The following is a 71,599-nucleotide window of genomic DNA, read 5'->3' on the forward strand; positions in this document are numbered from 1 at the left end:
TGTTCCTTCCCCAGCTTGTTCGCAGCAAAGCTCAAGAACGCTCTTTGCAACAACAAAAAAGTGGTTGCACAGCATTGTCTTTTTTTCGCTCTGCTCCAACACGTCTTTGCCTTTCCCCCCGTTTTCTTCTCCTTCTCCCTTCCGGTCCAGGGTCATAGAAGTTTCCTTTGCAGAGGCGGAAAGCAAACCTGCATTTCTTCTCCCCTCTTAGCCTTGTGGTAAGAAGGTCATGTCAGGCTGCCACCCTGCCGTGGGGGCAGATTCTGAGCTGTGTCAGCCCATGGACCCACCTGGTGGATTGGATAAGAAATTGCACCACCTGATCGCCAAGCAAGCAGGAGGTTGCTGTCAAATCTGCATAGGGATTCCCAAGCTGAGACAAAGAATAGCAGCAGATATTATTATTATTATTATTATTATTATTATTATTATTATTATTATTATCATCATCATTATCATTATTATTATTGTTGCCATATTTTGAAGAGCAAAAAGGAGGACACTATGGCAACTTTCATTTTATATACTCCTACTAGGGACGTGGGTGGCGCTGTGGGTTAAACCACAGAGCCTAGGACTTGCCGATCAGAAGGTCGGCGGTTCGAATCCCCGCGACGGGGTGAGCTCCCGTTTCTCGGTCCCTGCTCCTATCAACCTAGCAGTTCGAAAGCATGTCAAAGTGCAAGTAGATAAATAGATACCGCTCCGGTGGAAGGTAAACGGCGTTTCCGTGCGCTGCTCTGGTTCACCAGAAGCGGCTTAGTCATGCTGGCCACATGACCCGGAAACTGTATGCCAGCTCCCTCGGCCAATAAAGCGAGATGAGTGCCGCAACCCCAGAGTCGGCCACGACTGGACCTCATGGTCAGGGGTCCCTTTACCTTTACCTTACTATATGTAGGCTATAGAAGCTGTGATTACAGTGGATGCTTGGGTTGTGAACGTGATCTGTGCGGGAGGCACGTTTGCAACCCGCAGTGTTCGGTACCCACAGCGCCGTGTCTGCGCATGCATGGGTTGCGATTCAGCGCTTCTGCACATGCGTGACCACCGAAACCCGGAAGCAACCCATTCTGGTACTTCCAGGTTTCGGTGCATCCGTAACCTGAAAAAACGCAACCTGAAGCGTCTGTAACCCAAGGTATGACTGTATATTGCTGAGGTGGGGCAGGGGAAGAGAAGAGGAAAGGAAGTTCAGGTCAACCACCAGTTATGTCTATGTCTCATCCAGAAAGACATTTGGCAAATTAAAAAAGAAATTTTACCCCCGACAAAGAGGGGCGTGTCCTGGAAAAAAGAGGAAACATGGCAACCCTTATCTAATCACGTACATTGCAACTTTCACGTGCAAAGGGTTCTGTGCCCTTGTTTCATTTCACAATAACTCTGCGACGTAGGTATTTATTCCCATAATACAGTTGAGGCTGAAGATGTGGGCTTTGCCCCTTGCCATCCAGTGCGAAGGAGGGCTATGAATCCGGGGATTCCAGACACAAAGTATTTGTCTGATCCTGCCACTTAGAACCCCCTTTATGCTAGTACAGGGAGGCAAAGCTCGTTGCTGAAGATGAAATGTGTTGCTAGGCTGTAAGACAAGGATCCCCCATGAAGCTCTTTTTCCACACCTACTTCCCTACAGAGCTTCCATAAAAATACACCGGGCAGGCTAGAATAATCACAGCCTTCGTATAATGCAGAAAATGATTATATTGTGTCATGCAATGTAACTGAAACGTGTTTTTGCTTTCTGAAAGGATACCCTCAGAGAGTGGTGGTGTTGTTTTTTGGCGGGGTCATATTTGACAGTATACCCCAGTGATTTCAAAGGGACTTGGCTATTTAGGATTGAATAAAAACGTGCAGGAAGAACGCTGCAGGATACAGCCAGGTTTGCTGTGCAGCCCAATCTTTTTCTGTGCTTCTTATGAATCATTCCATAGTAGTACAGTGGTACCTCAGGTTGCAGACGCTTCAGGTTACATGCACTTCAGGTTACAGACTCCGCTAACCCAGAAATAGTACCTCGGGTTAAGAACTTTGCTTCGGGATGAGAACAGAAATCTTGCTCCGGCAGCGCAGCAGCAGCAGGAGGCCCCATTAGCTAAAGTGGTGCTTCAGGTTAAGAACAGTTTCCGGTTAAGAACAGACCTCCAGAATGAATTAAGTACTTAACCCGAGGTACCACTGTACTGTGAAGGGCTGTTTCAGTTGTCTGCAGGAAGAAGGGCATAGCATCTAGGCATGGGGCGGGGCGGGGGGTTGTTCTAACATTTTGCAAATACAGTGGTACCTCGGGTTAAGTACTTAATTTGTTCTGGAGGTCCGTTCTTAACCTGAAACTGTTCTTAATCTGAAGCACCACTTTAGCTAATGGGGCCACCCGCTGCCGCTGCGCAGCTGGAACACGATTTCTGTTCTCATCCTGAAGCAAAGTGCTTAACCCAAGGTACTATTTCTGGGTTAGCAGAGTCTGTAACCTGAAGCGTATGTAACCTGCGGTACCACTGTACATGGGCTAGGATTGAGAGGCACTGTCAGATATGACTAGGGTCTGGATATTTCTGGAGGGGCAGGGGAGGAGAACAGGATTCAAATGTACTGCCAGCACTATGTTGGCGATAGGAGCAATCCATGCTGCTGCTTCACTCCAGCCATGTCTATTAATTTAACAGAAATTCACATAATAAAGAAGGGGATTTACCATCTGAGGAACTGCATCAATATTCTCAGAAGCAGCCTTGTTTACAGTGTTCCTGGAAGCTTTGCTCACAAGGAGAGAATCAGCATTGACCCCTAGGACTTGCAGATGTACAGCTCAGAGTGTGTGTGTGGCTAATAGCTTGAGAGGACAAAACACGCTGTTAAAATGTGTTCCATCTTCCAGGAAAGGGACAGAGACCATCAGAAGGAAGCAGCCTGACAGCAAGCCTGGAGGGAATCTGGCCAACAGTGGGTGTGAAATCAGCGTGTGAGTCCTTCCACTCTGTAATCCAGGACAGAGGTTGCCAGAGAAAATTAGTTTAAACTCAAGGTACCACAAGTCTAAAAAAGAAAAGGAAAAACCCCTTGCAGCTATGAGAACATGTTTGAAATGCTGTGGGGGAGTGGGCTGCTTAAGGTGGTTTGATTTGACGTAGGGAAATAGCAAACAGGGGGTTAATAAATGCCCCCTTTCTCCCCATCTCCTCTCATTAGCTTCCCCAGTCACAAGAGAGCCAACTTTCAAAAACAGGGTCCATTGTTCTAACGTGCATCTGTGCATAGAGTGGAAGTTCCCTCCTGAATTGGGGACTTCCCTGGCTTTTTTCTGGCCCATGTAGGACCAGTCTGGATAGTTAGCCTTGGCGGAGACTTGATGCTTTCATCCCCCCAAAAGTTTTTGAGTTTCTGCTGAAATGAGGCTGCATTTTAATGTTGATTTTAATCTTGTTTTTTAAGTTGTATTTCAATCGTTTTATATCTGGTGTTAACTGCCCTGAGCCCGGTCTTGGCTGGGGAGGGCAGGGTATAAATAAAATTATTATTATTATTATTATTATTATTATTATTATTATTATTATTATTATGACATGGGTATGTGGTTTTTTAAAAATAATTTTCCTTGGGGTATGTGGGTGTTAAACATTATTTATTTTTATAACTTTATTCTCACTTCTCCCAGAACAAATCAGTTCCAGAACAAATGAATTTTTTTTCAAAGAACTGGTTTTTATTTTTTAAAAACATCCCTGGAATACAAAGAGCAGACGAAAATCGACCAGGATACAGCGGAGGGGGTGTGGGAACTCTCGTGCACTGAGGAGTGTCTTGATCTGCAGAACATTAGCAACTGAAGACTTTCGCAGCATGGAGACAAAATTGTAAGACACCAACGCCTACAGATCAAGCTGTTCTAAAAGGCACAGCTCCAGTCTAGGGCTGAGTGCTGTCCTTTTAAAAATATTTTTTACTAGTTCTCGTGTTGGAATCTGAGGACGCAGGCCACACATGCATCGCCGAGTTTTGTTATTTATTTTGAAGCATTTTGCAGTTGCCTTTCTACAGCTAGTTCCAAACCAGCTGACCAAACCAAGGCCAAGTAGAAGAAGAAGAGGAGTTTGGATTTGATATCCCGCTTTATCACTACCCTAAGGAGTCTCAAAGCGGCTCACATTCTCCTTTCCCTCCCTCCCCCACAACAAACACTCTGTGAGGTGAGTGGGGCTGAGAGACTTCAGAGAAGTGTGACTAGCCCAAGGTCACCCAGCAACTGCATGTGGAGGAGCGGAGACGCGAACCCAGTTCCCCAGATTGCAAGACTACCGCTCTTAACCACTACACCACACTGGCTCTCGTGTGAAAAAGTTGTGCCTTGGTGATGTTTCAAAAGGTCAGCAAGGAGGATAAGCTGCTATACACATTTAGGAGGAGATCATTCTATGGTCCTGGGGGGCCATCTATGCAAACAAGCTTGCACCAACCAGATGCCATCCAGCTGTTGCGGACTACAATTCCCATCAACCCCAGCCAGCCACCTGATGGGAGCTGTGGTCCACAACAGTTGGAGGGCAACCAGGTTGGTGGAAGCTGATGTAGAGGCTCTGCTTCTGACTCTAACAGAAAAACAAAACAAACCATAAATCAGAGCCTTGTTAGATAACCAAAGCTGCCATGCGGCAGTGGCAGTGTAAAAACTCCTAAAGAAGTGAATGCAGAAAGGGTTAACTCCACCTGCCTCAATGAAGTAAGTTTATCACTACTGGTAATCACAGACACAGATTATTATGGCCACTCTCCTTTTAGAGTAATTAATAGGAGAGATGAGATAACACCAGTACTGTTTGGCTGTGTGTGCAAAGTACAGTGGTACCTCGCAAGATGAATGCCTCGCAAGACGAAAAACTTGCAAGATGAAAGGGTTTTTGGTTTTTTGAGTTGCTTCGCAAGATGAATTTCCCTACGGGCTTGCTTCGCAAGACGAAAACGTCTTGCAAGTTTGTTTCCTTTTTCTTAAAACCGTTAATACAGTTGCGACTTGATTTCGAGAAGCAACTCGAGCCTTTTTGTGTGGTAGCCTTTTTTGAGGTTTTTGAAGACTTTGGTGATTTTTGAAGCTTTTCCAAAACTTTTCCGAAACCGTGCTTCCGAAACCGTGCTTCGCAAGACGAAAAATTCGCAAGACGAAAAAACTCGCATAACGAATTAATTTCGTCTTGCAAGGCACCACTGTACTTTTCCTTAATCATGAATGGCTTACACTAATAGCTATTGCAGCCCTCGACACTGCAAACACCACTCGAGTTTGGGTCAACTTGGTGGTGGCACCAGAAAAATATATATGGTGAAGCAGGAAGAGAGACAGTGGGAGCCAAGTCTATCGGTCGTGGTGGGGAAGCTTTGCCCCACCCATCAAGACTCCAGGCAAGTCTAAATAAAATAAATCTATAAAACATTCATCCACCAATTTCCCTTTGATGCCTCCACCATGCAATCTTCAACTTGAATTCCTCCATCACCTACACCAGTGTTTTCAACCAGTGTGTGGTGGCACCCTGGGGTGCCTTGAATGATGGCCAGGGGTGTCGTGGGCAACACTGCCCTCTGCCCTCTTTCCTTCCCTCCCTCCTCTTGCGTCTCTGCTTCCCAAAGGCTTGCACGGCTGTTGTTGCAGCCACACTGGCTACCAGCTCCCCCCAGGTGAATGGTGCCTCTGGGGCTGGCCAGGGGGTGCTTCCCAGGCCCCTGTGGGGCAGTGTGAGGAGGCACCTCTCTTTGGGGCAGCTAAATACCAGGAGGAGCAGCAGCAACTGCCCAGAGGACTCCCAAGGAGAGGGGAGAAGAGAGGAGGCTGAGGGAACACTCCAGAAGGGAGGGTGTTCGAAAAAGGGTGAGAGGCTGCCAGCTCTGCAGGTAAGGGGTGACACAACTGGGCTCCTGAGTCTCACAGGGGTGCCACAGAAAGAATGTAGTTGGTCAAGAGAGCCGTGGACTCAAAACAATTGTAAACCTTTGACCTACACATTTGTTGCAAAAGAGGTGTACAGTATAAACCAGGGGTGGTGGAAATATAGACTCAAAGAGATTGTTGGACTCCAGCTCCCATCAGCCCCTGCCAGCATGGTCAATGGTCAGGAATGATGGGTGTTCTAGTCCAATAACATCTAGAGGGCTACAGACTCTGCATCCCTGGTGTACAGTAGATCATGGGGGAAGCCTCTGCTTGCCTATTAAAGCTCCTCAGTTGGAAAAGGAAAGGGGGAAAGGTACCACCAAACAGGAAGGAATGTTCCCACATGTCCTACATGCAGGCCTGGATTAAAGCAATTGTAGGGCCTTGACTAGGAGACCTTGGGAGGCCCAAACTTAATAGCACCTGATCATGAGAAACGAAACCTCATTCTCTTCTCTATCTACTCAATGGAAGAAGCACATTGTAAGGTTACCATATGTCCAGAATTTCCCAATTCAACCGGCAAAATTAGCGTCCGGGGGAATTATGGAAAATCAAAAATATCTCTTGGTTTTCGCCAACAGAACCAGGAAGTGTGTGTTTGAGTACCATCCTTTGTCTTTTGGGGGCAAATTCCCAAGAAAGCTCAACAACTTTGAGATTAATTGGGCAATTTTGCCCCAACAACTTTTGTGTCCAGATTTTTGCTTCTTGATATATGGCAACCAAGCATCAAAGAAACCCAGCGAGGAGGGGAGAGGGGTAGCTATTTGTTAGGGGAGGTAGGTGGTCATGGTCTCACTGCCCATGGAGCTTCTGGTGGTGGGTCTGATGGGATCAAGAACAAGGGAGTTGAGATTCAGGCAAAATTTGAGTCAAAAGGCAAGCCTGACTTCAGTGACCTCGAACTGGCCCTGTCGTGGCTGGCCCTACCATGAAGTGATGTGCAATGTCACTTTTCTGCCTCTAAGCCAGGCCTCTGTGTGTCATTAAAAACACAAGCGTGGGCGTGCGTGTCACATTTGACATTCCTCAAAGTGCCTCTCCCTGGGGAGGACTGGGAAGGTCTTGCTTGCCTGCCACCCTCCTAAATTTGCTTCATTTTTAAAATCTTTGCAAAATGATGTCGTATCAGAACAATGCAACTGCGCAAAGGACAAGCATTTAAAGCACACAAACACACACACACACACACACACCAACAAAGACAATTAGACTCCAGGAAGAGAACAAGGACACAGTCATCACCACCCACAGGACACAGCCATGATTTGTGACATGAAAGTGTTCCATCCCAGAACTTCCTTGTAGCACAATGCGTCGCAGCGAGGACATTTTCTTATCTTTAAATAGGTACAGAATGAAGGCTGCTAATACAATATTCATGTCCATCTGCACCAAGGAAAGTCCGCAGAAAGCTGGGTGGATTTGTCAAGGGTGATGTAGACCTGAGCAGTGGCGTAGCGTGGGGGGTGCAGGGAGGACGGCCGCACCGGGCGCAACATCTGGGGGGGGGGCGCTCGCCGCCTCCGGAGTCGCCGATGAGCCTCGGGCGCAGGCTGTAGCAGAGCCCCATGTCTCGCGGAACCGACGAGCTGGCAGCGGCTCTCAGAGCTCGCCACGGTCCCCGCGCGTCAGGGCCGCAGAGGGCACGCCAGGCAGCCCCTCCTCACAGCCCCGCCGCCGCTGCTACTGCAGCTCCTTGGCCATGTTGCATTTTCCTCGCCTCTCTGCCCTCCTCCTCTGGGCAAGCGGAGTCGTTTGGGCAGCAGCGCCAGCGGCAACTTGCCTCAGATCACCTGACATGGACCCGCCGCCGCCGCTACCTTACCGTAAATACCCCAGCCCAGGCAGCAGCAAGAAGAAGCTGGCAGCGGCGGCAGGTTAGGGGTTAGGGGGCGCAAATTACTTGCCTTGCCCCGGGTTAGGGGGCGCAAATTACTTGCCTTGCCCCGGGTGCTGACAACCCACGCTACGCCGCTGGACCTGAGCATACTGTTCTTATGATGGCAGCCAAAAACAGATCGGGTGGGGAGAGAGAGCGTACAATGGTTAGAATACTCAGTAAAGCTGCCAGACACTATTGAAGCGTCCCTTCATTCACAATATTTCGTAGAGCATAATCGATAACCCTTCTTTCAGAACCATACGACGCCATATAAGGGCGCATAGAGACATAACCCAAGACTCGCAGCACATTTCCCTCCCCTAAGGCCAAAGACAGCTTGCTGTCATGCTTGGAATGAAAAGCGCAGATTGTTAATCTGCACACTGAGCACTGAATCAATTGTCTTGCCCCTCTCCCCGTGCTCCAGCCAGGCTGTCCTTTGCTGCTGCTGCTATTATTATTATTATTATTATCATCGTTATTATTTATTATTTATATTATATTTGTTAAAACTTTTCTTTCAAAAAGTATGTTACATTTTTAAATAGTTGGGAAAGTGCTCCCGGAAGGAGTGGGTGCTTTTGTGACGTCACTGTTTCCAGCTAATCGGAGTTGTGTGAACACCTGGTTTCTGCTGCAAGCACGCAGAACCCGTTCCTCCTGAATTCCACCTGGGAGCGGAGAAAACACTTGAGTAAAGCAAGGCGAGTGCAATTTCACAGTAAGCTTGCCACTCAGATGATGCATTTCTGTATGGACACTATAGGTCACTGCAAGGCTCGCGGTGTCATTTCCTCGCTCTCCCCCCCCCCCCGCCCCCGGGAAACACACACTTTTTAGGGCTTGCTTTTTTGCACCTGTGCTCTTAAAACAGCAGTACCCTCTCCTGAGTTCACAGTGCAGACAGCACAAAAGTGAAGCAATTTACTGCTCTTGGAGAACATAGCTGCGATTGCACCTGAAATCATAGCCCCTGCCTGTGCAGAACTTGGCAAATTTCAATTCAAGCCTTGATGTACAACTGCCCTAAAGGTAAAGGGACCCCTGACCGTTAGGTCCAGTCGCGGATGACTCTGGGGTTGCGGCGCTCATCTGGCTTTATTGGCTGAGGGAGCCGGCGTACAGCTTCCGGGTCATGTGGCCAGCATGACTAAAGCCACTTCTGGCGAACCAGAGCAGCGCACGGAAACACCATTTACCTTCCCGCCAGAGCAGTACCTATTTATCTACTTGCACTTTGACGTGCTTTCAAACTGCCCTACACCAGTGTAAAAAGAGCTTGCTGGATCAGGCCAATGGCCCATCAAGTCCAGCATCTTATTCTCAGAGTCACCAACCAGAATATTCATATGTATGCCTATGAAAGCAACATGGCAGGCACCTTCCAGAAAGGTAAATCTAGCAGTTCTCCACTGTCTGCTGTTAGCTAATGTGCAACTGCCCTGTCTTTATTTCCAGAGCAATAACCATCTTGCCCACATGTTGCAAGAAAAATGCAGGCTCCCCATCCTGCTCTACCCCAAATTGTCTTGATTCTGGATTTTCTGCAAAAGTTCTCTGGGCCTCACCTTGGCTTACGAGGCCAGCTCCAAACTAATCAATCTTTTACCTGCTCTGCTATGAAGTTTGTGTTGTTTTCATTACGGTTTTAAAATGTTTATTTAATGTGCTGTATGGTTTTATTGTTGGCTGTGTTTTTATTGTGAACTCGCCCCGGGATTATTAATTTGATGAAGGCTGGGCTCGAGTTGCAATAAATAAAAATAACTTTGCTCCCCATTTAGAGTCACTAGCCTTCCCCAGTCATAGCTACGTTGGCAGGGGCTGAGGAAGAGCTGTAGTCCAAAAGATAGGAAGGGCACCAGCTTTGGGTGGAGGTCAGAAGCAGGAGGACACAGCTACTGCTCTTCTAACAGTGGTGTAAAGGTAAAGGAAAAGGGAGCCCTGACCATTAGGTCTAGTCGTGGCCGACTCTGGGGTTGCAGCGCTCATTTCGCTTTATTGGCCAAGGGAGCCGGCATACAGCTCATGTGGCCAGCATGACTAAGCTGCTTCTGGCGAACCAGAGCAGCACATGGAAATGGCGTTTACCTTCCCGCTGGAGTGGTACCTATTTATCTACTTGCACTTTGACATGCTTTTGAACTGCTAGGTTGGCAGGAGCAGGGACCGAGCAATGGGAGCTCACCCGATCGCAGGGATTTGAACCGCCAACCTTCTGATTGGCAAGTGACACACTGAAACTATGGAACTTGCTCCCACAAGTTGGATGGTTTTAAAAGAGGATAAGACAAATTCACAGAACCTTAATGGCTCTGTATACCACTGACTAAGACCCACAAGCAGGCACAGAACTGTTGCTCTCAGCTCCTGTTTCCAGGTTTCCCAGCAGCATCTTTCTTGGGCCCTTTAAGAACAGGATGCTGAACTAAATGGACCTTTGGCTCAGTCCAGCAAAGCTCTTTGTATGCTGAAATTCCCTCTTCTACAGAACTTCTCAAGGTGAGAAAGCCCTGAACTCGTTTGCAGTGCCGGATTTACGTATAAGCTAAACAAGCTATAGCTTAGGGCCCCACTCTCTTGGGGGCCCCCAAAAAATTTAAAGGGAAAAAAACTGGATGTACATTTCCAAAATATAAGATAAAAAATAAATAAAATAAAACCTACATACAGCAACAGTGTTTTGTGTTGTGTAGGCTCCTGTGATGTAAGTAATGGGCCCCACCTGCTAGCCTGCTCCCTAAAATATCCCTGGTTTGCTCATTTCTATATATTTAGGGTGCCTACATTCTGCATGGACTGGTTGCATGGCAACATGTTCAAATGACTTTAGATACCTATTAGGTCCATAAATTACAGTATAGCATATATTCAACACAAAAAGCAGTGAAAGTTTGTTGTTGACAAAGGACAGCTGGACATATAAAGGGTCCCATTACCCTCAGTAGCTTAGGGCCTCATCAAACCTAAATCCGGCCCTGCTCGTTTGCATCTTGCACCTAACCGAATTGGGAATAGGCTGCCAAAGACCAGGCAGGTGGGGACTGCAGGTAACAATCCTGGCTTCCCATTAGGAAAAAAATGAAAAAGTAATAATAGGCTGATACCTCCGTTAATTCTTCAAAGGTCCTGAAGAAGTAAGCAATCTTCTGAGTACATCAAGACTTTTTACCTGGTTGGATGTCAGACATAAAGAAAACCCCCCAAAAGAAGAGAAGGTAGGAGGGAATGTTATAGACACTGAACAAGATGTTTAAAAAGTAAATACAAACCCATGTCTGCAGACTGGGAGTCTTCAAATGGAAGGAAAGAAGTGTACCAAAGAATGAAATTAGGCAGTGCTTGGTGCAAAGAGATCTCTAGTTGACCAAACGCTGCCAGGACAGAGTAGTAGTAGTAGTAATAATAACAATAACAATAATAATAATTTATTATTTATACCCTGCCCATCTGGCTGTAATACAGTTAATGCATTCCTAAACAGGGCTGCCTTCAGATGTCTTCTAAAAGTCTGGTAGTTGTTCTCTTTGACATCTGGTGGGATGGCGTTCCACAGGGTGGGTGCCACTATGGAGAAGGCCCTCTGCCTGGTTCCCTGTAACTTGGCTTCTCACAGTGAGAGGATCGCCAGAAGGCCCTCGGCACAGGACCTCAGTGTCCAGGTAGAACGATGGGGGTGGAGATGCTCCTTCAGGTATACTGGACTGAGGCCATTTAGGGCTTTAAAGGTCAGGACCAACACTTTGAATTGTGCTTGGAAACATGTTGTTGTTTAGTCGTTTAGTCGTGTCCGACTCTTCGTGACCCCATGGACCAGAGCACGCCAGGCACCTCTGTCCTCCACTACCTCCCGCAGTTTGGTCAAACTCATGCTGGTAACCTCGAAAACACTATCCAACCATCTCGTCCTCTGTCGCCCCCTTCTCCTTGTGCCCTCCATCTTTCCCAGCATCAGTGTCTTCTCCAGGGAGTCTACTGGGAGCCAGTGTAGGTCTTTCAAGACCGGTGTTATGTGGTCTTGGCGGCCACTCCCAGTCACCAGTCTAGCTGCCGCATTCTGGATTAGTTGTAGTTTCTGGGTCACCTTCAAAGGTAGCCCCACATAGCCGCACATGTTTGCTCTCATTTTGAAGCTGTAAAAAACCAGTAGTCATTGAGTTCCACCTATAAGCCTCTTGGGAGGTGAAAGACACAAAATATGGTGGCACTTAAAAAGAGCAAAACTAGAGCTTAACTTTGGGTGGTGCACTAGGTTTAAGTAGATGACTCCACTTTGATGGCGTTCCTGCTTCGTGCCAAGAGTTTCAATGGCAACACTTGTCTGCAAGATTGCAAACAAAACATTCCATCTCAGACCTTCCTCTTGAAACAAACCTTTTAAGCTGAGATCTTTCCCAGTCTGCATCTCCATTGTCATTTTTTTTAAATTGTTTTATCTCGTCGTTTGCTGCCCAGGGCATTTTGGGGGGAGAAAAAGGTGGGGTAACCATAATGGTTTTTAATAAATGATTTTTTAATAAATATTAATTTTTTTAAAATAAAATAAAATGTTTTAAAATAAATATAATGAGCGAGAGAAGGAGAGAGGAGTGATCAATGCACTGCTTGTATTTTTGGACTCTCCCTTAGGGGCAAGGCACTGGGTTCTCTCTGGGAGCTGGGAGGGACAGGATGAGCTCCTGCACCCTTTAAAACGCATGAGTCCTCCACTGCTTACAGATGTGACTACCAGAATTACTCTGAAACAGTTTTGCAGACCAGTTCAGCAGAACTACTCTGGAGCAAAATAACTGCACGTTCTTGGTACTGTGCCAGGTCACCTTTTTGCTGCATCACAGTTCCGGCTGAACAATTTACAGCGAGTGTTTATGATGATGAACGCGGGTAAATTGCTCTGTGTTGACAGAGAGGGACATGCAGAAATCCCCACGGTCCTTCTTTTAGCCTACTGTTTGCCTCACCAGGGAAAAGAAAATTGAAGCTGCCACTTTGATTTCTTGCCAGATGATTCCTTGCACCTGCCTTGCCCAAAGGCGAGGAACTGTACAGTCTAGGTAGGAGCCTTTGCCTCATCGTGATGGATAAGTAAGAAAAGGTAAGCATGGCTGCCTAAGAGAAAGGAGTTTCCCATTGCCAGGGGGAGCAGAGAGGTATACCTACCATTCTTGCTCCACGGGAATTATTCATGCCTCAGCGTAGGGCTCTTAACACATGCTTTGCGTGGTTTAGGTTTAATCATTGGCCTCTCTAGCTAAAACAGGGATGAGGAGCTTGTGGCCATCCAGATGTTGGACTACAACCCCCATCCTTACGCTGGTGAAAGTTGAAGTCTAAGAACATCTGGAAGGCCACAGGTTTTCCCCATGTTTGAGTTAAAAGGACCTGATAGAGGTTCAACCGGTCGATCGTGATGCGTTCCTGAGCGATCCTGGCTGAAAGCATGTTCGACTGCTGAAAAACACAAAAAAAAGCTCAACTACTTTGGTTCTGACTCCCCCAAAAAAGCTCAAAAACTTTGGAAGTTGGACATCCCTGTGACAGACGTTAAGTGGAAATACAGTGGTACCTCGGGTTAAGTACTTAATTTGTTCTGGAGGTCTGTTCTTAACCTGAAACTGTTCTTAACCTGAGGTACCACTTTAGCTAATGGGGCCTCCTGCTGCTGCCGCACCGCAGGAGCCCGATTTCTGTTCTCATCCTGAAGCAAAGTTCTTAACCCGAGGTAATATTTCTGGGTTAGCAGAGTCTGTAACCTGAAGCGTATGTAACCTGAAGCGTATGTAACCCAAGGTACCACTGTACCTCTCTGCCTGAGAAGCTGGAGAGAGGCACGACCTATCAGAGTACACATGGATAAATAAAGCAGTCCCCCATATTTATGACAATTTGCTATCTTTCTGGTGAACCACACACAACCCCACTCCCCAAATGTTTCCAGGTCAGCCACTGCCATCATTCACTAACTCATATATTCCAGAGATTCCAGACAACTGGATTTCAGGGAACCCTCCCATTTTCAGATGAATCAAATGGGGAAACAGAATAAAAAAGGAAGATCTGTATTTGCAGCAAGAAGCCACAGGAAACAAATGGGGGTGTGAAACTAAAGAGGGCAAAAAAAGAAAAAGAACTTCAGACAGCAAGCTTCCTCCTTTTAGGAGGAGAAATGCAATCTGTCCAGGGAGGTGATTGCTGAAGTAAAATGCAGGAAGAGTACTGCTTCTAGTCCTACCCGAGGGACTCTGCTTGCAACAGGGGATTGGTAGGTGTTCGATTTTCTTACAGCTGGAGATATTCATCCTCAATCATCCGTTCTCCCATCCCCCATGGTTCAAGCTGCTCCTTTCTGAGAGAAGTCATTTTCTGGTGTTTTTAAACCATGCACATGAAACGCACGAATCGGAGGGGAGACGTGATTCTAGCGATGGAGAAGAATCAAGTGCTGCCCTTGCAGAGAATGTAAGGGTGTGACCTAAACGTGCCTCTGAAGATGATCTCTGCCATCATGCCTGTACATCATTATGAAAATAAATTTTCTAGGTTTATATTAGTGGAGTCCCTAAATGCACACACACAATTTGACAACACTGTCTGTAATAGTTTTTTAATCAGGGTGCATTTACCTTGCCCATTTTGCAGAGGAGCAACTATTTTGCAACCTTTGCTCACAAGCACAATGCTTACAACTGAACGCTACTGCCTAAAATGGAAATACTCCTATCTGCAGAAGGTTAGTGCCCTGCCCTTTAACTCACTTGTTTTGGTTAACTGCAAATAGCATAGCCAGGCCATGTCAGGACTGTCTGTCCAGGCTTCTGAAGCTAACCTGTTCTGCAGAGCATCCTGTTCACTTGGAATCTGTGCATGTTCAACTATAAATATACGTTGACTAATGTCTTCAGTGTCAACTAATAATTATAGCCCAATGGATCAGGATGTAAAAACAAAATAAAAAAGCACAGAAATGAAGCTGGGGCTCAAGATTGTCTACTTCCATGCAGACATTGACAAATCTCTTAAAATATTGTTTTCAAGCCTAGGTCCTGCCCAGGCTTGCAAAATAAGTTCCATACCCACCCACCCACCTGAGTCTAATATATATGATGACAACGTCCCACAAAACCATCTGCATCTAATTGGGGCAGGAAGACATATTAGGAAGCATAGACTCTGGATTGCTTCCTTGATTATTACAAGTTGAAGGTTTCTTGTTGATTCTTGCTCTCGGTCCTTAGAAACTTTTGAATGCGTGGAAGCTTGCTGTATTCACTTTGCCTGCATTCAAATATACACCCACTCACCCGCAGACCCAAACTGGCTTATTTCTTCAGTAGGTCGACCGATTTCATCTCGACGGGGCTTCTCCCGTTCATCTCTTCCTGCCTTCCTAGTTTGTGCTACGAAGCACAGAGGCAGTTATGTGTTTGTTAGTTCGCTGGAACATGCGCCCAAAGGGAGTGGGTGTTGGGAGATAACCACAGAAAGAATTGTTGGGAAGAATGGCTGTGTCCTCAGGAGAACTGGCACAGCTGGCAGAGCAAGCGCTAAAGCACACATATCTGCATCTTACATGCAAGGGCGAGAATAGTTATGCAACCAACTGACCTCTGCTTGGCTAATGGGAGGGTTTCCTGCAGCCAGGCTAGGATGCAAGTTATCAGCGGCATCAAGATACAGGATAGAAAACCACAATTCAGGGGCTGGTTTTGAGAGTCCATGTTATTCCTAAATTTCAGCCTCTTTCTCTGCAATGAAAAGAAAAACAGTGGCTAAGTGTCTGCCCAGGAAAGCTGTCATGAAGAAATAAATAAATCTCTGTATCTTGGTGCTTGATTTATAATTCAGTTTCCTGCTCCTGTTTGTGGCGTTCTACAGCCTCGAAAAGGGGGATTTAACAGTTGGGAATCCCCTTTATACCAATGGCAAAGGCCCCAAAAGAACATGGGAAGTGTTAGGATTAGGGCTGCTTGCTGTAAATCAGTTTAATCACGTAGCTGATCAGCCAAAGCTTTCTTTGATTAATTGGAAGGGGTCAGGTACTATTGGTGCAGATAAATTTTAATCAGTGGCGCTGAGAATTAAAGGCATATTAATTGAGACCATCTTGTTTCAGGCATGCTACTGTAGTGGGCTATGGGGGTGGGAATTAAATTGCATTTTCTTATAACATTGAGTTGCAGCTTTTGCCTATTGAATTGCATCAGCTTTTTTGTAGTAGTAGCCTAAGGCCATGACAAAGACATGCTGAAATACACCAATATAATAAAACAAAATCTAAATGTTGAATAGTTTTGTTTGTTCCATTATAAATTAGCTTGCACTTCCTTCAAAAAAGCTCCTGTGTGGACTTTTTGGGGAAACTGCCGATTTATTAATGAGTCTATTTAAAGGCTTATTCATGAGCAATTAAAAATTATTTATCTGTTCACTGCTCTAGTTACGATAATTACCCAACCCTAAACCATTAATTGTGACAATTCACTCATCTCCAATCCTAACCCACTGGAAGTAATCCTCATTAAAGTCTACAGGGCTTAACTTCTAAGTGGACCTGGTTAGGACTGCAGTCTTAGCTAACTGTTCTGTGAAGAGAAGCAGCGGGAATCTGGTTTATCTGGATCAATTTAAGGCCACAATTCTAAACACACACACACTTAAACTTACCAGGTAACAAGTTACACTGAACTCAGTGAGATTTATTTCTGAGAAAATGCTTCAAACTGAACTGCATGTAGCATGCAAGAAATTCCAGCTACGGAAACACTTCAGGGGTCATGCAATAGCATGCCCTGCAGCGGAGCTGGCTTGGAAAGGAAAGAAATTGGCCTGAATCTGTCAGGAAGCTGATTGTGGAATCCTACATAAGCCTATGAGAAGTACGGTACACCCAAGGAAATCCTTCCATCTGCCTCCTCTTCCTGCCTCCTTTAGCATATAGAATGTTAAACAATACCGTGCTTAACCCTGGAAAGACAGCGAGGAGTCAAGCACAAACAATCTTTACCCTGAGGCATAAAAACCAGTCCCAAATTGACCCTATATGGAGGTATCGAAGGGATGATCTGAAGTGCAGAATCAGCAAACTGGCAGGATAAGGTGCTGATTGGGTGACCGAGGGTGTGAGACTGAGTTTGCTCAGGATTTAATCACACTGTGTTGTTCACTGGCTGCACCACAGGCAGGCACACAACAGTGTTTGTTTAATGTGTCCTTCCTTTCAGACCAACTTTTGTTTGCTTATTGCAGGACCTAAGCCCACTGGAAGCAGCAAATCTCTGTTAAAGGTGCAGCACCAATCCAAATGTTGTATTTCACCAGCTCCTTCAGAGCATGTAATCCCACAGATCTTCATATTACCATAACCTCTATGGTTCGAAAACCTTACAAACTATTTTTTAAAAAATGCACAGGAACTGTGTTTGCTAAATAATGCACAGGGTCCAGGTGACATCTCCGTATATAGTGCATGTGCAGAAACTCTACATGACCATCCACCACGCCACAATATTGAGCTTCTGGTAATACCTGATTCATTCCCTGCCTCCGCATTGCAATCTATTATACTTGGGCCTGTTATTTAGATTGTGAGAACATCCCAGCTCATTCTCTCTGCATTACCATTTTAATTATTTTTATTAGGAGTTGTGTGCTCCTGTGCTGTAACCCTCGGTTGGCAGACTGATTATGCAGCCCTTTTAAAATTAAAAGCACATTGATGAGTATCAGGAAGATCATGACTTAACCCAAGCATTCAACAGGCTCTTCCCATTGTTTTCTTTCATTTTAACATGGGCTGTAGACTCATTCTCTCCAGTTCAGTACTGAGGATCTCAGGACACTGATTAGAATTGGGAGACCACACATAGTGTGTGCAGCAGGTTTATGTACTAACACACAGCAAGACACTTGTCTATTGCCAAGAGGCCATGATCTGGCACCACAAATGTTATTTTTGCACTAAGGATGTGTGCGCGCACATGTATGTGCATTGCTGCATGGAAGGGCCAGGATACCCAATTCATGGGGCCATCCAAGTCCTCACATCATTTCCACGAAGACTCAACAACATCTTTCTATCTGTTAATCATATATTTGATTCTGCAAAGTCCCAAAATTTTACTCCATGTACAGGCAGCTCCCTGTTTACATGGGGTGAGGGGGGGGGTCATTTTCCGGGTCATTGTGTGCTTGTGTGAAATCGCGTATTATTGGAACACCCATTGAAAAAGCTTGCAAACACCCTTTTCCGCCCTGCCCAGTTGCTTTGTAGGATGTTTTTCACTTCTGGGTAGGGTTGCCATACGTCTGGAAATTCGAGGTCCATTTCCCAAAAATCTGATGTGCTTAAAATCGTCGCTGCCTTATCTTCCTTCTGCTTGGTTTCAGCAGGCTGGGTTAAAGTAAACAGGTGTGTTTGGAGTATCATAGCCTATGGAGATGCAATCTAAGGAAAGGACAACAGAAAGGGCCACATGACCTTGTAAACTGGGGTGGAGAACATGCCATTGCTATATACCTGGTTCCTATATCTGGCTAGTGCTCCTGCCCATCGAAAATTATTATTTCATTTCACAGTGCAAGCCACTCTAAACTAAGCCCTGCTGAGTTTGGTGTGAGTTCAGGCTCCAAGTAAAGTGTGCATGATTCCGATTTAGAATCCTAGGCTATGCAGTTTCTGGCCTAATCCGAAAGAGCGGGGCAAATCACTGATGGTTGAAGGTTCCTTCTGACTTTACAAAGTACTTTCAAGTTAAGTGCCTACTCCACAAATGAACACACAGATGTGGCCTACACGCAGATTGCCTGCTAATTCCTTCCCATAAATAGGAACATTTGGAAAGACCCTCGGATTATTATGAAAGCTGCCCAATACAATGCAGGTTCCTAGGATTGGAACCTGATTCTGCAATAGTAAAGGTAAAGGGACCCCTGACCGTTAGGGTCCACTCGCGGACGACTCTGGGGTTGCGGCGCTCATCTCGCTTTATTGGCCGAGGGAGCCGGCGTACAGCTTCCGGGTCATGTGGTCAGCATGACTAAGCCGCTTCTGGCGAACCAGAGCAGTGCACGGAAACACCGTTTACCTTACCGCCAGAGCGGTACCTATTTATCTACTTGCACTTTGACATGCTTTTGAACTGCTAGGTTGGCAGGAGCAGGGACTGAGCAACGGGAGCTCACTCCGTCGCGGGGATTCGAACCACCAACCTTCTGATCGGCAAGCCCAAGAGGCTCAGTGGTTTAGACCACAGTGCCACCCGCGTCCCTCTGCAATAGTACATATTGTGAATAATGCCTAGAGGGTGAAAATATGGAGCCGACTATAGGAGCCAACTTCCAACTCCTAGCAGCCGAGATCCCAGCCCCCCCCCCCCCAATATTGATGGGCATTGCCATTCAAATAGTGTGCATGCACTGTGTCTTATGATCAATTGTGCGGGGCTGGGTTTACCTTACCCCCCCACACACACACACAAATTGGCATCCCTGCATTCTCTCTCGCTGATCTGCGACTTAAAAGTCCACCGGCAAGAACGATATCGCCCCTCCCGCTTGCTAAAAAAAGGTCCTAGGTGTGCGAGCCTTATCGAGCATGCCGGGCCAGGGCGGATCTTCGAGCCACTGGCCAGAAATCTCCAAATATAGGCATGCGGAGAAAGGCCTTTTGTTTTCCCCTCCCCGTCGGCCGTGTCACCTGGGCTACCGAGCCGCACCACCTTGCTCCGGCAGACACCCACGAGGTTTCGGTTCGCCGCTCCCTCCCCGTCACGCTGCGTCTGTAACGAATGACACGCGGGAGGAGGGGCAAGGCGCTGTTGCCGAGAAGGAAATTCACCAGCAGGGAGAGAGAGGGTGATGACTTGCTTCTGTGTGCCCCCTTGTGCAACGGGGGTGGGGCTGGGGCGGATGTGCGTCGAGGGGGGAGGAGAGGGTCGGGTTGGGGTTTCATTCATTGAATTGAAGGGAGATCTGTGCCCGGCGTGGCTTGATTTTTCAGCCGGAACTTGCTTCCGGAGCTCGGTGCTAGGCGACTCATATGCAATAAAGAAAGAAGAGTGCTCTTGGGCATGTGCTTTCCGCTCTTAATACAGATCGGTTTGTGTATGTGTGTTTTCAAGGATGGCTTAAGTATTCGGCTCTTTACGCCCCACGTTTCCTGGAGATGCTAAGAGCAAAATGTCCAAACCGAAGAGAAGGGGGCGGGGCGGGGGGAAACACCACTGGAGAACATACGTCAGGGGTTTCGAAATAAAGGGGAACCCGGCAAGTTTCGATGGCGCGTTTTGTAGCGAAGGGACGGCCTGTTACAGGCAACTTCCTTGAAAGAAAGGCGCCTCTCCCGTGCACGCCTGCCTGCAAACTCACTCTCTCTCCAGGCATCCTGCGCCAAACCCGGACAAGCTGCTCCGCTAGCGCCAGGGTGCCTGATGATCGCCCTTTGGGAGGCGGTGTTGCCTTGCTCCGTTTTGCCTTCAAATGCACTGAGCACCAGCCCCCTTCCTGCTGCCGCTGCAGCCATTTAATAACGTGACCCAGGTGCACATGCCAATTTTTGAGCGTGCTGACAATGGGCAGACGGAGCTTCCAGCCTTCGCTGCTTTCCGCGCTCAGACTTGGCCTCGCGCCGCTCCCTTTAGCCCCCCCCCCCCCGCGTGCCTGCAGCCCTTGCAAGGCCTGGCGGCTTCCGCGCGCCGGTAAGTGTCAGCCCGGCTGCAGCATCAGCGTTGCCTCGGCGAGAAGCAGGCGGGCAAGTCAGCAGGTAACTGCTGCTGCTGCCGCCGGAGGTTATGTTGCATACAGTTCCGGGTTGCGGCCCTCCACGCTTCCGAGCTTGCAAAGCCATTGTCTGCAGACCCTGGTGGTGCTGCACGCTTGCCGCCGCCGCCGCCTTCTCCAAAGGGGGCTGGGAAGGAGCGAGCCTGGAGGGCGATGCCTGCGGTGGATTGGGCTGCGCAGGCGATCAGCGATGCCCGCCCCGTCTGCCTTGGGTGGGGCATCTCTGCACCAGGCCCGCGTTGAACGAGAACAGGCGCTCAGGACTGTCGCTGTTTGCACGCATGCAGCTGCTCTCGTTTGCTCCTTTCGGGAGGCTCTGCAGCGGCAGAAGGCTGCCTCATGTACGCAGCCTTGGCTCCGCCGAAGGGAACACGCCCTCCCCTTCAGCACAAAAGAATCTGAAAGGCATGCAAATGCCTGGAAGGAGACAGAGCCCCGCGCTGTCCTCAGTCAGGCCTGCAGCAGGAAGCGAGCGAGCCTTCCCAGCTCCTCCCTCCTGGTTCCTCTCTCGTCCCCTTACTGGTGCCTTGCTGACTAACAAAGAGCTTGGAGGACAGAGGTCCTGACTTTGGGGGACTCTTTCCCCTCCTCCCCTGCCCAGGACAAATGTCAGAAACAATTAAAAAGTGTCATACGAAGCAGTCGTCATGTGTACTCGTATTGCAGGCCTCTTGGCCTTGATATACTTGTCCCTCAAGTCACCACTAGCTGTGGCATCAGCTGTTGCAAATGGACCAGAGTGAAAACAAGCAAGGGACTTTGAAAGTGGATTTTGGGGGATGGTGAGAGCTTTGGTAAAGCAGCGGTGTCTCGAACCCAGCTGGGAACTGGAACCCATTTTACTTCAGAATGTCTTTATTGCCAGCAATCTCTGGAAGATTGTAGGCTTCCACATTCCTGCAATAGTTGCTTCACTTTATGAGCCAGTAACAGGGGTATATGTTAGAAATAAATAAATGCACCCACATGGTAACTGAGCTTGCCACTCCGTTTTCTATGATTGTCCAGCATGTTGCATCTTCTGAGTTCCTCCTTTTAAAATCTGGAGTATTGCTAAATTCCTTACCACTGAACGCATTTTCCTATTGGCAAGTAACTTGGATGGGAAATTTACAGCAAAAAAATGTAGGGAACTCCAATTAAAAGGGATGGTGGGGATTGGATCAGCCATGTTTAAAAAACGTGTGGCACCATTTCTCATTTCCTTTAAAGGCTCTAAATGTTTCCCTTCTCCAAATGTTTCAGAGGGGAATCCCCCAGGCTTAAATATACTCAAGCATTAGTAAGTCAGCAAAAAGCAGTGAATAGGGATACTTAAATAAATCAGCGTGCGAAGGCCTCTGCTTCTACTATTCTGCCTTCTCTGGGACTGTTGAAGGAGTTACTCATATGGCTATTGGAACTTCCTGTATTGGTGGAAGACTTAATATAAGATGATCAGACTGGAAAATATCAATGTCTTTGGAAGCAAGCATCCTTTGGAACCAATGCACACACTTTTTCAGTGAGTCCTAATGTATGGAACTGAGATTCTAATTTAATCAGCATCCATTACTGCAAATGCAAAACAGGAAGTGATAATTTTCCAACAATAAATAATATAGAATAAAAATTGTGCAAACTGATGGAGCGATGGAGTTCAAACAATTTCTTACCCTTTCTTACGATTTGATGAGGTGTTTGATTTCCATTGATTCAGTGCCTGTTACTCATATCATAAGCCTTCTGCTATTGGTAGCTTAGCTGTCAGTTGAGTTGGCAGACAAAGCTTTCCAGTTTAGGAAGACAAAGTAGGTTATGCTTCTGTGGGAAAGGAAGAGCTTAGTCACCTGCTTATAGGCGAGGTCTGGTTATTTTTCTAGGTGTGTGCAAGGAACAGGGTTGGGCAGAGACCAGCTGTTTCACCTGTGTTTAGTAGCAGAGTGTTAAGTTACTTTTCCAAGCAACATTTACAGTTCTGTGCGGGCTTGGATTTGTAAGAACAGTTTCACTTTTCTCGACAAGCCTCTTTCAGCTGATTTGAATCAGTGACCAAACCCTCTGGTTAGAAAAATGAATAATGGTGATGTTTTCTCTTAACTACAGGGTGAGCCCATCCCCAACAGCACAGGCCAGAAGTAATGGTGGCAGAGCATGCTTCAGTGCTAATGCACTGGGATAACTCAGTCAGTAGAGCATGAGACTATTGATCCCAGGGTTGTGGGTTCAAGTCCCACATTGGGCAAAAAGATTCCTGCATTGCAGGGGGTTGGACTAGATGTGGTCTATGATTCTGTTGTTAGATGGAACTCAGCAAGGAAGCCATTCATATACAGTGAGGTTTGCTGACAGCCTGTAGAACTTAAAAGGGACTTTACAGGGAAGGGCACAGCTAGACTTTTCATAAATTTGGGAGATTATTAGCTAGGCTTCTGCACTGGGGCCTTATGGACCACAACAGCCTCTCTTTTGTTTCAGAAGGAGCTTTTAATGTCCAATGTATTGTGTGTTCTGTTATATTCTGGTGGAAGCCACCCAGAGTAGCCGGAGCAACCCAGTCAGATGTGCGTGGTACAAATACAGTGGTACCTCGGGTTACATACGCTTCAGGTTACATATGCTTCAAGTTACAGACTCCACTAACCCAGAAATAATGCCTCGGGTTAAGAACTTTGCTTCAGGTTGAGAACAGAAATTGTGCAACGGCAGCAGGAGGCCCCATTAGCTAAAATGGTGTTTCAGGTTAAGAACAGTTTCAGGTTAAGAACAGACCTCCAGAACAAATTAAGTACGTAACCAGAGGTACCACTGTAATACTGTTGTTGTTGTGTCTTCTGGGCTCACCCTGGATCTGTTCTGCCACCATTCATTAGTCTCAACTTCTGTTCAGAAGCAAAAAAGGTGAAGAGGTATGGGGTGTTTTAGAGTCCATATTGCAATAGTTAAATTACGCTTCCAAAGTTTGCTGAAGTAAGCGCCATTGAATTCAGTGGCGTTTCCTCCCCAGGTGAGCGAGAGTGTAGGATGCTCTCCCAAGTCAGATCATTGGTCCATCTAGCTCAATATCGTCAACCCTGGGACCTCCTGCATGTGAAGCAGATGTTCTACAGCTGTGCAATTGCCCTTCTCTGAGCTGCTGTCTGAGCTATGGTTAGGATTGCAGACTTAGTGGTCACCTCTACAGTCTGGACTATTTCAATTCCCTGGACTCAAGAGATGCAGATTCAGCCCTAGAGCAAGCATGGCCAAACTTGGCCCTCCAGATGTTTTGGGACTATAATTCCCATCATCCCTGACCACTGGTCCTGTTAGCTAGGGATGATGGGAGTTGTAGTCCCAAAACATCTGGAGGGCCAAGTTTGGCCATGCCTGGTCCTAGAGGATGTAAATCCTTCAGGTTTGAGTGATGAACATGTGTTGTGTCTCAACATTTACTGTGTCTCAACATTTACTATGACATTGGGCCCCTTGCTTTGCATATAGTCTAAAAAGCGTTGGGCCCTTAATCTCTTCAGGCAAAAGCATTCCCTCTAACCTACACGAAAAGTCTACTCTCCTTAATTCCACCTGCTCCACAAAACATGGTTTGAGAATTGTACTTCCCACAAAAATCCCTACTTCACTTTTTCCCCTTTCCCAACATTTCTTGCTTTTGACAAGCAGTTCTTTGGAATTTGCTTGCTTCTGGAAAACAATGTCACAATATTTTGTGAGGCTTTCCAGCTAGTTTCCTGTACCCAAGTGTGCCAAGTTCGTGTCATTCAGCACTGAAAGCACTAGTGACTATAGCAACATAATAATCCCAATGCCTTCACATAAACAGGTCAGCTACTTAAGGTGTGGCACTCATTACTGTGGATGTAGTGGCACAGATATGGTGGCATAGTTAAAATGTGTTGATGTTGCCCCCAAAGGGAGCCTTGAACAGTAGCTGTTTTAATGTGGAAACTAGGACAGGATGCTCCCAGGACGAGGTGACATCATGTCTGGAATGGGACAGCGGTCCCGGGCCTGTTGTCAGTGGAATGGAAGTGGGCATCTTTTGCACCTGGTAATCCCTGGGGATACCCTTGCAATGCACCGTCATTCCGTTGATGCTTCCATTGATGCCTAGTCAGTGGCCGCTTCCGGGCAGAGGCAGCAGCATGGCAGGGCTTACGGCATCAGCTGAACAAAAGCCATAGAGAAACACAGCGTTGCACAGACACCGGTGCATCTCTGTGGCCAAACACCTTGCCAGTGAACCGAGTAAATGGCCCCATGGAAGCAGATCACGCTTTGTTCCAAGGCACTGCAGTCGCAGCTCAGGTAACCTTGTGGCCATCCTGGACTAGGAATTGCAACCCTGGTGTGGGTGCCAATCCCTGGGACTGCTGCCACTGCAATACTACCATGGCTTATGTGGCCAAGTCAGAAGCCCGAGAGTCTAGGCCTCGAGATGGATTGAGGGCCTCGACTGCAGTCCAGTGCCCATGGGGCAGGTAGGGCAACAGACCTCGACGCCCGCATGGCCCACCCATTGCACGACTTGTGACAATGGTGGCAACCCTCGATTCCCCTTGCTGTCCATCAACTGCAATCTGGCGAGGATGTGTGCTTTGGCTGGCGGGAGCATCCCACGGCGGTGCCTTCTCCTTAGTCCTGGGGGGGGGGGGGTGAACATAACATGGGACTGGGACGAGAGAGGCCCCGGTGCAAAAGCTGCGGACCCTTCCCCCCCCCCCCGCCACCAGCCCCCGGCCTCGTTGCTCATGCTGATTCCGGGGTTGAGCGAGGAGGAGGAGGAGGCGCCAGGCTGCTCTCGTCCGCCCCACGTGGCCCGGCCCGCGCCAGCCAATGGCAGCGCGTGTTTCTGAAAGATCTCCATATATGGCGATGTTCTCGGCCGGCGAGGCGGGGGCCGGCACCCCCTGGGTATAAAAGGGGCGGGGCAGGCGTTGGGACGGTCTCACTCAGCCGGCGGCAGCGGATCTGGCAGTAGCAGCTCTTTTCTTCCCGTTCTCTTGAAAGCTCCCGCCTCCTTTCAGGTAGGTTTCAGCAGCCGTTTATTCTGACGGAGGGGTGCTTCTCTTCCAACCCCCCCCCAAACTTTCCTTTTATATTCTCTCTTCGCGCTTAGGTGAGAGAAAAGTGTAGAGGTTCCTATATTTAATTTCCCTTAGGAGTAAAAAAACGCCTTAGAATTCCTTGAGTTTGTGGCGGTTAAGGGGTTCTCTCGGTTCCTTCCCCCCCTACAATCCCTCTTTAGTCCGGTCGTGCGTTAAGGCTCGACCAACTCCCCCCCCCCCCGTTTTATCATGCGTCGGTTCCTTTGCAACGGTCTTGGTTGGCGCGCGCGACCTTCTCGTGCCCGTAACGGCTTTTTGAAAGGGGGAGGAGGGGCTGTTGGCTCGAGAAGGGCACCGAGGGCGTGATTGGTCGGCCTGAAACTTTGACGTAATGGAGCGGGAAACTAGAATCTTGGTTTCTTGCTGCGCGCGGTGCCCCCTCCCCCCCACTTTTTCCGCATAGAAAATTTACTCTGGGCGTGGGGAGGTGGGGGAAGGTGGTTGAAGCTGAAAGGGGTAAGATGGGAGCGTCTGAAAAGAGCCTTTTTTTTTAACTTCGCCGCGGTTGATGGCGGGGGGGGGGGCGTTGGTCGGGGTGGGGGCTGGTTCCTGCAAAAGGCACCCTCACTCCGGCTGTGAAAGGAGGGTGGGTTCTCGAAGAGGGCGGGGTTAGGGCTGCGCAGGACGTCGTGAAGGGTGGAGCCCGGTGCGTCGTGTCTTTGGGGTGGCTCGGTTTGCCTCGGAATAAAGAGTGGGCTGCGGGGATATGGCTTCCTGCCCGTGACTGCAACACTGCAATTTGCTTCGGAGTAGATGCGCAGAGGACTTGAGTGCATGAGGAATTTTGTGGCCTGGTTTGGCTCGGCTCCCGTTAAATGTTCAACGGAGTCTTCATGGGAGTAGTGTAGTTTACTAAGATGAGTTACTCTTTTTAGAATATGGGCTGATGCCAGTGGTGCATCCCTGAAGGTGATGGGGTTAATGTGCATGCACCCTGCTCAAACGCCTTTTCTTCTGTTTCTGGCTTGGTATATTTCGTTTTGAAATGAGCTAAGGTGTTAAAAGCCAAACTTTACGGTGGTTTCAGGGAAGACTATCCATAGTAGTGCTGCATTCAGAAAGTGAGCATAGGTCTGGGGGGGGGCATGAGAGGAAGAATTCTAGGGCATTGTACATATATGTAGTTAACTAGAGAATATGTCCTGTTCCAACTCCTTAAGCTTTACTTTTGAGTAGAAATGTGTAAGATGGTGGTGTTAATGTTAGGTTGTTATGGCTATGGGATGGGTGTGTGTGTGTATATATATATATATATATATATATGCATTTAGCTGGTCTACAGAGTAAGGAAAATGAAGTAAAAAGCTCTGGACCATGGTTAAAATATAGACGAGGGTGGGGTTTCTAGTCTGGATGATAGGTTGGCAGAGCAGCCTCTAGTGGCCAAAATCTGTAGTGTTTGAAGGGCGTCCATTGATGATGCCAAAATGCAGCACTACATTTTTCAATGTTGCTTAATAAATGCTTTCTTTTTGTGAAAAGCAGATCTCCAAAATGGAAGAAGAAATTGCAGCGCTTGTCATTGACAATGGTTCCGGTATGTGCAAAGCAGGCTTTGCTGGAGATGATGCTCCTCGTGCTGTGTTCCCCTCAATTGTTGGGCGCCCACGTCACCAGGTAAACATCAAAGCAGGAAATCTATTTCTTTTGTGTTTAACATGAGATGGTTTATTTTTGTATTTGCTGATGATTGTTTATTTTTTCTTAATAGGGTGTCATGGTTGGTATGGGCCAGAAAGATAGCTATGTAGGTGATGAAGCTCAAAGCAAGAGAGGTATCTTGACTCTGAAGTACCCTATTGAACATGGCATTGTTACCAACTGGGATGATATGGAGAAAATATGGCATCACACTTTCTACAATGAGCTTCGTGTTGCCCCAGAGGAACACCCTGTTTTGCTTACAGAAGCTCCTTTGAATCCCAAGGCCAACAGAGAGAAGATGACACAGGTACAGCATTGGTGCAGCTTTTACATCTTGCCACTTTTTCCCATTTCACCACCACTTTTCTTTAAGTTACAATTTCTCTTCTCTCATTATTTTCAGGGTTCTGTACTCCTGGCATTTCCTTCCTTGAAGTCTCTCAGGTTTCTGTTGTATTTCTACCTGACTTTCTTTTGGTTTTCTCCCCTACATCCAATACCTTGCATGTCAGCATGTGTGTGTGTCACTATGAAAGTGGTCCCTTATTAAGACAACGTTCTTTTCTCTTTCTTTAGATCATGTTTGAGACCTTCAACACTCCTGCCATGTATGTGGCTATCCAGGCTGTGCTGTCCCTGTATGCCTCTGGTCGTACCACTGGTATTGTAATGGACTCTGGAGATGGTGTCACACACACTGTGCCCATCTATGAGGGCTATGCCCTTCCTCATGCCATCCTGCGACTTGATTTGGCTGGCCGTGACCTCACAGACTACCTCATGAAGATTCTGACAGAGAGAGGCTACAGCTTCACCACCACAGCTGAAAGGGAAATTGTGCGTGACATAAAGGAGAAGTTATGCTATGTTGCCTTGGACTTCGAGCAGGAGATGGCCACAGCTGCTTCCTCTTCCTCTCTGGAGAAGAGCTATGAATTGCCTGATGGTCAAGTGATCACCATTGGAAATGAGAGGTTCAGGTGTCCAGAGGCCCTCTTCCAACCATCTTTCCTTGGTAAGCATTTAGTGGCACTGGTAACAAGTCAAATTACATGTACCATGCTCTAAATCCTAGGAAGTAAGTCTGTGTATTAGTTGGATGTTCAGCATACTTAAGGATTTTTTTCTTTTCTTTTAAGGTATGGAGTCATGTGGCATTCATGAGACCACTTTCAACTCTATCATGAAGTGCGATGTTGATATCCGAAAGGACCTGTACGCCAACACAGTATTGTCTGGTGGCACCACAATGTATCCTGGAATTGCAGACAGAATGCAGAAGGAGATCACAGCATTGGCGCCCAGCACAATGAAGATCAAGGTAAGGATGGCTTACATCACAACTTAGTAGTGCAATAAAGCAGTTGACTCTTAGGAAGATAGCTGATCCATAAATCTTTTCTTTTTAAAACAGGGCTGATAACAAGAAAGTAAAAAGTTAAATGCATGTATAGTCAGATCTTGTCTAACTTTAACATGTTTTCTTCCAGATCATTGCTCCCCCTGAGCGCAAATACTCTGTCTGGATTGGTGGATCCATCCTTGCATCCCTGTCTACTTTCCAGCAGATGTGGATCAGCAAGCAGGAGTATGACGAGTCTGGCCCATCCATTGTCCATCGTAAATGCTTCTAAATGGACTATTGACAGATGCGCAGCATTTGCTGCATGAGTTTTTCACCAGTATAAATTTGCCTGAGCAAATATATACACCTCATGCTAGCCTCATGAAACTGGAATAAGCCTTCTCTTCACAACATTGTCATTGGGAAGCCTGTCTCCAATAATCCTCTGAGGATGTCTACCTGTTGCTGATATGACCCTGTACTCAAGTTAACTGTTCCCTTTGTACATAGCAGTATAACTACCCTATACACATCTGGCCCAGGACCTAGTACAGGAGGCATTCATACAATACAAAGGTTTAACTTGTGTCTGTAACTACCTGGGACAGTGGTCTCAGTGTAACCAGCAATGTTACAAATGGAGTTTTGAGGCTAGATCTGTACAGGGTAGCAAAAGATCAGACTTCCACTACACAAAGCGCTAAGAATTCCAGGTCACTATTGTTGAGGCTGGCAAGAGTTTGTGAAAAGGATGGCCATTTTTGTCTTGCCACTGTTACTAGCGGGGTTGGAAACATATCGCATCCAAGCCTTATGAACCTGTTTTTTTCCTTGCCCACCTGTATCCTAACAAGACAACCCAGGGCAAAGTTGCTCAACTTCAGTTGCTCCAATGTTTGCATTGACACCTGTAAATTTAATCATCAGGTTTAATTTATGTAAGATTTTTGTACGTTGCCTTAATGTTGTCATATGACAGTAGAAAACCAAAATTTGTAAGTCATCCTGAAGTTGAGAATTGTAATGCCCAACACATCATTGTGAAAGGAAAATAAAGCGCTGCAGTAAATGAAATGGGCTTAATGTTGTCTAATGGAAAGTTATTTGACACACATTTGCTTTTGGAAGCCTTTCTGGACAGGACAGTGAAAATGATGACCTAGCTCTGGCTTAATGTAGTTTCTGTTCAGTCTGATCAGGTTGACCACAAGCTCTGTGATAAGTGCTAAACTTAATATGCTGCCAAATAGCTTCCAAACATTGCTTTAGCGAACATGACCAGACCTTAGCTATGTGGGATATTAATACAAATGTATGCACTGTAGCAAATGCTAAACAAATTGCATTATTTTAAATCTTTCAGAGCTGTCTTAATTCAGTATTACTGAAATGGTTTAATTGGGCAGACCAGGTTTAGATGTGCAAGTAGACCACAATATGCTTTTGTGATAGCTTGCCTAAGTGTGCAAAAGATGGTCATTTTAGGACAGGATTACAAGGTCGAATCACTTGGAAGCAATGAAAAAATTACATCAAAGTTGCATTTTTGGGGTTATTGAAGAATGTACTTCACCTCGTTTTGTAGCCATTGTCCATCGTAAATGCTTCTAAATGGACTGTTGGAGTAGGATACTGTTGGTAGCATTAAAGGTTTTCAAAGCATAATTTCAGCTTTGCCAAAGGCTATGTGAAATAACCACAATGATGACTTAATAAATCTTCCCTCACTACCATCAATCACATTTTCCACCAAGGGGAGGCAAATGAAGTGTCCCATTTTATTTTGTGTTATCTTTGTGTCTTACAAGATTTCACTAGGAATCTGTCCTTTTAACAAAAATAGTCATAAGAACAAACATATCTATACATGCGTATTTGGGTGGTACATAAGGCAATCACTAGATACACTGAGAGCATTCGTAATTGAGAGGGCAGCTATGAAATTCCCAGGGGGGTATGTTTTGAATTGCAGATGAATGCACAACACCATAAAATGTGACCCACTATTTTGTTGGTCACACTAAATTTGTGTTTCAGGTTAAATTATTGTAGGAAGGGAAAAACTTGATACAATGTGTTGCAGTCTTCATAATACTGCAAGACTTTAAATACTAATAATTTATATTACTAAATATGAGATCTGGGAGCAAACGTAAGCTTGCAACTTGTGTGCATTAAACTTGTGTACATTCAGATTTACTTGTTTTGCAATTGAAAACAAAATTTGAAAGGGATGGGCATCCAGGAAAAGAGACTGGCAATCTCACCCACTGCTGCTCCCAATATGTCATTTGCCTAGGCAGGATCCCTGGGAATTTAAACTTGAAAGCTTTGTTTTTGGACAGAATACTTAACTTGGGGGTGCCCCACTGGTTTATGTTAGGACAGTTTATCAAGAGTAACATTCAATCTGCACTGTTCCTGGTTAGTTGGGTGGGGTTGCTGTTTAGCAGGGAAGAGTTGCTCATTTTGACTCTAAATTGCACTGACATGTCTCCTGTCAAGAAGGGATGTTTATTCTCATATAGCAGGAAAACTAGTTTTAGGATCCCTACCACATGTCTATAAGCAAGACACTGTACATGGGTTGAATAAAGTTGACAGCTGCCTGCTTGTGTGACTATCCAGAGCTCTTAGTGCTAAATTCATATTCAAGAGCTAGTATATTGCAGGAATTGACAAATTCCTGGTAGTCTGGAATATCTCCTGTTAATCTGCAATAGAAAAGAGACTGCACAAGGGAATGTAGCATTATGCATAAATGTTTCTTATATACAAGTTTTAAGATACCTTGCCTTTGGAAGAAAGGGTGTACTGTGGGGTTGCCTGGTGGGAGTGGAGCTTCAGCCTCCAGTCTGCTAAAAATAGCTATGTCTTTGGCAAAGCATGATAGGAAATGAAAATGAGGGAGGTGCACAAGAATCCTTTTCAGAAAGGTTGCATGTACATTTGAAGTCATCTTCGTTACAAGAAGCAGGATATGTAAGATGCTAACCTTATCCTAGGGGAAGCTCTCTGCTTGCTTATTTGCACATATTTGTGTTATTTTAAGGACATTTCCACCGCTGGCCTTTTGTTCAGTACCCGTGGCAATGTTTTAGTTCAAGCTAAAGGATAGACAGCAAGGAACAAAAGGGAGGCATGAGGTACCTGCAGGCAGCAAGGTCGAAAGGAGTAGGAATGGAGGAGCAAGGCCCCTTCTGTACAAATCGTATTAAGGATCCAGTATGGAGTGGAAGTGGATTTGGGAGCCAGTAAATACTTAATGTATACAATTGTGTAAGCACTGTTCAAGCCCCTCCAGTTTCTGAATTTCTACCACAAAATTTCCAAGCACTTCCAATCCTGACCCTCACTAAAATGAAGGTTAGAAATACATTTTTTTTTTAAAACAACTGAGCAACCTGGCACATTCTAGCCAATGGATGAAATTGCACAATGCAGAGCACTTTGCTAGTTCTCTGTAGGTTTCCATTTCGCGAGCAATGGAATGGGGGAAATGAAGGTGGGGCTGAGTGTGAAGCCTATTCCTGTGGGACAAACAGGCAGTGATCTGATGGATCTGGCCAAAGGCCCAGCTAGTTCCAGTATATTGTTCTCACAGTAGCCAACCAGATGGAAGGCCTGCAAGCAGGACCTGAATGAAATGGTACTCTTATCACCTGTGATTCCTAGCAACTGATGCGCGGGGGGCGGGGAGTCCCTGCCCTGAAACAAAGAGAAGCATTTCTTTGTGAGAGAAGGCTTTGAGCTGGTAATGAAACTAGGAGCTCAGAGGTACCCTTCACTCTTTTATTTCCAGATACACCTGCTTCACTAAGGCAATATGCAAAACGCTAGTTCACAAGCCTAGTAAAAATCAAAGTAAATTCTGCAAGCTGACCTCTGCTCACCCTTGATATAATACTCCTTATCTCTGTATTAATTTTAGGAATATGTGATGCCATTGGTCCATCAAAAACAGCATTATTTGCACAAGCTAGCAGTAGCTCTCCATGTTTTCATATGGGTCTTTTGCAACCCCTAACTGGAAATGCCAGGGTTGAACATGTGCCCTCTGCGCAGAGTAAACACTTTGCCACTCAGCTACAGCCTTTCCCTTTTTTCTTTGCATTGTTGCAATTATCCTTACAACATCCTTGCAAACTAGGTCAGTATTAATGTACGGCTTACTGCATATGAGGACTGAAGCTGAAAGTCCTAAAATCCACATACCAATTTTGCAGCTGCAGTGTCATTTGCCTTTGGGCTGTTTTCATTCATGTTCTAAAGCACATTAGTAAGAGTAGGCTCTACTGAACACAATGAGATTTGCAACCAGGTAAACAGTCCTTCCAAATATTTAGGACACAATCCTTTGCAAATTTATCTGGGCATAGTCTTCATTGAAATCTTCTTTCTGAGGACTGGAGATTGTGAGACCACACTGTTTAGCCCCTGTAACATACAAATTTAGTAGATAATTCAGCTTCCTAAGAGAAAAACCTACCCCAAAAGTATGGCAGAGTAACTCACAAGGTTGCAAGTGTTCCGTGTGTGCTCAGTAGAGCACACAATCAGATGTAGAATAGTTTGGAATGGTTTGGTAAAGGTCAAAGTGCAAGCAGTAGGATGGTCAAGAGAGGCAGGATGCAGAAAGAGGAGTCCTAGAGAGGAATAAAAGGGGTCACAGAGGTTGCAGATTACAAAGGCTTTTTCCTTGAGAGGGATGGGAGTTTTTGAACTGGCAGCAAACTCTACCTATCCTTTCCAAGCTTTTCTCCCCAATTATGAGGATTAGACATTTGTTTTTCACCACAAAAGCTTTTATTTTCAGGATCCATATTTCGATGTTTGCCCAAAGGCCAATACGTTGCAATCATGACTGTGCAAAGCTTGTTTATGCAAATCTCATCCATGCATTATTTTGTTTCCTTGTGCAGTATTTTATTGCACTGGGGTGGGGTGAGGGCGACACAGGAGAATATGCCAGGGGAGATCAAGCAAATTCTGTCTCGTCTACAATGAGTTCATTGCCCCTTACTTGAATCAGTCTGTCCAGTCATTAGGCACTCACCCTCTGAATTTCAATTCTTCTGGTTTGGTGGGTGGTGGTTTTGACTACTGAATTCTACTTCCATCTGAAAATGGTACCTGATCAACCTGTCTTGTGGTGTGCTTCACTGGTGGAGTTTGGCTTCCAGAATGCACTCCCTAGAGAAGTTCACCTGGCATTCACACTGATTAGAGTCAGGCAACTGTCTTTTTTCCTATGCCTTTTAATTCATTTTAATTGTATTACTTTTAAACTGCTTGTGACTAATGTACCAAGAAGGCGCCCTCCCACTTTCAGAACCAATTCTGGGTTTTTAATGGTTTTTGTTGCCCTCTGCCCGCCTTATGTGTTTGCACATCACCATTAGGCTCCACTATTTTCTCTCCATTTACCCTTCTGGTAGAAAAGTGTAAATACAGGCTTCTTTACTTAAAAAAACCTTTATAGAAATCCATATTCCGTGCTTATTTCTTTCGGCAACTGACTCCCTCCAGTTATTCATGAGAATATTCCAGAAGAACTACTGGGACAAAGATGAGATGTTGTTTCCAGATGTTTTGCTGCTCCTCCGCTGAAATTGTTTGTGGCAATTGCACAGAGTCAGTATTATGTGATGAACTTGGTCTTGCTTTGCATGTCAGGCTGAAGCCATAGGCCCCAGGGCCCCTTTCAATAGGGAAATGGAAAGGAAACGATGACCTGCTAGCACTGCCAAATTCAACATTTGTATTTAGTCACCGTTTGCTCATACGGATAACATAAAATGAACCGGCCCCACCCAGAGGGCTTGTGCAACCAACACTGATCTTTATTCAGAGAGAGGAAAAAGGCCCAGTGAAAAGTCAACCATTGCAACATGCTGTAATTGGCAGCAGAAGTCCTGTCATTTGAATCCCATCCCAGTTCACACTCCAGAATGGATAGTCTGCCTCTTGAAATCACCCTCTTGGCATGTTCCTGTCTATCCCTTGCACCTGATTAGCCAGTGCAAATGAAAGGGGGGAGGGAGGGCCTAGCAGCGGGGGTTGGGAACAGAGGTCAGGATGGGGGAAGCCAATATGCTAAACTGTGTGCATAAGCTGCTGAGTAATGTGATTAACAGAGAGAGCAATGCTGCCAACACTGTGGACGGGGCCTCCCGCTATTCTCTTGATTCAAGGCTGTTTCCCCACCCTCTCCCTGCATTCCACACCCTTGGACTCCTTTGTCTGGGGATAAAGAGACCCTCGTCCTAGGGGATTTGGCAGCCAGATGTCACGTAGCAAGCATCAGAGCGGCCCAGCTAATAAATTCCACTCTCCCCGTGGCCATTGAAATGCAATGTTGGAGTTGTCCCCAATTCCAGCACTCCTGCAGTCAGGCACAATGATCTTTCAGCCTGGTCTTTCATGCAGCATTGCTGTGCTATGGCGATACTGCAGATTTCTTCATGTTGCATCTATGCTGCTTGAAGCCGTGGCTGCAGGCGAGGCCTTGCATTCTTACTAACCCACCCACCGACCCACAACTACCTTCCTGAAACCTGTAGTTGTGCTCTGTTGCTGTCTGTCAGGGCGGGGGGCGGGTGGGGGAGTGCCGACCCATTCTACTCTTCCATAGCCGGACTAGCGGCGATTTCTTGCACGATATAACGAGCATTTCTTCATCAAAACTATAAATTACGCCTACGTATGAACTTGAATCATCGCTGCTCGAACCCCACAGACAGAAATGTCCTGACAGCTCACCGCACCTCAAGAACAAAGCTTTCCAAAGGAATTAGTTCCTGATTTTCAACACTTGAGTCACCAAGTGCTGAGTAATCAAGTATCCGGAAAGCAAGTCATGTACTTGCATATGTGAATTGGCCTGTTGCCCTAGTAAGCAACTAGTTTTGCTAGAGGGCTGCTTTGAGAAAGGGACATGGGATGGCGAGCCAAGGCTGCTTTTCCACCCACGTGCAAATCCTGTTGTTAGAACTTCTCCCCTCTGCAGTGAAACTGATACCCCATAGGGAACTGGATTTGACCTAAGGGCCTCTATGTCCTGGTCATTGGCTAGCCTATAAATTTCTCAGTAATGTGTATAATCTGCCTCATTTCAAAGACAGCTGGCACACAGTGTTATACATGCAATCTACCACACAGAAACCATAAAGACTCAAGGCCCTCAGATATGAAGAGACTGACCCTCCAAATGTCCTTATTTTCCACAGACGGTCCCAGATTTATAGAAGCTGTCCCGGTTTCTGATTTGATTCCGGAATGTCCTGCTTTTCCTTGGGACATCCCTATTTTCACCAGAGAAATATTGGAAAATATGGAGTTATGCGACCCCCGAGTCAAGGAGATAAATAACTATTGATATCTGATGTTAGAAGACATCTGAAGTCAGGCCTGTATAGGGAAGCTTTAAAATGTTTTATGATGTTTTTACATATGTTGGAAGCCACCTAGAGCGGCTGGGGCAACCCAGTCAGATCGGTGGGGTATAAATATTAAAATTGTTGTTGAATAGGATGTCCCTATTTTCATTGGAGTAATATGGAAGGGTATGGAGAGATACCTGCTGCCCTCTTAAAATCACTCCATCTTATATACTGTGGCAGTATCTTCACCCTGAACTATAATCTGCGGTTTTCCTACTGGGCCATCCCAAGGCATCTCTATTTTACCACTTCCCACCAAAGACAGAACCTAAGACTAGAGCAAGCTGTCTTTTACTGAGTCAGGCCACAAACATCTGGAGGGCCACAGGTTTCGCACTGCTAGTGTACACAGTACTAAGGTAGATGGACTTATGGTCTGACATGGCAGCTTCCTGTCAAAAAACACTGCATTGCCTAGGGGGAAAAAGTGGTTCTTAACTTGGTTCCTGAAAGATGAGAGAGTGGGCACCAAGCAAGCATGTTCTGTAACTGAGGCTCCTCCACGTAAAAGACCCTGTCCTTAACCTCAGGTGCTGTCTCCCAAGGCAGGGCTTGAGATGATGATCTCAACAAACTCGCAGGTGCATAGGGGAGAAGCTTAGCATGCCAAATTGCTATGGGACCTTCAAAGAACCTTCTGCTTTTATTGCCTTATCCATCCTTTGCACCCTCCATGTGCCAAATGGGTTAATTCTAATCAGTGCTATTTTTTTAAAAAAAGAGGTGCAGGAACTCATCATGAACACCTCCCTCATTCTCCCCCCACATCCCCCCCAACCAATGGACCAGCTACTGGAGTCTAGAATATTATCCCAAACAAGTGAGCACTTGGAAACAGTGACCTCATGTGGTCCTCTGGATCAATCTCCCCGTGAGAAAACACATTCATTTGGGGGCTTTCTATAGCGCAGGGACATCCAACTCCCAAGAGACTGCGATCTACTCACAGAATAATAGACTGGCAGTGATCTACCTCTTTTGCAGGGTGGGGTTTCAGGTCAAAGTTGTTTTTTTAGGGAGGAAAGTCAAAGCGGTTGACTATGATCGACCAAAACCTCCCAGAGATCGATCAAAGTCGACCGGTTGGACATCCCTGCTATAACGCACAAAGGTGACTGCCACACATTTGTGTTTGTGCAGTTGCAACCAAGAAGGCCCCTTGCGAGCTCTGATGAGAACCATGTTGGGGGGCGTCCAGAGCACAGCCCAGTTTCAGAAACAAACCTTAATTTTTAGCCCGGGCTGGAGCCTGGAGCCTGTTTTTGCTCCATAGGTCAGGGGTTTGCTAACCTGTGCACCTCTAGTTGTTGCTAGAACTGCTACTCCCTTCATCCTTAGTCCTTGGCTGTGCTGACTGGGGCTAGTGTGGGGGTAGAGTCAAACAACATCTGGAGGGGCCGCAGGTTAGCCACGCCGCCATAGAATGTGCAGCATCCTAATAAAGAGGGCTCCTTTATCCTCAGAAAGCAGTTAACACACACGCACATCTGGAAGGAGGTCATAGGTCTTTCTGCTCAGAAATAATGCTGGTTCCTCATCTGGCTTGAGGCTCGCATTTCTTGGTAGAAGCCAATTCCGACCGAAAAGTGCCCTCTCTGCTCTCCTCTCCTCAAGGCACTGCTGTAAATGTATTGAGTGGTTGTGTGACTGTGACTAAAGCCTTGTGAATTGCTGTTTGGCTGTTTTTTTTTCTTGTGAATGTTTGCCTCCAAGGCAGAACTCTTCCCTCAACGCAGATTGGTTTGCCAAGGTGGGTGGAAGATCATACTTTGGGGAGGGGTATTCGCTGGAGGTCCACATCTCTTCTTCTGTTTCTGCCTTCAATACTGCAATCCTTTGCACACTCAGCTCTGGGAAAATTCCATTATATTTACCTGGGCTTCTAAGAGGAACATGGCCCATTTGATTGCATGTGCCCAGATTTCTTTTCTTTTTTTTTAAAAAAAAATATTAGAAATTTTAACACAATAGATAAAGGTAAAGGGACCCCTGACCATAGGTCCAGTCGTGGCCGACTCTGGGGTTGCGGTGCTCATCTCGCTTTATTGGCTGAGGGAGCCGGCGTACAGCTTCCGGGTCATGTGGTCAGCATGACTAAGCCGCTTCTGGCGAACCAGAGCAGTGCACGGAAACGCCGTTTACCTTCCCATTGGAGCGGTACCTATTTATCTACTTGTACTTTGACGTGCTTTCGAACTGCTAGGTTGGCAGGAGCAGGGACCGAGCAACAGGAGCTCACCCCGTTGCGGGGATTCAAACCGCCGACCTTCTGATCAGCAAGTCCTAGCTCTGTGGTTTAACCCACAGCGCCACCCGCGTCCCTTTCAACACAATAGTTTTAACAAAAATACACCACCCACATTGGTTTTTCCCTTCCCTCCCCCCCTCCCCCCTAAACAAAAAACCCAACCCCCCACCCCCGGACTTCCCTCAGCTCCTTTCTTTGGTTTCTCAACACCTCTTTCTATCTGCATGTTATAAAATTGTAAAGACCCTCAAATTATCTTTCTATATACAGTGGTACCTCGCAAGATGAATGCCTCGCAAGACGAAAAACTCGCAAGACGAAAGGGTTTTTGGTTTTTTGAGTTGCTTCGCAAGACGAATTTCCCTATGGGCTTGCTTCGCAAGATGGAAACGTCTTGCAAGTTTGTTTCCTTTTTCTTAAAACCGTTAATACAGTTGCGACTTGACTTCGAGGAGCAACTCATAGCATGCGGTGTGGTAGCCTTTTTTGAGGTTTTTGAAGACTTTGGTGATTTTTGAAGCTTTTCCAAAACTTTTCCGAAACCGTGCTTCGCAAGACGAAAAATTCGCAAGACGAAAAAACTCGCAGAACGAATTAATTTCGTCTTTCGAGGCACCACTGTATTACAATAAAGAGTTTGGGAATGCTTATTCAAAACATGTGCCCAGATTTCTAAGGCCTGACAAATCCAAACATTTTAAAGAGTCAGACATCACCTTCTCCCACGCCACCCCTTTAACAGCAGTCAAAATGGTGCCTTCCATACCTTGGACCCCAGCTCCCACCTTCCTTGCCTGTTGGCCATGCTGGAGGTGATGGGATTTGGAGCCGAATAACTTCCAGAGGGTACCGTATATTAAAAGGAGTGGACATTTCTGAAGGCCCACCTGCAACATCCTCCCAGCCATTGAATCAGAGCTCTGCAGGGGGCCATTTGCTTACCGAGTCTGCAGAGTTGCTCCTTCTGTTTGAAACACTGATTTGCAACCCGAGCTCCCAATTTCTCTCAGCAACCAGAGGAGCAAAGCATCTGAAGAACAAAAAGACCTTGAGAGCTTCATTGTTTCAGAAGGACACCGCAGAGGCTGGTAACCATGATCACAGCCTGCCTTTCCCCCAGAAGTGAAAATATTTGCTCAAAAAAACAACAACACCCAAATAGGTGACAGATGCAGAGGACGGGCGGGCTCTTCTTCCCTTTAACAGTTTGTGCAGGAGAGAGGATTTTGCCACATGTAGCAGGAACAAACAAAAATGCAAGTAACAGAGGCATTTTAAAAAATTAATCAACGTCAACAGTACCGAGCAAAGCCTCTCCTCATTAGTGTTTACTAGATGTGAGTTTTATCATTCTTCAGTGTGCATTGGACTCCACAAGCCTCTTTTGTTGTACGTACTGTAACTACTGGAAGGCATTCTCTGTGGGGCTGCACTTGAAGGCTGTTGACCTTTTTATTTAGGGGAGCACCCACCCAATGGGAGATCGCCCCTGAAAAAACTTCTCTTCTTACGCTGCCACAGAACACAAGGTGCTGTGCCGACTGCAGCCTTTGCCGGGCAACATGCCGCAACGCTAGAAAGGTGCCCATTCTTGGTTTTGGCTTTTAAAACCCTGAGTAACCTGGGCCCTGGGTTTACCGCAAGGAACATCATCCTACATATGAAACTCCGCACACGCTAAGGGCACGGAATCTCCTCCTCCTCCTCCATCTTGATCACCATGCTTACATTTATGACCAGTGGCGTAGCGTGGGGGGTGCCAGGGGTGCCGGCCGCACCAGGCGCAACATCTGGGGGGGCGCAAGTCCAGAGGGCCCAGCCCCATCGTGCCCTCGGCCCGCCCCTATTGTCAGAGCGGCCGGCCAGCCTCCGCCTGCTCCTACCTTGCCCACCCGAGGACTGCGGCAGCACCCGCCCCCGTGGCTACCTACCCCCGCCTCGCCCATTGGCTTGCCTCTCTCGGCCCCACCTCTCTCCGATGGCCGCGGGGGTGTCCTGCTCAGCGCCGTCACCTTTTTTCAGGAGGTAGGGAGGCTGGACGGGGAGGTGGGGTCGGAAGCGGGCAGAGAAGGAGGGGAGCTCGTAGCCAAAAGGGCTGCGCCGGCCGGCAAAGGGCCGGGGAAAGTTTGGAGAGGAGAAACGCACCGTCATGATTTCCCGGTGGAAGCGGCAGGATTAGGGATGGCGAAGCGTAATTACGCATGAATTTCACTGGGTGAGAGCTTCGGGGATCGATCGACGGAAATGGGAATCAATTGGAATATGAGAAAGAGAGAGAGAGTGGGACCATCATTCATAGGCATAGATTTGTAGGGTTAGGGGGCGCAAATCCACGGGTTAGGGGGCGCAAATTACTTGCCTTGCCCCGGGTTAGGGGGCGCAAATTACTTGCCTTGCCCCGCGTGCTGACAACCCACGCTACGCCGCTGTTTATGACCGTTGATGGGTTATCTTTGAAAGTATCACCCATACATGAAGTCACGGGCAGGATTACTGCCCGCAACTTTTTGTATGGATTGCTGAAAGATAGTGAAGTTTAGAAAACAAAAACACATGTATTGTAAAACAGTTAATAAAAAGAAAAGAAAAGAAACCAGGAAAGGAGGGGTGGGATGTCAAGAAGAAATTTAATTTGGGGGAAAATAATATATGACAGATATTTTTGGAGATTTAATAAAAATGGTTTAAAGAAACAACAACCCAATATTATATTTAGATCCCAATTTATCTCCAAGCAGCTTTAAAAGAAATTTTAGAGAAGGAGGTAAGGAGCGGGGCCTTCTCAGTAGTGGCACTATGTTGTGGAACTCTCTCACCAGAAAATCTGGGAAAGCCATCTCTGTTGTGATCATGGGGAAAGGTTTTCAGTACTTTTAAAAAAAATATAATATGGCAAACCTTTGGGGTCTGGGATTTTACATTGCTGTATCAGCTGCTACTCATAGGGGCTTTGATATTCTAGGTTTCTGTCCCTTCCCCTCAGTATATCATATTGTCACAGGATCGGAGGGGTCAGTTAAGATGCCATCCAAACCTCGTTTTGCCAGGCAGATGAAACTGATGGACTACATGGAACTGGCGGAAATGACTGGCAGAATCTGAGACCAGGGAGAAGAGTTGGTGGAAGAAGATTGGAAAAAAATTAAAGTATATTTACAAAAACATTGTAAAATCAATGAATGTTAGAAGGATATTGGAATGAAGTTATATGGTTTTAGCAGAAATGTCATAAAGAATTAAGTAAAAGCTGATTGATAATGGGCCAAAATGAAAAAATTAAAGGTTAGACTGTTATGATATATTACAGAAAAAATTGAGAAAGATGGAAAGAATTTGCTGAAATAGTAAATTGAACTAGAATACAAAAAGGGAGGTGTGAGGAGGTCGATGAAGCAAGTAAATGAAAGGTAAAGTTATGAAATATTGGATGTGTTTTAATGTTTTTTCTCTTTTTTGCTGTTTTGTTGTTTATGTTTTTTCTTTATTTTAGATGTATTGTAATGTATGTTTGTTAATTTTTTATTGTGTTTCCTTTTATTTTTTTTTGCAATTTTTAAATTCTTAATAAACATATTTTAAAAAACAACAACAAACAAATCTCGTTTTGCCAAACTCTGCCTGCAGCCACGTGTATGTCACTCACAGATTATTATATATTTTAGTCATGTTATAATTGTGTATTTTATTGTCACCTTCCTTGAGAAGCCTTGTGATCATGAAGGGCAGGTAAGACGTCTAAAAAAATGAAAAATGAATTAAAAAATGGGCCATCACATTCCATAAGACAGGGGTGGGGAACCTGGTGCCCTCCAGATGTTGTTCCCGTTAGCTCCACTCAGCTGGTGAGGGATTATGGGAGTTGTAGTCCAGCAGCAACAACTGGAGGGCCACCTCTTTCCCATCCCTGTTGTAAGGGAGGACATGAGATGGCGCAACATTGCTCCCTTCCTTTCACCTGCCTGTTCCAATGGCAGCAGCAGAGCAAAAGCATCTTTTTGTCTTAGCTTTAACCGATGGTCCAGAACGAGACTCCCTCCTCGCATTGCCTAAGGTTGCTTGCTGAGATATAACTTTTCAAGCCCGCAATCTAGAGAGACGACTGAATGATGGATTGAAACAGAGGAATGGACGGCAAGTTAGTCATGGACGTATGATGCATTGCGTTGTGGGGGCAGAGAGAGAGAGAGAGAGAGAGAGAGAGAGAGAGAGAGGGAGGTGGCTAGTCTGGGAGGGGCAGGTGCCAGTTCATTCCAAGCAAAGCGTGATTGATAAGTTGCACGGTGCATCCTTAGACTCAACCACTTCTGGGCAGAAACATCTGCCTGGCAGCTGCAGAATCCAGGAGAAGCTGGAAAAGCTACCAGACTTGCCTGCCATTATACACACACACACACACACACACACACACACACACACACACACACAAAATTTCCACAAATCATATGACTTATCTTTTACAATGTTTTGGACTTCCACCAACCACATCTGAAGAATTTTCAGTCTTTATCACTTAATCTGCATTTCATCAATTTCACTATTACTTTTAATCACTAATGATTCTTTTCATACTTTCCTTTGCAATATTTCACATAGTGCTCCTTACAAATAATAATAATAATAATAATAATAATAATAATAATAATAATAATAATAATTTATACCCCGCCCATCTGGCTGGGCTTCCCCAGCCACTCTGGGCGGCTTCCAACCAAATATTAAAATACAGTAATACATCAAACATTAAAAGCTTCCCTAAACAATGTCTTGCAATCCTACTAGTGTAATATGGCTATTTATTTTTATTTTTATTATGTTTTATAATGCAAATAGCAGACCAATAAATAACTTCTCTGGCTGGCAGAGGCTGGATGAGAACCGTAAGGATGAGAACAATGTCTAGCTTGGCACTTCGCTCACCCAGACCTGGAATCATAGATTTGTAGAGTTGGGAGGGACCACTAGGGTCATCTAGTCCAACCCCCTGCAATGCAGGAATTGTTTTGCTCAAACGTGGGGCTCAAACCCACCACCCTGAGATTAAGAGCCTCGTGCTCTAACTGACTGAGCTATCAGAGAATCGCTTCATCAGAGGCCTTGACCTGAAATATCAGAGAGCCACTGTCAGTCAGTGTAGCCAATACAGACAATATTTAGTTTATTGTAAGTTATTATTCAGATTTTTTTATTTTTGGTTATGGAATAATTGCAAGCTTTGAAAATAAAAATATATTACAAAAATATACAGTGGTACATCAGGTTACATACGCTTCAGGTTACAGACTCCGCTAACCCAGAAATAGTACCTTGGATTAAGAACTTTGCTTCAGGAAGAGAACAGAAATTGTGCTCCGGCAGCGCGGCAGCAGCGGGAGGCCCCATTAGCTAAAGTGGTGCTTCAGGTTAAGAACAGTTTCAGGTTAAGAACAGACCTCCGGAACGAATTAAGTACTTGACCCGAGATACCACTGTACTGAGGTAGATGGACCAATGGTCTGACTCAGTATGTTTTCATTTGTTTATTTATAAATGCATTTATATATTGCCCTCTCACAAAACATCAGGGTGCTGCACAAGAACATTTTTTAAAATAAATAAATAAAAGCAGTACAGTATAAGTCAGCTTCCTAGGATCTCTTCACTCTCTCCCTCAAGAATTCATTGATTACTTTAACATTGCAGTATTAGAATCGCTGCTCCGCTCCTAAGCACATTCATTAAAAGGTTGGGGGGGAAATAGCCACAGTAGTCAATGTTGGGGTACGAACTAATACAGTAAATGTGAACTGATGCGGGCTATATACTTCATGGGGAAAGGAGAATCAGGATTGTTTTTTTGGAGCCACCAAGGCCTCCTAGACCTATTATGGTCTTTTGGAAATCCTTTCAATTAACGCTAGTACCCTCCTTAAACTATGTCTTTTCCCCTCCCTTCCCTGCTTGGTGAGCCCATAACTGTGTGCAGAAGTTCCTGTTCCAGCCAGGCTGGAGACCTGCACACACAGGAAAGAAGCACTACAAATAAGTCAGAAATTAAATTGTTATAACAAAAGAAAAAACACCGTTATGTAAAAATCAAATCGGTTTTTCTTTTGCTCTCTGGCGCCATCTGGTGTTGCACGTTTATAATACCGGTACATACAAAACTACGTTTATTGACTAATGTAGCTGAGTCCTCATAATCTAGAGCTGCCATACGTCCGGGATTTCAAAGGAGGAATTGACATTTGCGGCGGGGTGTGTGTTTGGATTTCCGAAAGGCGGTGCTTTTGTAAAACACAAAAAATGTGTTTTTGTAAGCTTGGGGGTTTTCCTTTATATAAAAACACCTCACAACTTTCGGGGTGTCCTGGGTTTTTACTTTTTGAAATATGGCAACCCTATCATAATCTCTGAGTCACGGGTTGGAGCTCCATGTTGATATGACTCTCATGGTCCTTTCCAACTCTACAACTGGAGCAGAGGGGGCATACACAGCATACATTTAACGTACATTGCTCCCCCCCCCCCCCAGACTCCTGGCAGCTGTAGTTTATCCCTCATAGAGCTACATTTCCCATGATTCTTTGTGGAGGGGGTTGCTTTAAATTTATGCTGTGTATGCGGTCCAAGTGTATTCATTTAAATGATATCTGTTGGTATCTCTTTTATGTGAACAACTGTGCAAAAGTGGGGGGAAGGAGAAGGGGCTATTAAGGCAACACTTTCTCTCCCCCCCCCTCTTTTTATATAAAAAAAATCTTATTAAAACTTTGCAACTTACTGTATAATGCAATAAAAATGAAATGAATCTAATATAAAATAATAAAGAAAATACAGTGGTACCTTGGCTTACAAACACTTTGGGTTACATACTCTGTTAACCTGGAAGTAGTACCTCGGGTTAAGAACTTTACCTCAGGATGAGAACAGAAATCGCGCAGCAGTGGCGGCGGCATGAGGCCCCATTAGCTAAAGTGGTACCTCAGGTTAAGAACGGTTTCAGGTTAAGAACGGACGCCTAGAATGAATTAAGTTCATAACCAGAGGTACCACGGTACTACAAAGAGAGAGGAAGGAAGGAAGGAAGGAAGGAAGGAAGGAAGGAAGGAAGGAAGGAAGGAAGGAAGGAAGGAAAAGGAAGAATTAAGACAATATGTTTAACTTACGGTAGTTTGATTCCTAACCTTTATATACAACTCACTATCAGGCAATTTGCCCTGCACACACCCATGTCTTCCCCCAATCTCTCTCCTCCCCATTTCCCCCCAACCACAGAATGCATATGACAACAGTCTCATACCAAATATATATGAACTGTGCAAAAAACTCCATGAATTAAAAGTGGGGACTATATATGTACTTTTCTTTGTTTACTTGCTTGTTTGCTACACAATAAAACCTTTAATAAAAACTAAAACAAAAAACTTGCCCTGCACACCTAAGGGGATTTTAGAGCTTTCTTCATGGGCAGCCACTGGCTCCCCATTCCACCTGGCAAATACCTTTTGAAACTAAGAGCACTTTCCGAAGCAATTTGTGGCGTGGTGGGACAGAGGGAGGGCTAAACAAATTTCACCAGATCATAGCCCCAAACTCCTTAATTTGGCTTGCTGACCACTTTGGGAGAGTCTATTTTAGTACTGCACTGTGCTGAGGTGGCTGTGCAAGGGAGCAATTCTTCAAAAAAAATCTAAAATCTATGGTAACTGTTGGTCTGGGATGAAAAATGAGCATCTTTCTGGCTCATTCTTTGTGTCGCTTGCCACCCACTCCCAAACAGATCACGGAAGGGTTGTATGAAATATTGAACACAGTTTGTCGCAAGTGCAAGATCCAGCCTAACTCAGCTGGCTTGGATCAGCTGAAATCTTCTCATAACCATATTCAGTGTTTTTCCCCTCCTAAAAAAAATGTTTAGGGGTTCTCTCATTCCATCTGAGATTCAGGAAACACTGTGACAGGAAATGAGGCCGCCATTGGGGGTAGCAACGGAACTGACGATTCACCGTGCTAGAGAAGAAACTAAAAACTTTAAAATCTTAAGTTTCTTCTCCCATTAGATTCACAAAATGTTTAGGAATATGCGTACCCCTGCCCCCCCCCAAAAGCACTGACCATATTAGAGTTGAGATACAGTCAAGGTGATGAGTTTTAGTGGGCAAATTTAGGTCAAATCCCATTGAACAGTGATTGCATAGGGACTTGTTGTTGGAAACAAAAATCTGAATTTGTGTTGTATCTTTCTCCTCCGCAGTTCTCAAAAGATGGAAAATATCCATTTGATCCTTTGGTTTGTTGCCAGTTGTGGGCAGTGAGTGATTGATTTTCTTGTGCTAGTTGTACTCAGAGTAGACCCACTGGAATAAATTTACTTGAGTAGCCTCAAACAATTAATGTCAGTGGTTCTACTACTACTACTCTGACTATGGCACACATGGATTACCTAGTGACTTCACCACTCCTGCTTCAAAAAGATACAAACTTCCAAGCAGCTCAGGTTATATTCAACTGGTGGCATCCAGCTCTGATCCAAAACATATTAAATATTGTCATATTAAAGATGGGCACGAGGGGGCAGTATGGCACTGCTGAAGTAGCCTTGGGAGACGTGTGTGCTTTTTGCATGCTAGCCATTGATCCCTGGGTTCTGTTACTGGTTTTAACTCATCCAGGGACGAGGGGCAGCAAACCCACACAAAGGGTGAGTCTCATCTGAAACCTCTTCTGACCTCTGGACCATATCCACACTCTGTAGGTGCTCCTGGGCAGCCTCATTCCAGCAGAGACCCTGGCTGAAGGGAATCTTCAAAAAAACCGAAAGCAACAAGTTCACACTAAATGCCTCTTTGCAATGTCACAGAACGTAGCCGAGGTGTTTTGCTTTGTTTTGATAAAGGAACAAACTTCTTGAGGACAGATGCATCCGCTAGGCATTAGACAGCATAGGGTGTGGGTGGGTGCGCAAAATCTTGCGCAGGCTTTCCTTGACCGCCAATCACTTCTTCTTGTGCAAAGTGCTTTGCCGTTCTTAAGGTCTTTCCAAAATGGATGATATATTTGTAACGCCTGGTTCCAGCCATGTAAATGTGACAGCTTTCTACATGTGTACATATCCGTCTCTGTCCTCTATCCAGGCAAGCGAGAGGTATTATCATAATTCAGGGACACAGTCCGGCCAAGTAAAAGTAGTCAAGGAAAACTCTGACCAAGACTAGTGTCAGGGCTTTGCAGTGGGGCCTCAGGAGAGGTGTGAGGGATTGATAGAGTCCTGCAAGGTCACCAGGGAACCCTGGGCCTGTGCTCCCCCATCGCTGATGCAGGTAGCACATCTGTTGCTGTTTTGATTGCCCCATGGAACGCGGTTGGGCAAGTATCAGGGGCTTTCCAGGGAGATGGGATGAGCGACAGCGCAACTCCCCCTCCCAAATGCATGTGCTCTTTTGTAACCATTTTTAAACGTGCCACTTGGTTGTAGAAGAAGACACCTGTGTTATCCCCTAGAAGAAGAGAAGAGAAGAGTTTGGATTTGATATCCCGCTTTATCACTACCCTAAGGAGTCTCAAAGCGGCTAACATTCTCCTTTCCCTTCCTCCCCCACAACAAACACTCTGTGAGGTGAGTGGGGCTGAGAGACTTCAAAGAAGTGTGACCAGCCCAAGGTCACCCAGCAACTGCATGTGGAGGAGCGGGGAATCGAACCCGGTTCACCAGATTACGAGTCCACCGCTCTTAACCACTACACTAACTAGTCCTGACAACTGCAGCAAGTGCTAGCTTTTTTAAAAAAAAAGTAAGTTCAGAGGTGCCACCACCCAGTCACACTGCCTCTCATCTCAAGGACGATGCCTGATTTTATTGAGAAATGAACATTGCAGCCCAATTTTTAAAAGAAGCAACGTGTGGCTATCTCTTCCTGAAAGACCTTGACTCCCCGACCCAGTGCAGACCATCCCAAATGACTTTTGGGAGTGTCACATGTGCCGTGCATTCCCGAGGGCATCTTCTGCATTCAGTGAAGCGTCCCCCATCACCTCCGCCCGGTACATTTGCATAGGATTGCAGATATAAACTGTGGAACTGTCTTGTCACGCAAAAGGACCTTATTCCCCACCCTGCCTACAACTCCAAGAGGTGTGATGTAATGTAGGTATTCTCTGAGACTGGGGGATATTCCGGCTCAATGAAGGCCACACAGGGAGACCGTGGTTGAACCAGCATCAAAGCAAAGGTCCTCTGTGACCAAGTTCAGAACTCCAAGCGCAATAGACCAACATGAATCTATGGACTAGGGGACCAGGCTTACAGAAGGTGAAGTTGAAGCAATAGCTTAAAACTGTACAACTGGTACAATGTGAGTAGGGCTGGATGAATGGCAGAGTGGGGGGTGATTCCAGACCCTCCAAGTGTCCCTATTTTCCAGGGACAGTCCCAGATTTCCAGAAGTTGTCCCGGTTTCTGATTTGATCCCAGAATGTCCCGCTTTTCCTTCGGACCTCCCTATGTTCACTGGAGAAATGTTGGAGGGTATGGAATTACGCGACCCCTGAGCCAAGGAGATAAGTCACGATACAACCTTTTAATGTTTTATTATGTTTTTATATATGTTGGAAGCTGCCCAGAGTGTCTGGTGCAACCCAGTCAGATAGACAGGGTATAAATATTATAATAATTATTACTGAATAAGATGTCTATTTTCATCAGAGAAATGTTCGAGGGTATGTGTTTCCCTTCTTGCTCTGAAGGATCTACAGCTACAGGCCGGCTCTACCATCAGGCAGAGTAAGGCAACTGCCTCAGGTGACAGATTCTAAGGGACGTGGAGCAGAGGCTGGAGGGCAGAGCTATGTGTGCCAGGTGGCCTGCCCTTGTCCCGCCTCAGCTGGCCAGCTGCCCTCAGGTGCCATGAAGGATAATGACATAAAGAAGAGTCCAGCTGGGTCAGACCAAAGCTCCATCTTGTCCAATGACCTGTTCTTAAAGTTGCCGCCCAGCCACCCATGGGAAGCTCACAACCTGGGTGGGACAGCACTCTCCGCACTTGCTGGCAACTGGCATTCGTGGCTAGCAACCATTGATAGCCTTCTCTTCTTTGGATTCGTCTAACATTTCTGGCCACTGCTAGCTCTCGTGGAAAGGAATTCCCACAAGGACGCTGTCCTGTTGCCATTGCCGAAGGCAGTTTCAGCTGCCAGTCTGGTAAACTTCTGAATATGGAATTGAGGAGGGCTCAGAACTTCTCAGGCCAGCATTATGCAGCCGGCTGCTTCCAGGGGACACAACAAAGACCGCTTTTATACTGCTTAGTGACGCCCTGGTCCACTCCAGCCATCATTTTTCAGCCACACAATCACGGAATTGTAGTGTTGGAAGGCAGACTATGAGGGTCATCTATAGCCCAACCCCCTGCAAGGCAGGAATCTTTTGCCCAACGTGGAACTCGAACCCACAGCCCTGAGTTTCAGAGTCTTCTCATGCTCTACCGACTGAGGTATCCCAGGCCCAGAATCTGGAAGGTAAAAAGAAGGCTTTTTGTTGTGTGTTTTTCCCCCCAAGGTCTGTCCTACCACTAAGCAGAGTGAGGAGACTGCCTCAGGCAGCTGGTTTTAGGTGTCATGAAAAGGCGGCAAGCAGTTAGCGATTTAATAAATGATATTTGCATTTTTACTGCCAGGGAGGGGCAGAGGCAGATTGTGGGATTTCCAGCCTTGGATTTTCTCACACTTTTGAGGAATGCCTCTAAGCGGATGGAGGATGCCAGTCGGCAGGAGTGGAACAGAGTGTGCTGGGGAAACCCAGCCAGATGGGCAGGTTCTTATTCTGATTCTTATCAACGTCTATTTCTGTTAACTAACCACTGGACTAACTGGACCACTAAGCTGTGAGAGTCATGAAGTTGGAGAGAGGAAGCGGCCAAAAGTTGGACAGGAGGATAGCTGCCGTTTAGGAGGAGAGGAGAGTGGCTCAGGCCTGAAGAGCATATTTTCATAGGCAGGGAAATGGCTTCCACAGCTAAACCCCCAACTTCCAAACTCAAGAAACGCCAAGATTTTCATAGATGTACAGGCACATGCTGCGAAAGAGCCAGATGACGCCGCTGTCTCTTTAAAGAACGGAAGAAAACAAAACGCCCAAGTCCAAGATCTCCTTGGCACAGAGGTGGCCTGGGTGAAAGAAGCGAGATGACAGGCCTTATTAATAATGGGTAAACATACACTGGCTGTGGAGTGAAGTGATTAACGCACAAAGCTGGAGCAGAAAGAGGGGCAGCAGCTGCTACTGACTGGGCTGAGGCGGCGACTGCGCTGAGGGAGGAAGCAAGAGTTCCCAAAAGGGGCCTCAAAGTCACCGATCTGGGTCACTCCTCCTGAGACCCTCCCCCCTCCAAGTTGCGCTGGGCAAGAGTGCGCAGCAGTAGTGAGATGTGCACAGCTGAGACAGGCTCTCACTTAACATGAAGAGGAGAATCAGGAGGGACGCCTTGTGGAACTACAGCGTGGAGGAGTGAGGACATTTAACATGCTGAAAGATCGTGACAGTGGATTTTTCAAGGATATTAAAAATAATGGCTGGAATTGTGCTGGTCTGGGAGACAAAGGCTGACAAAAACGCAAAGCTCCTAACTTATTGGGTCTATCCCCTTGTGGATAAATCAGCACCACCGGGACTGGTGTCACCGCTCAGCGCATGAGCTGCTACTGCTTGTGGTTTCACCCACGAGCGTCAAATCATAGAATCGTAGATGCAGAAATATGCAGCTGCCCAAGTTGTCCACTGTGAGGGTAGGTCGTTGGGCAAGATGGACCATTGGCCTACTCCAGAAGAGCGCTTCTTAATCCTCATTCATGGTAAAGTCACATAATGTAATGGAAGGCTGGGTTGGGCAGAAAGCAGGTGGTTCGAAAAAGGAGCTTGAGTTTGAAAAATGGATCTGACGATCTCCACAGGCGCTCGTTTGTAAATTTGAGTGCAAATCAGAAAAAAATTGGTCGTATGAAAACATGGAGGAGGGCCAGTGGTCTACCACTGCTTTGCATGCAAAAGGTCTCAGGTTCAACCCCTGGCAATTCCAGGTAGGGCTAGGAAAAGACTGGAGAGCAGGGTATAAACCAGTCGGTGGTGAGCTCCCGTTGCTCTGTCCCAGCTCCTGCCAACCTAGCAGTTCGAAAGCACGCCAGTGCAAGTAGATAAATAGGTACCGCTCTGGCGGGAAGGTAAACGGCATTTCCGTGCGCTCTGGCTTCTGTCACAGCGTCTCATTGCGCCAGAAGCGGTTTAGTCATGCTGGCCACATGACCAGAAAGTTGTCTGTGGATAAACTTGGGCTCCCAAGGCCTGAAGCAAGATGAGTGTCACACCCCATAGTTGCCTTTGACTGGACTTAACGTCCAGGGGTCCTTTACCTTTCACCTTTTACCTATAAGGAGAATCAGGCCAGTGATTGGCAGTTAATGATTAGGAGCGGAAAGTTGCCTAGGGATGGGCACACCTTTCTCTTTGGGACATTCCTAGGGTTGCCATATTTCAAAAAGTGAAGATCCAGACAGAAAAGTTGAAATTGGACATTTCTGAGTGGCATAAACAACACTGCCAACATCCGGGTTTTCTTGGGCATTCCGCCGATTTCCACTTGCGGCTGCAGTATTCTGGCTATGTCCGGGAAATTCCAGACGTGTGGCAACCCTATTTTTCTTTGCCTCCGATCATGTACAAGCTGGGCTGCAGTTGCAGTGAACCACACGTGCCACACCCAGATTAGGTTTCGTGTCTGCTCACGACAGCAACCATGCCGTGAGCTGAAGAGAGACCAAGTTTCCTTGCTTTCTTAAGCCTTGCACCGATAGCAAGCTTCAGGATGGAGACCCCCAACTGGGCAGATAGAAGCATTATTCTCCTGCGCACCCAAGAAAGGGAAGTCTGGTCAGGAAGCCTGCCGTGGATTTGGAGGCTCAGATAGTAAGCAGCTGATCAGGGCCGGCCGTACCATTAGACAGAGTGAGGCAGCTGCTTCAGGCGGCAGATTCGGTGGAGTGGCAGCAAGCTGCTGGGAGGGCAGAGCTGTGTGGGCCATGCGGGCAAACCCTGCATCCCATATGTAAGTCTGCTGCCCCCAGGTGTTCCATCCTGTTAGCAGTGCAGAAGCAAAATTCAGCCGTCAGTCCAGCTGGCTTCTGTATGTGGAAATGACATGTGTGTGTGCGCGCTCTCTTTTCCTTAGGCTCACACAGCAAAACGTTCTGAGCTGCCCTTGCAGCCAACAGAGGCCTTCTGCAAAGGTGCAAGGCATGGTGTGTGTGTTGGGGAGAGAGGTTAAAGAACTTTTGTCAATTCCCCCCCCTTTCTGTATGTGCCGTTTTGAAATGCACTGAAAACTGCCAAAACCGGCATGTCCAGCCTGCATGAATGAATTGGCAGGGGAATTCATCAGTCCCGTTGCCTCCTTTCCCAGACAAATTCTGACATGTGCTCTGTCTGCCACAGGAGGAACAGAGGGCAAATGGGCTTTTGGATTTGAGTCTTCCGAAAGCTGTGCGCTCCAGCTTGCTCTGAGCCCTATATAGCGGGGAACAGCCCAGAGCCTTCACTTTTGCTGTCACTGGATGGAAGATTGAGATGTGGCTTCACAATATTTTCTATAGGCTCTGTTATTAAGGCCACCACCTTACTGTAACACTCTGTTTAAAATGTACATTGGGGTTGCCACATGACTAGTCTTATTCTGGCTTGTGTTGACTATTCTTTTCTTCTCATTTCCACCCCTGTTTTTTCAAAAAGCTTGGCCCCAGCGTTAGACAATAAGTTTGCATACATTTTTTAAAAAACGAACTGGATTAACATATACAAATGAGTACTGGTCTTTCTCTCTTTTCTCTTGAAGAGGTGGCAACCACAATACACATAGATGTAATAAATTAGCAGCTGGCTGCCATGGAGATCTGGCTGGCAAATTGTGCTCTAAGGAGCTCAAAGCCAGAGGGGTCTTTGCTTTAAAAAATGGCTAGAAAGCCCAATTATTTTGATTGGATTTAGGAGGTGAACACTGCAAATATTCTTGCTTTGGATTATAAATTTGGGGAGTTTGCTCTGATTTCAGAAAAGGCCTGGGGTGAGACTAGGAAAAAGGGATGGGCACCAGGAGGCAGTGGTGGCAAAAGGTCAGGAGGAAGCCATAACCAATTTGTTTGAAATGGAGGGGAAAGTCTTGGAAGTGTTGCTTAATTAACTACAATTACAGAAGCCTGTATTTCTGAGCAGAAATGTTCATGCCTGCAACCATGAGGACTAGCGGCATTCATTTTTCACCTCCTGCATTTTCACATACCCAATTCTTCATAAGAATAAAGGTAAAGGGACCCCTGACCATTAGGTCCAGTCATGACCGACTCTGGGGTTGCGGCGCTCATCTCGCTTTACTGGCCAAGGGAGCCGGCGTACAGCTTCCGGGTCATGTGGCCAGCATGACTAAGCCGCTTCTGGCGAACCAGAGCAGCACACGGAAACGCCGTTTACCTTCCTGCTGGAGTGGTACCTATTTATCTACTTGCACTTGGACGTGCCTTCAAACTGCCTTGTTGGCAGGAGCAGGGACCGAGCAACGGGAGCTCACCCTGTCATGGGGATTCGAACCGCCAACCTCCTTGATCGGCAAGCCCTAGGCTCTGTGGTTTAGACCACAGCGCCACCCGCATCCCTTCCCTTCATAAGAATATCAGGGCGTAATTTGGTTGCAAAGCCTTTGGGACCCTTTACCAAAAGCCAGGTCCAGATTGGTATCTGTTTGATGTACAAGTATTAAAGAATTCAAGATCCCTTACTGTATAATATTTTCATCACCTCAAAAAACCCCAAACCAAATCTGACTACCGGTAGGTATATTAAACAAGAACAAAGGGGTGAATCGCCATCTTTCTTTTGCACACATGCATAGAGTCTCTCCGTGCATGTTTATGGGTGTAATGGGATTTGAAACAGTTACAGTACAATGGCAATCCTCCATGTCTTCTACTCAGAAGTAAACCCCATTAAATCCAACGGGTTAAGTGTGGATATGGAAACTGGAGGATGGTAGATGCATTTGATTCATTAATCAGGAATGAGAGGTTGTGATCTGGTATATACATCCAAGTAGCTCTCTGACGCAATGTCTCAATAACTGCCACACATAATGTTCCCAAGCCAGCAGAAACAATTGGTTCTCTCTCTCTCTCAGGTGTCCTTGAACAGCTGATTCCAGAAGAGCCTTGTTTGCCTGGTAACTGCAAGAAGGCAAGGACTGCTGCGATAGTCTGAGACTCTCAAGCTGCAATCTCACTTACTAGAAAGCAAACCCCGCTGAATGGTGGGGTGGGGAAAACGTCTGTGCAAATATGCTTAGTACCGGGCTGCAACATGATGGTACCATGATCTTTCCTAGGCAACAGTCTCCTTTGTCAAGATGCGGCAACCAACCTGTGAAAACGCACAACACAGTGCTGCAGAAGGTTCCCCTCTCTTACGTGGTTGAGTGTTTGGGCTTCAGCAGCCTGGCTAATATCCCCAGGGCGGGATGCATCTGTACGACCATGCACAGGCGGCCATGGTAAATATTGCACAGTGCATTGACTGAGGGGGAGTGGAAGAGATCCTGGGTTCAAACGCTGCAGCCCAGCAAAAGTAAAGAGAGCAGCTCTATGCAACCTTCTCATCCCTTTCAGTCGCTCCCTGGACTAAACAGGTCATCAGATCAGCAAGTTGCAATGGGCTTCGTGGAATATAAAACTGGAGATCAAGGGGAGGAAGAGAGGCGGGGGTGGTCTGTGGTGGAGCGCTAGTGGACATTTGCCAGCGGGTGTCCGGTCCTTACGCAGGTGGTAGCAAAAGCTGCCAGTGCCAGCTTTCTTTTCTTTTCTTTTCTTTTCCTCCTTCTCTATTGGCATCCCTCACAGCACAGCTCTAGCCAAATTGGCTGCATTTGATTGTTCACTTGCTTAGTCGGTGACTTCTTAGATCGTGGCGTTGGAAGGAATCCCTGCCAGCCTGCTATACTGCATATGGGGGGGGGGGAGAGCGATGATCACGGGATACATGGGAGGCAGGCTTAACTATTCAACAGCTAGTGCAGATTTGAGAATGGGAGGGCTGCCGCTGTCTCTCTAAACCAGGGACGGACAAAAGGTAGATAGGGGGTACAGCTCTGGGTGACTTGTGGAAGATCAGTAAAGGGTTGCTGGCCTCCAGCTGCTCAGCATTGTCAACAAATACACACCTCTCCTGAAACGAAGACAACTCAAGGGTAGGGTTGGTTTGGGTTTTTTTGCGTGAAAAGGCGCAGATCTCAGCTCTGGTAATGGAAACAAAATCCTGGGCAGATCTTGTACTCAAGAGCAAACCCGCCCCACTTTAAAAGTAAAAATCTAAGGGTATACCTGGCCCACTAAGCCCTTAAGAGTGGTACCTCTGGTTATGTACTTAATTCGTTCCGGAAGTCCGTTCTTAACCTGAAACTGTTCTTAACCTGAAGCACCACTTTAGCTAATGGGGCCTCCCGCTGCCGCCATGCCGCCAGAGCATGATTTCTGTTCTTATCCTGAAGCAAAGTTCTTAACCTGAGGTACTATTTCTGGATTAGCAGAGTCTGTAACCTCAAGCGTCTGTAACCCGAGGTACCACTGTACTTGTTTCTAGTTGGCGGATCTCAGGGACCTAGCAAACAATACCACACAAACCAGATTCCACAAGCATGGTATATGGTCCGCTTGGCGTCTGAGATGCTGGTGCGTATTGGGTGGGGCGAGGGAATAACTGTGTCGTTTTCCCCCCATGAGGTGGAGGGAAGACTTTGTGTGGCTTATGGAAGCTGGGGGGTCTGAAGGCATTTCCTTGGCCTGTCCAGCCCCCGCCTGATTCCCCATAAATTATGTGCCAGCTTCATCACAGAGAGTCTACTGGATAACTTTTGGAGGTTCAAGGGAAACAGCAACTTTATCTATGGGAGAAATGCTGAAAAAAGGACGGGGGAGGAGGGAATGAAGAGCCTCAACAGAAGAAATGATGTGGTTTGAGACGATGGACACTAGGTTAGAAACCTGGAGAGGGTGGCATGGATGCGCTGAAAGCGGAACATCCTCCTTCAGTGCCTGGTCCACTGGACTGAGCCGTCTGGTACTCTACCAGCTCACCTGGCCCACGTGGATCCAACGCACGCTTGCACCTTCTTCCTCCAGGAAGTGGGTCATACATTCACCTCCCAAATGGTTTAGCCCTCCTGCCCGGACCACCTCTCTACTAGCAGGAGCATGGCCGTCTAGGTGTACTGCCACCCAGTGGCGGGAAGCAGAAGTGAAACCGGCCTGTTAAAAAGACTTGGGGGACGGTACTCCGGGGTTGTTGCATTGCACAACCGCACTTTGCCGCCTCCGTCCCTTCGGGGTTTATTGGGGGGGGGGGGCAAGGGAGGGGGTAGTTTCTATTTTCCAAATCTGGCTGCAGCGCTAGAATCCCTTTCTCTCTCACAGAAATCATGGTCCCCAGCAATTTGAAGAGCATTATCATCTTCGGGTGCATCCACAAATGATCCCGTTGTCATCGAGGTGATTTACTCCGGAATAAGCGCGCAATAAGCTTCGGCGTGTTAGCGAATTGGGTGGGTAACGAGCTTGGCGCATGTGCTCTTTGGTCGCCTCGTGCGTGGAAGCATCACGAGTCCGGGTAAGACGATTTTGTGCCGCGGGGCGCGTGGAGTTATATCTATTGACCTGTGGTCCGACCTGGTTCGACGGTTTCCACTTGCAGGCCTACAAGGGCTTGTTCCAACCACCCAGACCTCCTGCTCCTTGTTCACCTCCAGGGCATGATTGAGGGCCGCGGGAAGTGGCCCTATCTCTGCTTTTTGGCTTGAGGCGGGGTTGCTACTTGGCTAACGCTCCCTTCCGTTTCGTAGTGCCACGAAACTCGTCCCTTTGCAGCAGAAGAGGAAGATCGGGGCGGGGTGCATGTGTGGAGAGACTTCCAAAAGGGCGCCCGGACCCTAGGGAGCTGCCTTATACCCAATCATACTGTAGATCCCCTCTAGCTCAGTACAGTCTACCTTGACCGGCAGCGACTCTTCAGGGTTTCGGAAAACGGGGCTTGCCCAACCCTAGCTGCAAACGTTGGGGGATCGAATCTGGTTACCTGGGACCTTTTGCGTGCAAAACAGATTTGCTTGCGCCACAGAGCGCTGGGAGCCACACTGGAGCCACCCTGCACAGCGCTGGTGGAAACGCGCGTGGGGAGCGGGGTGGGTGGATAGTGAAACGCGATGCCCGCCACGATCCTTATCCTGAGGCTCGTCCAGCCCCACAGAAGCGAGCCACCCCTCTCCCTGCCCGTCTCCTTGCAGCCTCTCCCGCGCTGCGATGCAAGCTGGCGCCTCCTTCGCCTCTTCAGCTTTCCGGCCCCCTTTTCGGCAAGGGGAAGGGGGGGAGGGAGAAGGAAGGGTTAAACCCCCGCCGAGGTGGCGAGAACAAAAGGGGACTCGGCTAGCCAACGGGAGCGCGAAGCTTCTTTTTGGCACCCTCTGGTTGGCTGCCAGCCGCCCAATGGCTGCGTCGGCCGGGCTGCCTGTCCGTCCCCACGTGGGGGGAATGAGATTAGAGGCTGGTATTTATTGGCTGGCTGGGGGCCCCCTCATTGTTCAAGCCTGTCTCGCTGCCAACCCGGGGCCCTGCGCGCGTCGCCCTTCATCAATCAGCCTGCGTGTGAAAATAGCACATTTCTGACACTCCCTAACTCACTGCTTAACAATGTTAATGGGCCTAAATGTTTGGAGAAGGTGCCTGCTTAGCCGTGGCTGGGGATATTTAAAGGCGCAGAGACCTTGCAGCGCGGGATGCCCCCCCGAGGGGGCGGCCAGATCCGGGCGCGGGGGAGGCGGGCGGGTTCCTCCCTTGCCTGCTTGGACGGGTCGGGCAGCGAGGGAGGGAGAAGCGGACACGTCTCTCCGCTCCACCGAGAGCTCTCGTGAGAACCTGCCCGCTGCCCGGGGCTGCCTTGCTCAGAGGCGGGAGGGCTTGTCCAGGCGCAGATAACCAGCCTTAAGCATTAGATCCCCCATTAGCAAGCGTCGTGCGCACGGTCCGCGGTGCGGGAGCGGGCAGAGTCGGTGCCCGCCCCTCTCCACCCCCCCCACCCCCGCGCGATGCTGTGTAGGCGATTTGCCCGCATGGATACGCGCGATGTGTAAGCAAGTTGTAGCAGAGCGGAGAAAAGGGAGGCAGCTCTCTGGGTCTCTCAGACGCAGCGGCAGCAGCCCAGCCTATACTGTTTTGCGAATATAATTTGCAGATGTCGTTCTCCCTCGCAATCCGCCGAGCGCCCTTTATCGAATTAACTGGCGAGTGGGTTTAAATCGAGCAAGGAGCCACGGCCACCTTTCTTGGCGGGGGCTCTGAACCTGAAAACAGCTGCATGGCAGGCAGGGATCTTGGTGCAAAAAAAAAAAGCTTCGGCCGTTGCTGCGTTTCCCTGCCAGGAAAACCCACACCTGTTGGATTTCTGCCTGGGGTGCAGTACAGGTGGTGTCCTGCACACACACACGAAGCACAGCCCTACAAACACAAGCCCCGCAATGAGGCTGTGGAGCTTCTTTCAAGACATATCATTACATAGGAAGTCCAAAACAGCTGGTTTTGTAGTTCTGGGTCCTTAATAGGATGCTGTCCATGGTTTTCTTCAGCACACAAGCCAGGAAGTCGCTAAATACTTGAAATCTTCCATCTGCTTCCGAAAGAAGGGTTTGGTTTCCAGATTTGATGGTGGTGGTATGCGTACAGGAATATATAAAATGATACTCTGTTCAGGTCACCTTAACCCTGACCTCTAGTAAACAACAGATAGTGAGGGTGAGTTTTCTTGGAATCTCTTATGCTTCTTGATGATCTCTCTCCCTACTCCAGTTATTTCTGGGGCCTTGAGTAATCTGATCTTCCCACCAAGGCCAGACAGCGTGGAATCAACTGAACAAAGTCTTGCTTTTAAACCTAAGCCTATGCTGAATTTTCATCCATGAAAATAATCAGGGCAAAAGGGAGCTGTGTGTATGTGTGTGTGTGAACCTTACCTTTTACGTGCACAGTGGTACCCCGGGTTACATCTGCTTCAGGTTACAGACTCCACTAACCCAGAAATTGTACCTCAGGTTAAGAACTTTGCTTCAGGATGAGAACAAAAATCGTGCTCCGGCGGTGCGGCAGCAGCAGGAGGCCCCGTTAGCTAAAGTGGTGCTTCAGGTTAAGAACAGTTTCAGGTTAAGAATGGACCTCCAGAACAAATTAAGTACAGTGGTACCTCGCAAGACGAATGCCTCGCAAGACAAAAAACTCGCTAGACGAAAGGTTTTTCCGTTTTCGATTTGCCTCGCAAGACGAATTTCCCCTATGGGCTTGCTTCGCAAGACGAAAACGTCTCGCGACTTTGTTTTCTTTGTCTAAAAACAAAGACATGTTTTGTTTATAAAGTTAATTTATTTTCCCTTCAATTTTTGAACTGCTCTTTACAGTATGTGTGACTTTAAAGAGCAGTTAATAAACTGTTGTTGTACCAAATTTGGCTTTGTTTGGACTTTTTTTGACCATAGGAACGCATTAATTGATTTTCAATGCATTCCTATGGGATTTCGTGCTTCGCAAGACGAAAAATTCGCTAGACGACAAAAATTGCGGAACGAATTAATTTCGTCTTGCGGGGCACCACTGTACTTAACCCGAGGTACCACTGTACTGCTCACCCCCTTTCTCAGTAATTTCTTTCCCCAATAATAATTTAATAACAGTGATTTATTACTTGTACCCCGCCTGTCTGACTGAGTTGCCTCAGCCACTCTGGGAGGCTTCCAACAGAACAGGAAAAAAAACACACGACACATCAGATATTAAAAACTTCCTGATACAGGGCTGCCTTCAGATGTCTACAGAACGCTGTATGATTGTTTATCTCTTTGACATCTGATGGGAAGGTGTTCCACGAGGTGGGAGCCACTACCGAGAAGGCCCTGGGCCTGGTTCCCTGTAACTTGACTTCTCACAGTGAGGGAACTGCCAGAAGCCCCTCAGAGCTGGATCTCAGTGTCTGGGCTGAATGATGGAGGTGGAGATGCTCTTTCAGGGATGCAGCTGCTGCTATGGCACTGTTTGTTGTTTTGTTTTTTTTAAGTAGGCTTTTCCTGATACAATCCCAGCAAATCAGGAATCACATAAAGAGCAGGAAGACGTCCGTCCTCCTTTGGAGCCAGTCAGGGCTACGGGTTGTAGCCAGTGATTTTGCTCAGCTGGTGTAAGACTTCTGTCAACAGCATGGGGCAAGGCAAGAGGGGGGTGCTATATTTGGCCATCTTTCCCCCTCCCCTCTGCAGCCTCCCCATCCTCACTAAATTGGCTTGTTTATTTAATTAATTAATATACCGTCCTTCATCAAAAGATCTCAAGGCGGTTCACTGAATAAAATACAAGATAAAACAGAAGTAAATAATTAAACCAAAACATCAGAATCCCTCCCCATCCAACAGCCACATTTAAAGGGCTGTCAGTTAATAATCAGCCAAAAACCTGATCGAAGGGGAACGTTTTCGCCTGGCTCCTATATTTTATTTTATTTGTTAAATTTATAGGGGACCCTCCAGGGCAGATACAGGGGGACACAGGAAGGCTGCTGGGGAAGGAGGAATTGATAAAAATAGCTTCCTGCTCCACATACAAACCAAGTTTGTCTTACACGTACATCATACGTCAGGAAAATTCCTGAGACGTCCTGGTTTTCGGGTATAAAAACGGTGTCGGGGGGAATTTCGCCTAATGTCAGGGAAAACCTGGGTGGATGGCAACTATTTTGGGGGAAGGTTCCCTCCACAAAAAAAAGCTAAATTTTGGCGGTTTCCTAAAAATGAAGCTGAGTGATTTTGGGGTCTTCTGAAGAAAAGCTCGACAACTTTGCAGGTCTCAGGAGTTTTACTTCTTGAAGTATGGCAACCCTAACAATGGCATCACAGGAGCAAATAAAAGAGTTTCCCGCAGTCCGAATGAGTTTTTGTAGCGCACCCCCACCCCGAAGTGCGTTTCAAGAGGCCTCCCCCCCCCACTTCGCCTCAGCCCTCGTCTCCCACTCGTTCGTTTTAAAGTTTGCCAAACTAACAGCTGGTTCTACATGTAGCATCATGTTCCATATTTTCTGCTTTGTTTTCGAACACCGACTGAAAATGGGGGTCAGCAGATTTGCTCGCCATTGTCCGGAATTCGTGATGAGCTCCAGCCTCCTTCCTCCGCTTGGAGCTAGGGATGACGCTGGGGAGATCATAGCTCGCCTGGTGCCGTGCGTTGGAGTTACCGCAAGTGCCTGCATGCTGGATTTGAACTACAAACTCAGCATGACCTCAGCCCTGGCTTGTTTGAGGAGAAGGAGGATTTGGACTGGCTTTCAAGGCTAGCCTAAATCTGTGGGTTCCATTATGGAGAAGAATCCAGGAACTAATTTCTCTCATGTGTTGGTCCAAGGGAATAATAAGGATGCTCTTATGCCGGGTCTGTATTTCCTGTGCTGTGGGACAAACAAAGTTTGCTAAGAGAACTGGGCCACTTAAAAATGGGAACTGCTTTCCCAGGGCGGTTCAGCCTACGAAGGTTATGTAACAATTAAAGGAATTGCCTGCAGTCAAGGAATGATGAAATCACAAAAAAAACATGCCTCCCTTGGGGTTCCCGAAACATTTGAATCATACAGTGGTACCTCGGGTTAAGAACTTAATTCGTTCTGGAGGTCCGTTCTTAACCTGAAACTGTTCTTAACCTGAGGTACCACTTTAGCTAATGGGGCCTCCCTCTGCCGCCGCACGATTTCTGTTCTCATCCTGAGGTAAATTTCTTAACCCAAGGTACTATTTCTGGGTTAGCAGAGTCTGTAACCTGAAGCGTCTGTAACCCAAGGTAACACAGTACAGTACTTCTGATATAACAAGCAAGTGTGTATTTATTTTTTAATGTTTCTATCCCATGTTTCTTCCAAGGAGCTCGACGGCATAGATAGTTTTCCTCCTCCCCATTTTATACCCACAACAACCCTGTGAGGTAGGTTAGGCTGCTAGCTCAACAGCAGCTAGTTCAAAATCACCTGGCGAGCTTCATGGCCTATTCACGATTCGAACCCTAGTCTCCCAGGTCCTAGACCAGCACTCTGAGCCCTACACCACACAGGCATGTGTGAATGTATTGCGTATCTCTGGCAGTTCAGAGAGGAAGACAGAATTGTTCACCTTGAGGCGCAAGTCCAATGTAACATTATTTTTTATATTGGAGGCAGCTTTGGCAACAATTTCTGTGCTGCATGTTACACAAGAATATTCTCTAGGTATTTTCTGAGCGCTCCAACTTTCTCACAATATCTGATATTGGGCGTCAAATGATATTTGACTTCCATATTTGACAATGCAATATTCGATAGCTGACTAGGAAAAGTATTTAGCCTGCAGCAATATTGATAGCTGTTGCCTACTGCTGTATCGCAACGAACAGGAAGAGAGCTGTGCTGCATCAGACCAATGGCCTACCTACTCCAGTGTCCTGTTTCCCACACTGGCAGGGCTGGATAGCTCAGCTGGTTGGAGCGCGGTGCTGATAATGCCAAGGTCGCAGGTTCGATCCCCATAAGGGATGGCTGCATTGCAGGGGGTTGGACTAGATGATCTGTAGGTTCCCTTACGACTCTATGATTCTATGAGACTTTGACATGCTTTTGAACTGCTAGGTTGGCAGGAGCAGGGACCGAACAATGGGAGTTCACCCCGTCGTGGGGATTCGAACCGCCGACCTTCTGATCGGCAAGCCCAAGAGGCTCAGTGGTTTAGACCACAGCGCCACCCGCGTCCCATTTCTGGGTTAGTGGAGTCTGTAACCTGAAGCATCTGTAACCTGAAGTGTCTGTAACCCGAGGTACCACTGCATAGGGAAGCTTTTTAAGATTTAATGCTTTATTATGCCCAGAGTGGCTGGAGCAACCCAGTCAGATGGGCAGTAGACAAAATTATTATTATTATTATTATTATTATTATTATTATTATTATTATTATTATTCCAAGGCTGCAGGCCAAACCCACTTTGTTCTGGGCTTGGCTGGGGGGCACTCTGTCCTACCCTGCAAACTGTTCTCCACCTGTGGATTGATGCCTGAGTCACTCCTCCCAGCAAGGAGCCCACCAGCTGCTTGGCAGTTGCCTGCAGAAAGCCCCCAAACATGGAGCTCTGGGGGCAGGGAGGGGCAGAGAGGATCAAGCCAGCCCTATAGCCATCATTTGATGGCATCTGTGCCAGCTCCAGCTTTGTGCAGTGATTTGCTGCCCACCAACCTCAGCCTTCCACCCTAGACAGTGTGAGTGATGGCGCTGCAGATGCAACAATGGCTCTCTCTATTTTGCAGAAGTTCCTATGGTGTGTTCTAGGACACATTTCACATGGGACAGAGTTTCCCCCTTGCTAAGAACTGAGGGCATGCGATAGAAGCAGTGCTTTTTTTCTGGGGGTAGAGCACCTTTTTCTCCCCCTAGAAGAAAATCACCAATTCAAAGTGTGGCACTTTCTGTTACAACTTCAGGTTGAGTACAGGCACCTCTTTTTTCCCCTAGAAGGAAAGCACTGCCTAGACTCTAACATGTTTGGTGCGTGTGGTAGAAGATCAGCGGCGTTGGTCAAACTGTTCTCCTGCAATGAGTAGAAGGAAGGAGGGAAGGAGGAAGACAATGGAGGAGGAGGAGGAGAAACACAGCAGACCCCATCCCAGTGGCCATGGAGGAAGTCACTGGCAGAGCGTGGAAGGTGATGAAAAGCAAACTATTAGAGTTTCTGGTCCATGGTCTCTCTTGGCTTCAGAGGCACCAATACATCTCCTTTGCCTAGGGCACAAGGGGGCCTAGGATTGCTGGGAGCTTCCCCAGGACTCAGCATTCCCCAGAAGATAAGAGTGAAAAGGGCGTTCCATATGTGATGGTTGTCAGCAATATTTAATGCACAGTTATATTTGATAGTAGACATGTAATGAGTTGGTTGTTTGCTTGCTTTTTTAAACCTTACAGCCTTTTAAACTTATAGCCTTTGGCAATGGCAATTATAGCATGCAGCTTGTGAAAATTTGTATCTGAAACCTGTTGACATCAAAACAATCAAGCCTATAGCAAGACATCCCAAACACTTAAATGTCAAACGCTGAGGTTAAAATTTCACATTTTAAAAACGTGTATGTGAATTTGGCATTGAAATATCTCCCTTGGAAAGGTAGCGTTGTGACCCTGGAATATTTGCAGATATTTGTTCCAAATCTTCTTTTTTAATTTATTTTGTTAACAATAACATTATAGCATTACATTGCTAAACCTTTTAACCCTAAGTCAAACATCTTTTTTCTTCATCAAAAAAGTAGGTGGGGCTATAAAATAGGGTCTACCACAAGTGGATTTGTGCTGAGCTCTAAATCCATGCTAAATATTATTCTGTGCCCTGCTCTGGATGGAACAATCATAGAGTTGGAAGGGACCACAAGGATCATCTAGTCCAACCCCCAGCAATGGAGGAATCTCTCACCCAATTTGGGGCTTGAAGCCACAACCCTGAGATTAAGAGTCTTATGCTCTACCAACTGAGCTATGTCAGGGTATATAATGACTGAGTAGTGCTAGGAACCACCCATCTGGAAGCAGCCTGAAGACCTACGCCTGACCTTAACTTTTGCGGGTGTCACACATCAATGCAGCTTCTACCCAGGTTGAAAATTACTGGCGTGTGATTCTGGCAAACACAGGGAAAGTGGGTCATGTGGAAATCTGCATGGCTAAATGGTTTTTGCTTCACAATCTCCACCTTCCATTTAAATGGTCCTTTAATGTGCAGAGGGCAAGTTCTCTTTATCTATGCCTCTTGTTCACCCTTGTTCTCACCTGCTCTTCTGATTTGGGCTCTTATTCTGGACGCTTGGTGATGCTACAAAGGCAGAGGTGATGATGTTGCTTCCTGAACATCTTAAGCGGAATTTCTGGTGCCCTCTGTGCTTGCGTCCCTTGATTTATTCATGTTATTGCAGGGCTGCAGTGTACCTTGAGGTGACCAGGCCTTGCACTGTTCACACCAAGGGAACCTCCTTCCTGGCAATGCTTCTACCAGGTGGCCAGATTAGGATGTGTTACTGCAGAGTGAAAGGCAGAAATCGAGAACTCTGCAGCTGCCTGTAGTGTAGGCCCACGAATGCGATTTTAAACAAATTAAAAATTGATTATTCTTGTGATGAAAGTAAAATTTAACATATTTTGTCAGCAGATATCCACAAAGTCAACTGATTTGCTCATTTTAGCACTACAGTAATACCACTTAGTGTGTGTCAGTTTATTTGAGATGATTTAAGTCTGAATGTTAATGATGGAGGAAAAAACACACAGAAGCTCCCTGTGGAGACCTGTGGTATTTGCATCTGGTACTGCGAGCTAAAGTGAGAATCTCTGCACTTAGAGGTTGGAAAATAATGATGATCGTGATTAATAATGCACTCCTCTCCTGTTTATCAGTATAGCCTGGGCTGTGTGGTCCTGAACTAGTGCGCCAAACCTCCAAGATGCCCAATCTGAACTCTCCCAACTGCACTGGATCTTCTGCCTGTCTTCTTTCCATCAACCTCTGCCTTTGGAGCTCGCTGTGAGCGCACACTGAATTTGAGGCTAACCTGGGTTAGCTCCCAGAATGAGCTTTTATAAGTGGGGATTTTATAAGATGGTAACAGGAAGGGGCCTGAGCAATTGGCCAGGACCCACTTCTCCCACCCATTGAATGGATTGAATCTGGATGGTAAAGGTATTCATTGGATGAATTCATTGGATTGAATCTGGAAAGTAAAGGTAAAGGGACCCTTGACCATTAGGTCCAGTCGCAGACGACTCGGGGGTTGCGGCACTCATCTCGCTTTACTGGCCAAGGGAGCCAGCGTACAGCTTCCAGGTCATGTGGCCAGCATGACTAAGCCACTTCTGGCAAACCAGAGCAGCGCACGGAAACGCTGTTTACCTTCCCACCTATTTATCTACTTGCACTTTGAGGTGCTTTCAAACTGCTTGGTTGGCAGGAATAATAAGGCTTACCCAAATGCCTAACCTTACAAAGTTGTGACAATTGCTACTAGGTAGGCGAAAACCAAATGGCTAGTGCCAGTTTTGCCAAATGGAAAAATTCCTAGCTGGCCCCAACAACCAGGCGACTGACATAAGTCATAGTAAGGCCGTAGTCAATCCACGCAAAAAACCACAGAGCCTAGGACTTGCCGATCTGACGGTCGGTGGTTCGAATCCCCACGACAGGGTGAGTTCCCATTGCTCGGTCCCTGCTCTTGCCAACCTAGCAGTTTGAAAGCACCTCAAAGTGCAAGTAGATAAATAGCTACCGCTCCAGCGGGAAGGTAAACGGCGTTTCCGTGCGCTGCTCTAGTTTCACCAGAAGCGGCTTAGTTATGCTGGCCACGTGACCCGGAAGCTGTACGCTGGCTCCCGGCCGGTAAAGCGAGATGAGCACCGCAACCCCAGAGTCGGTCATGACTGGACCTAATGGTTAGGGGTCCCTTTACCTTTACTTTACAGAATTCCTTAGGAAGACTAGGTCTGTGAGGGGAACAGGGCGTCTCTTCACTACCCTCAGCATCCTTAACAGACTACACTTCCCAGGGTTCTCTGGGAGAAGCCATGATGAGTGTCAAAGAGGTATAACAGTGCAGATGCTGTCTGTGAAGGGTCAGCTTAATATCTCTGGTAATACGCACTGGCCTTTCGTGTGTCCTTTTGGAGAAAGTCTCACAGTGGCCAGTGTGGTGGGGCAGAACCACAGGGCCATTTCCCCAATGCCAGCATCTTTGCAGCTCCAAAGAATTTTAAAAAATCGGGATTAGATGTTTTCTCAGGGTGGTGGAGGGTGTGTATGCCCCACTGACAGTGCAGACTGAAATGTCTGGTAAGCATTCCGATCCCTCTTGCTGAACAGTGACAGTCTGCAGGCAACTGAAGAATCGCTTGGCCAAAGTCACCGCTTTGGGGTTTGTCACAACTGCCCAGGTTTTGAACTGACTCTTTGCTTCCAGCATCTGTACTCAACAGACAAGCTGTTGTGTTTTTTTGGGCCAGCACAGCTGCAGCCTCCCCTATTTTGCAGCCACCCTCATTGTCAGGAAAGAGGTGAATCGATCAGAGGTCTGCATGGAGGACAGAGGCTGTTGGTAACCCTGACTGCTTAAAGTTAGCCCATGGCTCGCTCTCATTCTAGTTTGCTTTGTATGTGCTGGAAATATGGAGAAGCAACGAGCAATTGCTCCCAAGCCTGCCACTTCTTTGCAAGCTTGGGAAGGAAAAGCCGGATAAAGGTGGATTTTTTTGGGGGGGAAATGAAGTTTCCAACCCTCCTGACTTCACAGTCCATTTTGGGATAATTGCAACATGACCTCAAGAACTGGGAAACCAGAGAGCGCAGACACAGAACCCAAGGTATGCTTGAACTCTTGCGATTGTTAAACCAACCCTGTGATTTTTGGACCCTCCGGGGATAATGGCATTAAGCCCAAGTTTATTAAAGACAGTTTTGTGAGCTGCCTCCTAAGCCCCTCTCCTCAAACTGTCATATTTCCTCTGCCATGAATGGCGTAAATACTAGGTCTCTACATTCAGCTTTGGAGAAGTGCCAGGCAGAGCCATAAAAGCACTATTTAGCTTCCAGATCTGAAATCTGAATAGCGTGACCACAAATGGAGTTCAGGTACCAAGAGGGATGGTTTGGGATGCAAATGGGGGGGGGGACTTAGTGCACACTGCAAAAGCTTCCTAGCAGGAAGCATCCATGAGGGGGGTCAGCCAGAGACAGTAGAAATAATTTGTGTGGAGGGGGGATCCAGGAAGGTTGGTGGGGTATTGGGGAGTTGGCGAATGTGTGTCAAGCCCACACTGATGGTTAGCTGAGAGGCAAAGAAATCAGGATTGGACAAGATGGGCCAAATTCTGTGTTATTCTAGTTTGATCTTGAAGACAGTAGTTAAATTAAGGGTATTTGGTTGTATACTAACTTGAGTGACAGTTGGGATTTATTTATTTTTATTTTAAGTGCTATAACTTCCCAGAACAATGCACTGAGAGACAGGCTGCCAATCCCATGGTTAATCAGCACTGTGTGCCAAGATCCTTACCTAGTTATTTAGGGGCAGATACTTCCTGGGAATTATTGTGAGATGTTAGGCTACCAGCGCAGTGTAACGGCTAGAGCATTGGACTAAAACCTGGGAGACCAGGGTTCAAATCCCCACTCAGCCACACAAAGCTCCCTGGGTGACAATGGGCCAGTCACTGCCTCTCACTCACCTACCTCTCAGAGCTGTTGTGAAGCCAGGATGGGCAAAGGAACCATGTACAGCACCTTGAACTCCTTGAAGGAAAGGTGGGATATAGGTAAAGGTAAAGGGACCCCTGACCGTTAGGTCCAGTCGTGGACGACTCTGGGGTTGCGGCGCTCATCTCGCTTTACTGGCCAAGGGAGCCGGCGTACAGCTTCTGGGTCATGTGGCCAGCATGACTAAGCCGCTTCTGGTGAACCAGAGCAGTGCACGGAAACGCCATTTACCTTCCCGCCGGAGCAGTAGCTACTGGTATTTATCTACTTGCACTTTGACGTGCTTTCAAACTGCTAGGTTGGCAGGAGCAGGGACCGAGCAACAGGAGCTCACCCCGTCGCGGGGATTCAAACTGCCGACCTTCTGATCAGCAAGCCCTAGGCTCAGTGGTTTAGACCACAGCGCCACCCGCGTCCCAAGGTGGGATATAGAAATGTAATAAATAGAAATAAATAAATAAACCTGCTTCCGTGAAACCTACCTCCCTTGCCCCCACACACCCTGGCCTTAATCTGAAGAATATTTTGAGAAGATCAGGGTTCCGCCTTAGCAAGAGCTGAACTCCACAAGCCAAATTCAATATTAGTCATACAGTGGTACCTCAGGTTACATACGCTTCAGGTTACAGACTCTGCTAACCCAGAAATAGTACCTCGGGTTAAGAACTTTGCTTCAGGATGAGAACAGAAATTGTGCTCCAGCGGCGTGGCGGCAGTGGGAGGCCCCATTGCCTAAAGTGGTGCTTCAGGTTAAGAACAGTTTCAGGTTAAGAACAGACCTCCGGAACGAATTAAGTACTTAGCCTGAGGTACTACTGTATATTAATATTATTTCCGTCCCTTTCCTAACGTTTCTGCTGCTTGAAGCTCGACCAGCAGAGGTAGGGAGACGGAGGCAGGGCTAAGCAGAATGTGCATTTTATTTCAATTGCACGTAGCTAGACATCGTTATAATGCAGAATGGGACTGAGCGATTATGCCAAAGACTTTGCAGAGAGGAACTTCATTAATGACCGTGGGGTCCCTGCAATATACAGGCCCTTTCTCAACATAACATTCCAGCCGATCACAACGGCTGGAATCTTGGTGCTAATAAATAGGTCTGGTGCCCGCTTACAAATGTCTGTGCTGCACACTCTTTTGTACATTTGCCCCGTATGTGGTGCGTTTGGTTGCACGCAGCGAGCGCACCGTTTTGTATGCCTGGCCGCTGTGTGCATCTTGCAGATGGTGGGACCAGCTGTTTCTTAGAGAAGGAGAACAGCCGCCTCTCCGAAACCAAGCGAGCCTCCTCGTTTCGGTAAGCACCCTCTGATCTTAAGAAACCTTGGACGTTCAGCAAGTATTCGCCTTGACCTCACTGCTTTATTATGTTCTCTTCCCACTCGCCCCCCCACCCACCTCCATTCCCCACGGTAAGTGCAGAATGCTCCGCCTGGAACCGATCATATAAAACTGGCCGCACCAGCCTCTCCCTGCCTCCTTTGGAACAATAGCTGGCTCCCGAAGCCTACAGGGACATGCCTATGCAATGTGTTTGAAAGAAACTGACAAAGTCCTTTTGTAGCTCTCCAGCTGCAGGTCAGACAGATGCAGTCAGAGCCACATAATAAAGCTGATAAAAACAGCTGGGTGATAGAAGCAGGGGCGGGGCGTATCCCATACAACAGGGAGCGCCGGGGAGCGGCCTGTTCCTTTAAGTGAGGCAGATTTGGCATTCTGAACATCTTTCAATGATGGCGCTTTTGGCAGAGGTGACAGAATTGCCCCAAATATCATTGTCCTGATGCTTAAAGCAGCAGTGGGTGCTGCATTCGTAAATTGGAACTTGTCTCTTGCAGTGAACATCATTATGCACACTAAAAAGAGACAGGCATGCTAAAGAGAGAATGAAGTCATACCCTCGCAACATTTCTCTGGTGAAAATAGGGACGTCCTATTCCATAATAATAATAATAATAATAATAATAATAATAATTTTATTATTTATACCCTGCCCGTCTGACTGGGTTGCCCCAGCCACTCTGGGCAGCTTCCAACAGTGGTACCTCGGGTTACAGATGCTTCAGGTTACAGACGCTTCAGGTTACAGACTTCGCTAACCCAGAAATAGTACCTCGGGTTAAGAACTTTGCTTCAGGATGAGAACAGAAATGGCAGCGTGGCAGCAGTGGGAGGCCCCATTAGCTAACGTGGTGCTTCAGGTTAAAAACAGTTTCAGGTTAAGAATGGACCTCCAGAACGAATTAAGTTCTTAACCCGAGGTACCACTGTACATAATAAAACATTAAACCAGAGCTTTCCAAACTTTTCATGATGGTGACCCACTTTTTAGACATGGATCATTTTACGACACGGTAATTCAGTTTTACTAGCAAACCGGAGGTTATACTAACCCCTTCCCAGCCCTGGGAGGAGTGCGGGGAGCATTGCGTGACACACCTACACACTACAGCCAACCCGCTAATGTGTCGTGACACACAGTTTGGAAAGCTCTGCGTGAAACATTTTAAACGTTTTTTAAAAACTTCTCTAGACAGGGCTGCCTTCTGATGTCTCCTAAAGGTTGTATAGTTACTTATCTGCTTGGCTTGTAGGTCACATAACTCCATTCCCGCCAACATTTATCCGGTCAACATAGGGACATCTTAAGGAAAAGCGGGACATTCCGGGATCAAATCTGAAACTGGGATGGCTTCTGTAAATCTGGGACTGTCTCTGGAAAATGGGGACATTTGGAGGGTCTGTGAAGTAGTGCAGAGGCATATGAGGTTGCATTGATAATTTTTAAAAATTGTAAACCACTGAGAGGTCTTGTTACAATCATATTCATTTTGTTAACTAAGTAAATTTACCTGAATGCAGCG

The 71,599-nt window shown here is 46.8% G+C and overlaps 1 protein-coding gene and 1 long non-coding RNA gene across 2 annotated transcripts; one reads left to right on the forward strand and one right to left on the reverse strand.

Moving 5' to 3' along the window:
• Nucleotides 1–14,407: 14,407 nt before the first annotated feature.
• LOC144326912 (uncharacterized) lies at nt 14,408–22,382 on the reverse strand. Its single transcript, XR_013391799.1, has 2 exons — nt 22,250–22,382; nt 14,408–15,562 (listed from the first exon to the last, which is right to left on the reverse strand). It is a non-coding gene; the product is annotated as an uncharacterized LOC144326912 (long non-coding RNA).
• A 3,080-nt stretch (nt 22,383–25,462) lies between these two features.
• Nucleotides 25,463–29,744, forward strand: ACTG1 (actin gamma 1). The gene is made up of 6 exons (XM_028714256.2): nt 25,463–25,600; nt 27,167–27,298; nt 27,393–27,632; nt 27,902–28,340; nt 28,465–28,646; nt 28,816–29,744. Exons 2-6 carry the CDS (start codon nt 27,176–27,178, stop codon nt 28,957–28,959), a joined length of 1,128 nt encoding a protein of 375 aa, XP_028570089.1. The 5' UTR covers nt 25,463–25,600; nt 27,167–27,175; the 3' UTR covers nt 28,960–29,744.
• Nucleotides 29,745–71,599: the final 41,855 nt, after the last annotated feature.

This window comes from Podarcis muralis, chromosome 2 (assembly GCF_964188315.1).
Source record: "Podarcis muralis chromosome 2, rPodMur119.hap1.1, whole genome shotgun sequence".
NCBI lineage: Eukaryota > Metazoa > Chordata > Lepidosauria > Squamata > Lacertidae > Podarcis > Podarcis muralis.

Coding starts and splice junctions, on each gene's coding strand:
- ACTG1 (XM_028714256.2), top strand. CDS start 27,176: ATGGAAGAAGAAATTGCAGCGCTTGTCATTGACAATGGTTCCGGTATG. Junction 27,299..27,392: donor TTGGGCGCCCACGTCACCAG/GTAAACATCAAA, acceptor TTTTCTTAATAG/GGTGTCATGGTTGGTATGGG. Junction 28,341..28,464: donor CTTCCAACCATCTTTCCTTG/GTAAGCATTTAG, acceptor TTTTCTTTTAAG/GTATGGAGTCATGTGGCATT.